The following is a 69,472-nucleotide window of genomic DNA, read 5'->3' on the forward strand; positions in this document are numbered from 1 at the left end:
TAACACAAAACCAGATGATATTTTACTTTATTTAACACAAATTGACACTTTATAGACTTGAAAATGTATCTTTTCAATTGACAAACATCATGTGTGTGATTCATGACACAACACGTGTCCCTGTTAGCTTGTTGGCTAACTCCAAACGGAGCATTTTATATAGATGATTAGATTAGATTTTTATAGAATAAGCTCATCTAATAGATGTATTTATACTTTAATGAGATGCTTTCAGGCTTTTATGTTTTTGTTTACTTTCAAAGGAAGATAAATCTTGAGTTTCACTGATCTCTGCTCCACATTGACAGCGAGAAGAAATCTATTTAATAATGATAATAATATAAAATCTATTTAATCATTTTCTATCTTCCCACTCTTGATCTCTCCGTCGTCATCGGCCTACTTCTCCTCCAGAGTTAACAGCCCGGGGGTTATAGGAGAGACATCTAAAGGAATCTGATTAATGTAAGGTGGATTTTCAATTAAAAATAACACAGCACACCCCGGAGAAACTCCTCATCCTCCCCCGTCTCCCTCCGCCGGTGTATATCTGCGTGGTAGCTGGGCGTTTTAGAGGAGGCTTACAGACACATTACACCCCCTCGGTCTGGGATCTCTGTCAGTTTCTTGTAGCTTTCGTCACAGTCTGCCGCTCGAATCAAAACAAGCCCGTCCTCCCCGTGGCTCTTTAAATGGCCGGATGTGCAGCTATAAATGCAGCTCAACCGGCCTCCTCCTACCCATCGTTCTCCCCGTGGTGTGAAATCCTACAAGACTCGGAGACGTCGTCGTCGTTCAGGAGGTTTCATTTTAACTCCCCTCTGTACTGAATCCAACGGTGTGGTCCGTATCCTGTTCTTGTCTACACTGTGGTGTTTGTGAGAGTTGGTTTAATGAAATCAGAAAAAAACAGAAACATCTGATCACTTACCTCCGATGGTTTCTTATTTCTAGTGTTTTCTGAGGTGTAAAAGTTGTTGTGTGGATGAAAACCAAACAGAAAAGTTGTATAACGGTGAATAAATCACGACGTCCATGATATACGTGACTTAAAGATACCATACGCAACATTTCTTGCTTTTAAACATCTAAAAACAACTAGACCTTTGAGTTGTGTACGTACATTATCACAAATGTTTTCCAACAATGTTCAAACTACAAAAAAGGTAACTGTTTCATTTGGACGTCTGTCGCTAAATCTTCTGGGTAAACATCAGCGGATATGAAAGAAAGAAAGGAAAGCTAATTCACCACATCATCAAACTATGACGTTTGTCTCTTATTGTTTTGATTAAGAGACCTCTGGTGGCAGAAAAACTGAGCGAAGAGCTGAAGACATCAACACCTTCTCTCTCCCAACTCGTGTCAGTATCATAAACTCAGATTATTTTAGGTGATATTCGATATATCGGCTTTTTGTCGAGGGAACCTGGACGACGCTCACTTCAGTTAGCGTACAGAAACATCACTACACCACTCTGCTACAACATATAATGACTGCTGGACTGTTATTAACGTCGTGAACCAGCCGCAGTTCGGTTTAGGAAAAGATCTTACATGTCTTTTAACACTGTTTTCAGTCCGAATCCTCTCTTAACGTCTTTCCAGGAAAATCTGTCAGTGATCGTGAATACACAGAATAACATCATCCTTTAACTTTAGGCTAGAAAAAATGGGATGTTGAGTAAAGAGTCAGCTGCAGGTTTTTGTTCCCCGTGCTGATCAGCATCGTTCAGCTCCTCCCATCGTCTCTGCAGCTCCATAATTGCAGTAATTCAGCACACGGTGATAATAATAATCAGCTCTATCTGCGGCTGCTGATAACGACTCTCCGCTCTGACGAGTCACTGTAAACCAAAAGCCATAATTACATTTTGCACGCTTTGATTGGCTTTTCGTTAATTCCCTGACAGCCAATCGGCTCGGCTCCTCTGTCTGGGTCGCTCAACTTGGCGTCCATGTTTGATGGTCATTTTTAAAACCCCCCATAATCCTCTCTGAGAGGCTGAACCCGGCTGCCTCGCCGACGCCAAAACACACAAAAAGCTTATTTTTCCTCTCCTTCCTGCGGCGGTCTGACAGCTTCAGTGTCGTTTCCATACTTTTCTTCTTATCTGACAGTTTTCAACAGATGTTTCTGCGTAATTCCTCCATAAATCTGCTTACACGGCTCGTCGTTATGTTGTGTCATCATGTGTGATTTCTATAATCCCTCAATACAAACCGGAGCTCCGTCACGCCGTGTCTTCTGTGTGTATGCATGTTGTTACGTGTGTGTGTGTGTACAGGCGTTAATGTGGTTATGAAAGTGTGTATCGTGTTGAGTTCTGGTCCACTCACAGAGAAGAACGTTGACCGCGTTAGATCGTGTTCAGTACCTGAAACAGAGCAAACGTGCCGATTATTAAAGGACCAGTTCACCAAAAAAAGAAAGAAAGAAAACCCGGTCATTAAATGAAGTTTCGTAGTCCACAAAACATTCCTGGAGCTTCACAGCAAAACAGCGACGCAGCGTTCTCCTAAACGACTGAAGTAAATCATTAAAAACAACACAAACAAAACATCAAATGGCTCCGTACAGCTCGTCCGCGACGATCAAAGTCTCGAGAAGCCCTGAAGATCCCAAACTGGTACACTTACACTCTGAAGAAAACAAACACCGAAAACAACGGGCACAAGTGATACTTGGCTTAGAAGGTTAGACAATTAAGGGAATTTTGGGGGTCCTTGTTTCATTTTGCATCTTTAAAAAACAATATAAGAGGCGTTTTCCTTCCGCCTACAGCTACACCGCCTGTTCATGGCGGGAATCTTGCAGTGATATCTCGGCTCGCCGTCTGTGTGAAAGTTACAGAGGTGGATCCGCCAGCGGAGGTAGTTAGACGACGTCTGTGTGAAAGGGGTAAGACGGCAGCGTGGGTCAGGAGTGTGACGGTCTGATGGCGTTCAGTCTGACAACTAAACAGATCCTTCACTCATCAAATAAAAGAGAAAATGTCCCACACTTCAACGCACAGAGCAACGTTACAACACCAAACAACAGTAATGTGGCAGCAGGTCGTGTCTTCAGCATCTTATATCTTGTCTGTCTGTCCTACCGACCCTTTGTTACATTTCTGCCCCGGAAAGATGTGACGCGATTTCCAGCAAAAAACTTAAACTCACTGTGTCTTCGTCACCTTCCACTATTGTGTTGTTGTAGTTTCTGTCTCTGGAAACGTATATATATAAAAAAAAAATCACCAAACTTAATGAGGAAACGTCTCCACGATGGTCAGCCCTCCTGACCGAACTTCCACGCTGCATGGTGGGTCAGGATCTCAATCACAACACTTTATAACAGCATCCATATGATTATAAACAGTCGGCGGATACATTTTTTTTTATTTACAGGTGGAAACATGCAGATCTGAACGTTACGATGTGTGCTGCACGGCTCTTTTGGTTCCCGACATGCTGTATAAATGACACACTGAAGCGGCTTCATGCCGGCGCTGCTTGGCTCAGTGTGAACAAGCAAAAGCGGCGTAAAGGCGAGCCTTCGTTGCGGCGATATTGCGAAATCGGCGTCTGAAAAGGGCTCGTGTTTTTAGTTTTGGCCCTCCACGGAAACAAGTGTTGGGCCCTCTCATGACTCGGGGGCCCGGGAAAGAAGAAGGCTAGGATTGTCAAACCATCAAATCAAACAGACGACCGCTCGACCTCCTGAGCCACAGCCGCCCTGTGGCGATTAAAGGAACGTGTCACCGAGTTTTAATAGTTTTTGGACAGCAGTGGAGCTCTGTGTCACAGAGGAAGAAGATCCTGACAGACGGCGTGTCGTGGAGTGAGCATCGGTAATAATGGCGGCTGCCTCTGAGTTCAGGTGTCGGCCGTGACACCTCCTCAGCCAGCATCGGTACAGAAACCTTCCTCCTGAACAGCCTGCTGAATATTCAGGTCACTGTTCTCACTGCTCATGTTCACTGATGAGGTGAATCCAGGTAAAAACACAGTTTCCCCTCAAACTGAATACCAATTAGCACACAGCGGGAGATAAAGACGAGCTGACTGGAGGAGAAGTGGAGGATTTGAGGCTTTAAGGTAACTGAATGTGTATTTAATGGAGCTGTGTGTCTAATATTTTATACATTAGTGGAGATGTTTATTAAAAGGAGCTCACCTCTCCAGGCTGGCCTGTCAGCGGTCCATGTCCTGAACCACAGTGACACCAAGTGGACGTCTCGAGAACTGACGAAACAGATCAACAAGGTCTTTTTAACATGTTGGAGCAGGGAGAGCTCAGATGTGGAGGAAGTATTCAGATCTTTCAGTACTACACTGTTAAAATACTCTGTTACAAGTAAAAGTATGTAGGCTGATTTTCAGAATCCCTCTGGACTAACTGCAGGTGACTCAGATCACCTGTGTGCAGGTGAGGAGACTGACTCCTGATTGAGGAGTGGAAGCAGCTTGGGGCACAAGATAACAGCCGATCAGGTGTGTCCTCGTCAATTCACACCTGGCATTTAAATGCGTCTCGAGCGACCGGATCTCACTTTACCGGCTGTACATGCAAATATTTTACACAAAGAAATGTGTAACATTTGCCGAATGAACAAGAAGGCCTAAATAGTTAAGAATTTGTTGTATACAACGTTTCACAAAGTTGATACAGTTTCTCCCGAACAACAAGTCTCAGAATTGAGTGTTTTTTCAAGGGAGTCTGGTCACTATTTTCCACTTTGTGTCTAAAGAAGTAAGCAGCAAATCCTCACACTTGTGGAGCTGCAACCATCAAATGTTTTTACATTAAAAATGACTTCAACAATCAACATTAGCAGCCAATTCAGTGATGCCCTCAGACAACAGACTGCTAAACAATAAATTAAGCAATCAATTACTTAATTTTCTGTTAATAAACTAACTGATTAATAAAGTAATTGTTTGAGCTGCACTTATATAAACTGCTACAACTTAGTGTTTTTAAATAAACATTAAAACATTTGTTTGCTTATTTAACTTTGAACTATTTATTCATATTTTGCACTGAACCAAATTTTTATTCTATGGTTTGATTTATTGTTTAAAAACCCCAATTTAAATGTCTTTACGCTGTCTTTCCGTTTCTTCTTTCAAATTATTATTGATTAAGACTTTTTAAAACAAGTTTAACGTCTTCAGGGTGCAGTCTCATGAGGTCTATGATCTTTTTTACGCTTTATGATGACAAAGAAGGAAAAAAAACTAACAGAAAGGCAAACCTGCCTTTTTTAACCGGTTTCCCCACTTTTAAAAAAATCTGCATGTACGTGTTAATTTTGGTGTAAAAGTTGTGATTGTTAATTTGTCCAAACTCCTTTAAATTTAAATGCGCAGTATGTAATTTCTGCCACTAGGGGTCTCTCAATCAAAACAAATCAAAAAGCTGTGAGCGCACAGGATCCTGGGAGTCGTCTTTATAGTTAACAGCCACCGCTGCTGATAAAAATCCATCTATGTGACCAAAACAATGATCTGACTCACAGGATTCACTCAGCGTATGTAAATCTGTTTGTGGACTCTCATTACAACATGTGGATTATATCACGAGTCAGATTTTTGTTTTGCGGTCGCTGGATGCGGCTGCAGAGCTGCTGGATGTCGCCCTGCTTTGCAATTCAAATTCCTTCTGCAGCGCCGGAGTGAGAGTTTTAGTAGAGCGAGGAACAGACAGACAATCTCCACTTAACTCTGACTGAACTGCAGGTTGTTGAGTTTCCCGTCTGACACTCAGACTGTCGTCCGTCTCCTGGCGATTCTGCTGCTGGATAATTAGTCCGCTGAGGTTACCGACAAAACACTTCACTGGCAACATCCTCCCCGCGGGAGAAGCAGCAGAGAGAGTAACAGAGTGTCGCGATCGACCATAGTCAACAAGCAGAGAAGACCAGGCTCGTATGGAAAATAAATAATGTGAAGAACGACAGGGCTAATCCAACACTTCTTATCTATCATGTTTTCTTCTCTGTTATCTTTCTCTGATTGCATTTCTTTGTTTTGGCTTCGATATTGTTGGCACGGTTACACTTATGTAACCCACAGACGATTATGTGAGGGAGAATAACACAGACCAAAGCGATACCAAAGAATAAACAGTAATGAAAGAAAGAGCTAAACATGGTTTAGGATCATGGCAACGAGTCTTTATTGAAATCATCTGTGTGCATTTAAAATATAACGATATATTACAGACATACAGGAATTAAAACGTTTGTTGATGGAAGTTTCAGAGTCAGACAACCATAAATAAAACCAAACCAGAGGTTTTGAATTTCTGTTTAGCAAATCACACACACTTTGCATAAATGCTGCTCATTTTCAAATGAGCAAGAATCTGAAACACCGGAAACTGATTATCATTACTGCAAAGTACATGTGATGTTTGTCAAGTGAGCCAAAACCTGAAAAAAAACAGCGATGTGTTCCTTTAAAACAGTTTGTAGTATCAAAACACTTTGTTCATCTGAGCTTCATAAACTGAAGAGTCTTCAGCTGCAGACACATTATACGTCTATACAGTTCATTACTGAGCATCATTCAGTCTTTACACAACTTGTCGGGGTCACCGATCATCGAGGGCCGAGGCAAAGCTCTCTTAAAATAAAATACAAGTGGATCTTGAGTTAAGACTTTTTTAGCTTGTTCTGATTTACAGGCTTCTGGTGGCACTTTAGGGATGAGCTGTAAACCAGTGTGTTCCCACTTTCTTTAAAAGGTAATGTTACCATATTGATCTGTCGTCTCTTTGTAGTCGATCTGTCGTCTCTTTGTAGCTAATCTGTCGTATTTTTAACTAAATCTATTGGCTCTTTGTAGTCGACCTGTCGTCTTTGTAGTCAATCAGTCGTCTCTGTAGTTGATTTGTCGTCTCTTCGTAGATGGACTAGAGAGACGACAGGTGGACTACAAAGAGACGATCTGTCGTCTCTCTGTAGTCCATCTGTCGTCTCTTTGTAGCTAATCTGTCGCCTCTTCGTAGTCCATCTGTCGTCTCTTCCATCTGTCGTCTCTTTGTAGTCCACCTGTCATCTCTTTGTAGTCCATCTACGAAGAGATGACAGATCGACTAGAAAGAGACGACAGATGGACTACAAAGAGACAATCTGTCGTCTTTTTGAACTAAAATCCTTGGTCTAAAAATCATATCCACCTGGATAAAAAATAAGTCCCTTTAGAAGAAATAATAATCTGGTCCTGATTTTTCTTTAAATATTTTGTAATATGTTTTATGTATTTTTTTTTTTTTCGTTAGGTGTGTGTGTGTGTTTTATGTGCGTCTCTTGACAAAGTTTCCCTTATGGAAAAATACAATTCAAGTTGAAAGTTATGGTAAACACTGAATGATGGTCAGCGTGTACCACAGAAACAGTCCGTGTAGCTGCGTCATAGACTCACGGTCGTCAGCAGAGACGAGAACCGTAACAATAAAAACATGAGGGTTTCAAAACAGAAGCAAAGATGTCTCACTCTGCTCTCATTTCCTGGCACCACAGAGAAGAAAAAAACCAAAAAGTTTTAACCCAGATTTTTTTACAACAGAAAGTAAAAATAAATACATAAAAAAAACAACAAACATCTGTAAATGTTTCTTACCAAACTGAGTTTGGATTCTCACATTTTTTCTCGTTTCTCTCAACAAATCCATGAAAACATCAAAGTCAACAATGAATTGATTGTTTAAAGTGGTTAACGTTATTGTTCATCAGCTGTAAGTATGTGGTGAGCCCCTTAATCCAACATGTTTATGTACAGTCATGTTTGTGTTTCCTGCCACAAAAGAAAAATGATCTGTGAAAAAGATACTTTAGATAGCCGGGCTAAATTAACTTAAACCCAGAGGTCAAAGTAACTGTTAAACAATGAATAGATGACAAAAGCTTAACAGCTCACAATCTGATCCCACTCAGTGACATTTAAAACTGAAAGAGGAGATCCTGATCCTGTTGTGTGATTAGCAGACACCTTCAACTAATCTGCCCAACATTGAGGACATTGAGTTTATTTCCTCTACATTTTGTGAAATTTGTTTGAACTATGGCAACGAGTCATCGATTCAAGTTTCGATTGAAAAGGTGACCACGCTGCTATCAAGTTACACCGCTGCCTAACGAGTGTGACCTAAAATCCTGCAGGTTATTATTTATTCAGAGCCGATCCAGAACAGGGTTTCGTGTGACACGCCTAGACTGCACCTGCTCTAAACACAATTTATCTCACATTATCAGACATGATTATCAGCCGCAGCGCCGAGCATTTTGACACAGTACTGACAGACACACAAACACACTGTTGGGTTTGATTGTTTGTTTTTTACCATGAGATTTGTTGACAAGACATCCTGTGCAAAAACAAGCTATATTTCTAAAGTCCTACATTCAGAAAATACCCTCTCAAATACAGAAAGCTGGTTATAAAGTTAGTGATGGCGAGTGAAATTAATGTTTTCACAGAAAAACACGTTCATTTTCTCACCACCTTCAAGAGGAAAAGGGAAACAGTACATTGGAGGCGTAGCAGAGCATCTCCTTATTTTTGATAATGATGGACAGTGTCTCCATCCTGGATAAAATCCTCACTTAATTTAATACTCTTTCATTGACACCAAACATCAGTTTGTAGTCCTTTTGTTTCTCACTGTAGTAGTTTTGTGCATCTTTGCATTTATGTCTTTGTGGCCACTTTGCGTCTCTTTGTAATCATTTTCTTTCTCTCTGTAGTCATTTAGTGTATCTTTGTAGTCATATTAATTCACTCATTTTGCATCTGTTTGCAGTTTCTCTGCAGCTTTGTGTGTCTTTTTAATTCTCTCTGTAGTCACTTTCATTTGTTTTAAGTGAATGTGCCTCTTTGTATTTATTATGTCTCTTCGTAGTCGTGTCAGTCTCTTTGTAGTGATATTTTGTCTCTTTGTAGTAATTATGTGTCTTTGTAATCGTTTTATGTCTCTTTGTAGTCGCTTTGCATCCGTTTGTACTCATTTTGTTTATCTTTGTAGTCATCTTTTGTCTCTTTGTAGTCTTACTGTGTCTCTTTTCAGTCATTGTGTCTGTGCATTTCTGTGTTGACGTTTTGCATCTCTTTGTAGTTATTGTGTGTCTTTGTAGTTGTTTAATTGTCAATTGAAATCTGTCTTGAATGCTCCTTGGATGGATTCACAGCTTTTTTGATTTCTGAAAGTTATCCAATCTGCTAAAGTGGCTTGAGGTGATTAAGTGTTCGAGAGTTTCCCTCAGATTTCAGTCCAACACCTGGACGACACATTCAGGTGAAGGTGATTTGTTTTGTGTGAAAGGCAGTTGGACCTCCTGGATGAACTGAAACGTTGTCGAACTAAAAGCCCAGACCTTTAAAAAGGTGCACAAGGTTTATAACATCAGTCGTAGCGAGTCCAGACAGGAAAACACAAACCTGCGTCTCTGCTCTCCTTCTGTCTCTCTCAGCTGATGATGAAGACTCTCGGTCCCTCCTCTCTCATAGGAGGAAGACTCTCTATCACCATGTTGTCCATCAGTCCGTATTTATCCTCTTTTTTATTCCTCCATCCTCCATCTCCTTCTGCTCGTCCATTGGCTGAAATCTCCTCTGAGAGCCCCTCCCTCTCCACCGGCTGAGCCAGCTGACTGGTCAGCTCCTTCATCGTCACCTAAAAGACATCGAAGCAGGTTTGACCTGTAACTGTTACAGACTTCCACTATGCCTTTTCTTAATGTTAGCCATACAGACGCATTAATGTGGAGGGGAGGGACCACCAACCTGCAGCTCTTTGAAGAGGTGGAGCATGGCCACACCCACCACGATGACCAGGAAGGCTCCCAGCGTCGTGACCACGTCCACAGGCCTCATGCTCCTCCACTCCTGGAAGAGGATGATGGAGGTGGACAGAACCACGGAGGTGAAGAGGACGTAGTAGATGGGGTAGACCAGCAGGGTGTTGAAGGTGTCCAGAGACTTGTTGAGGTAGTTCACCTGTGAGTGGCAGGAGCACACCTTAGTATCTGAAACTGTTTCAGTACTTATTTTCCACAGTATAGATACACCAGCTGTGCTTTCTCACTCTCTTAAAAGACTTAATCTAAAGAGAAAATAATGACTGATTCTAAAAAAATAACAAAGAAAGATTACACCCTCGATTTTTCCCTGCAGTATCGAAAACTGTATCAAATATCGACATATTTCAAGGTATTTTATCGCAGAGAGAAATTTGAGAACTGGACACCGACCGTAGTTTTTCTTTATTCACCTAACCCAGATTTTTAACTACGATCCCTCCACACACCAGTCAAATGTCACAGTGAAGATGATATTTGACCTTTTGGATACAAAATGCCATCACTTCATCATTTCATCTAACTAGACATTTGTCCAAAATGTCATAATTATCATGTGAAGTACTCTATAGGAAGCAGTGAGGCATTTGTTCTTCAGTTCCTTAAAAGTTATATTACAGTTTTTATACAACTTCCAGGGGAAAGCACGCCACCAGAGCACTTCAATAAGTGGGAAACACAAACAGCTCTCTGTTCCTTCAGGAGTTTATTTTCTCTTTTAGAAAGACGAGTGGGCATCATGTGACCTCACAATACACATTTTTGTCCATAACTCAACATATGAATTGTCACTTCATCCGTCAGTCCAAGTGGACTTTTGAAAGTTTTGCGTTCTTGAACTACAGGTTGTTTGCACATGATATCATGTCACCACGAAGAACTGGAGAAGTAGAGACACATAAAGGCGAGAAGTTTAAAAAAGTCACGGAGAAACGGTCGCAGAGATGGATTAAAAACCTCCGTCTAAAGTCTGGAGGAGCGGAGTCAGACAATGCTTGTGCATGCAGCGACCACTTTGCGAAAGGTAAGGCTGCAATCGTTTTGCTATCTGGCTAAAATCTACAGAAATACAGAAACAGTTATAAGCCTCAAGACTCTTGTACGCCTTCATCTGGCTAGCCCCATCTGACAATCCTGCGTCATCTGGATCACGTGGCTGCTAACAAGCTATAGTGCTCATGATAAAGGGGGTACCAGCTGCATCGGAAAACGAAATCAAGTACCTGGTGTGAGAAGTGTGTCGATTTAGGGCCGTAATAAGCTGTGGGAACACGGCAACTTATAAGAAACCTAAAAGAAGGGGAAGTTTACGGCTCACCTGTGTTACTATGGAGACGATGAGAGTGAGCAGCAGGATCCAGGTGAGAGGATTAGCAAGCACTGAAATATCGTACATCACTAGACAAAGAGAGAAAGAGGACAGTGAATATTAAGAGACCTGCATCGAGATATCGTCATTTTTATTCCATCTTCCTCGTCAAAATCTGACGCCTACATCACCCACAATGCAACTCAACTCCAGTAATGAATCTGTATTCATTTTTTTAATGTATAGAAACATGGGGAAGTATTCGGTCTCTCACCAGTGTTGATGGCGATGGCGAGGCCCTTCACGGAGGAGACGGTGAAGGCTCCGAGCAGCGAGCAGATGCTGATGTAGACGAGGATGTTGGAGTGACCGAACCGAGGAGAGAAGTACAGAACCAGAGCCGCACACAGAACCAACACCAACGACATGTAGACCAGGAACCCTGACACACACACACACACACACACACACACACACACACACGAGACAGAGTCAGTACTGAAAATCCAACGCAATAAATCGGCCACCACAGGAAGCTGACAGTCACCAGGTGAACCGCCTCTCACCAGGCTCCAGCAGCTTGTTGGTCATGTCCCGTAGTGATGTCACTTCCTGTTCCTGCGGGGCGTGGATTACCAACAAGATGCTTCCCAGCACGCACAGAAAACAGCCGAGCTTCCCCACCACGTTCAACACCTCCCCCAGCAGGTGGGAAGACAGAACTGCACTGAAACACACACACACACACACAATCAATTTATCAAACAATCCTCAACAGCAGAGACAAATAAAACTACTCCTGTGCTGATAACTTGAGGTTAAACTGACACTACGGCTACCTGATGAGGACACTCAGAGCGCCCAGCGGCGTCACCAGCGTGGCCGGAGCAAACATGTAGGCGGCAAAGTTACAGACCTCTCCTGCTCCCACTGCAGAGACGGAGAACAATGCTGAGTGAACCACATTAAAATGAAAACATCATGTGACTGCTGATAACATCCGTAATCATGTTGAACCACAAACACGTCTTTTAAATTCAAATGTAGAACAAATAACAGTCAGTCAGATGAGAAGATGGATATCAGTTCAAAAGGTGCAGGTGTGGTTTTAGCCAAGTTTAGTACCAGTGTGGGGCAAGTTACTCCCACTGGTTACTATCATTTGAAAGTAATACGTTGTTTTACAGTATCACAGTCTGTGCAGAGTGATGTGTTACAACAAAATAACCACAGAGGTCCGACTGGGTGTTTTAAAATAGAAGAGCGTCATATTATTTCCTCCCACAGCCTCAGATTAACACGATCGCCATTGACTATGAAACCTTTTAATATCATTTAAAACGTATTGATTGGCTCCCTTTTTTTTATCTTGGATTTAATTTTTTTTTTTAATTCGCCAGATTTTTGTTTTCACTTGGCTTCACACACAAAATAAAAAATGTTTCTCCTGGAAAAAAAATAAATAAATCACCCTTCTTCACACATGGAAAATTATTTTTTTTCCTTCTGAAAAAACATTTTTCATTTGATGAAAAGGAGATATATTTTCTCCACTCTCCAATCAAATCTTAAATCATTTATTTTTCACTCAGTTTTCACACTCTCTCTCATATATATATATATATATATAATATATACATTTCTTTATCCTGGCAAAACCACTCATCCTTGTCAGGGTCAAGGGCGGGGGGCTGGAGCCGATCCCAGCGGACATTGGGCGACATACAACCTGGACAAGTCGCCAGTTCATCACAGGACTCACATACGGGGACAAACAACCATTCACGCTCACAATCACACCTGCAGACAATTAAGAGTCACTGATTAACCAAACACTGCCGTGCCGTGCCGCCCCTTACAGACTAAAGGAATATAAATTATCGAGGACACAATTTAGGACTTTATGCCAGCTTCAAAGGCATAAGAGTGGATGGCAACAAACATTAATTTACTTTTTTTGGGAGGAATTTCTTGAAAAGTGTTCAAAATTCGTGCTATGTTTCGATGGAGACGTGGCTACTGTGTGGTTTGCTGCCATGGCCTCCATAGTTTCCACTGTAAAAACTGAGAGCAGCTGCAAAATAAACAACACAAAACAGCTTTTGCTTTTAAACAGGTGTGATCTGAAGGAATTAAGTCTGGATCGCACAAACGTTTTAATAGAAGCTGCTGTCAAACTTTTGATTAAGCCAGGCTAGCAGTTTCCCTCTGTTTCCAGTCTTTGTGCTAAGCTATGAACCTCCGCGTCTTCTCACCTGACTCTGTGTCACAAAGTGAACAAAGTCATTTCCTTAAATGTCGTTTCTTTTCCTGTGATTTTCTTCACAGAGCTGTGAATTATGAACTCAGACAGAAATAAAACTCTTACTGGTTAACAGGCCTCCCCACCACAGCCAGTCCTTCAGGTAGCCGTGACCTCCATCCCCTACAAACACAGATACACGGTGTCAAACTTTATACAAACACGGAGTCACACTTCTTTATGATTTTAGTAAGTGACAGGAAAATGTATCTTCAGATTAATAGGTTTATTATGCCCTGAATGTGAGATAACACTGATTATTTCAGCTAAAACTAAACATACAGCTAAATATGAGCATAATAAAAACACCTTTACAAAATGAGATAATTAAGTTTTAAGATCCTGAAGCGGTTATCAGAGTCCACGGCTGTTTGTAACCCGAGTCTTTAGATTTAGTTTCCTGCTCTCTCTGTGCCCGGTCAGGTGAAAAAAAACAGAAAAAAACTGTAAAAACCGGTTTGTTGAGCAACTTTCTATTTGACCACGTGTTTCATAACACAGAGGCTGAAATCAAAAGTCCAAACTGTCTTTATCTCTAACTTTTCTTCCCTCCAGGCCTCTCACACCACTTTTTAAACCACTGGATTGTAGAAAACTTGGAGATAAGGCTAATGTCCAACGTGCAAACAGCACATTTGGGAAAACTGCTTTCAGTTTCTGCGCCCCGCACACTTTGAACATTTTACAACACACGTTAAAAACTTTACACGATTCTCTGCCGACCTGCTCTGGTGTGACCGTTGCTGGCCAATCGGAGGAGAGCTTTCTTCTTTAGGATGACGCTCCCGCCAATCAGGAAGGCGGACAGCAGGGCCAGAGTCAGGCCCAGCCACAGCTTGTAGGGTCCGTTTGTTTGCAGATCTGGAGACAAAACATGTACAGTATTCGGCTGAGTGTGTGTTTTTCCGGGTGTGTACCTGCAGTGTGTGTGTTTAATGACTTACCTGAGAAAAAAAAAGATATCCTGATAACAAACACTGACCAATCAGACTGATTCACTGAGTCATGCTGGTGGACGTGTCATGTTTTTCCACATGAAAGTATAAATCTACAGGCTCACATGTGTTTTGTTTTCATCTGATTAGTGGCTACGCGTTGACAGATCACATTAATCACACCGTGTCTTATTTTCCTCTCTTTGTTCTCTGCTGAACTCCATGTGAACATGACCTGCCCTCCAGATTTACCATAACGAACAATAAAGTTCCTCTTAGAGTCGCATTTACATTCCAGCTCGCTTTCACCCACTCCTGATGTTTATCACCGATTGTTATCAGCCTGTTCCCTCTTTATTGTCTCGCAGCACAGAATACAGAACTAACACGAATACGAGATGAACTTCAAGATAGAAAACACTTTCACACTCGTCGTGTTGGCAAAGCTTCCCTGAAATTATATCAAAACAACAAGAACTGGTCGGCCCTTGTCAGCGGCTTTTCGGTCGACTGAGTGTGTTGAATCGGCGGTGGAGCTCATCGGTGAGAGAAATCACTGCAGCTCCTTTCACACTGCCTTTTACATGGCGGGAATCTTGCGACCATAGTCTGCCTCAACGTCTGCGGAGGAAGTAACAGAGCCGCAACAGAGGCGAGACGACGTCTGTGTGAATGGAAAAGCCGGCAGCGTGGGACTGTTTGTTTACCTCGAGCCTCTGCGTTCCACATCGATGTGTGACGTTGCCATGTAGCCTACACCGCGTCATCCTCTGACGAAATTACAGATTACATAGCCCAGTTCATTCGCTCAAAACAGTTTATGGAAACGCACCAGATCCACATTTTTCTCCTGAATCAAATGGTGTGTGACACTCGATGCTGACTGATAATACAGGGGAGGAAAACCTCAATAAATACAGGAGAGTCAGACGCCCTAGAAAGTTGTTCTGGGTGTTTCCATTCTCAAAACAACTAATAAACACGGGACGTTTACACACAAACAAAGACCCCTCAGGTATGTAAGAGGTGTGTGTGTGTGTGTGTGTGTGGTTGTGTACCTGTTGGGTGAGTGTTGTTGTCCAGGGACGTGTAGTGCAGCGTTTGATCTCCAGGGATCGGACACACTGCAGAATGAGAGCCGCACCACAGCCGGACCTCAGAGCCTGCAGACGGAGAGCATCACGTTAGCTTTGATATTCTGTGTTTGAAACTTTTCTTATCGTTTCCTCTTTCAACAACAGATTTAATATCAATGATAAGAAATGTATAAATAAACATATTTAACAGTTTAGGGTCTCAAACTTCAATAATTTAATGCGTTGTGTTGAAATGTTGAGCAGCAGCGAGAGTCACAAACTGCCTCATACTTGATCAGATAGTTTTTGTGTGTTAGCTAATTTGCTAATTAGCACAAAACACAAGGGTCAGTTGAGGCTGATGGGAATTAGAGCTTCAACTGGAGATTATCAGTCCTACAAAAAATGTTTTTCTTCTTCTTTTCTGTTTTATCAATAATCTTTCAGCCCGTCAGATTCTGATAGACGACCTGGAGCTGTCGTTTAGCGCAGGAATCTTCCTCAGACAGATGAGTTTCCTGAGTGTTTGCCGACTGCGTTTCTTCTCTCTTTGAACCCGTTGGTGTCATACTGGTTTGACCACTGTGCAGATTAGGAGTAACACGAGGACGGGAGAGGGCTCAGCATAACCAGGCAGTTCAATATTTACACTGTCAACACTGAGGCCTCACTACAGAGAGACTGTATTAACACTGACTGTGCAACAGTTCGGATTACTCTTAGCGTTTATTAAACCTTAACTCTTGATATTTTGTCTCTACGTCTTGCTAAAACATCGATGAAGGACAAAACACCCAGGCATAAACAGAGTCATGTAGTTTATGCTGTTCAATGCAGTCAGGACTGCACAGATTTGTACACTGGGGAGACAAAACAACCTCCTCCATAAACAAATGGCACAACACAGGAACACAACTCCTCAGGTCAAGACTCAAGGAGACAATCATTCCTTTGAGGACAACGACGTGAACATCTTGTCCAGAGAAGACAGATGGTTTGAAAGAGGAGTCATGTCAAACTGGATCGACCGTCTTTGAGAGGAGGTGGCCTACGATACTACTTATCACCCACCTACAATACTGTACCCTCCCCAACAAGCATTCACACCTGGGCTCACCTGGCCCCTAGCAACCCACAGGAAGGCCGGTTTGACCAGCGACCCACAAGTGGCCCGAGTGACTCTGAAACTCAGAGCTCACAAGAAACCGGTCCAGTTGCCTCCGATACAGCACTTAGAAGTTTAACAATCCTGAAACTTGAAATCATCACGAGGCAGAAACATGGAGGTGAAATACAAGAGGTCACAACACACACACATACACACACACACACACACACACACACACACACACACACACACACACACACAAAGCTTCTTTAATTATGACGTTTTATTAAACTAAAAATGGCAGAAAAAGGCTTTCAAGTCCTTTATTTCTGACTACTTTCCATGAAGTTTCCTGTACAGAAATCACTTGGTACCAATTACATTACAACAAAGTTCATTTGCTGCAACTTAACAAATATAAAGAATAAAGTTTCTTATCATAAATTAATATTTACGTGGGTTTAACGGAGCCTTTTCTTCAAAAACATTTCTATTTTCCTCATAATGAGTATTTATTAGACAATTAGACATTTTACCAGGAAATTAAAAGCCTGTAAAATAAAGCATTATGTTCATTTACATTTAAAAATGGTGGCACAAAATATCCATTAGGTCATTATTATTGGTTTGAATATCTCATTTTTATTGAATTACTGTCTTATAATATCTCCTCTCACTCAATCAAGACTTTGTGAGTAGTTTTACAGTATCTGAACGCTGACCGATAAAATTACACCTTTTATTTCAACATTTTCTTTTTAAATCTGTGATAACGGTGTTTTTACATCATCCTGACCGGAAACCAAAACGATAATAACGTGGTTATTAGGTGTTAAGATTTTCCTGGCGATCCAGATAATCATTTTATGATTAGCATTTAAATTCTGATTGAATATTAGGATCCATGTTAACACAGTTATAGAGGAGTAAAGACACCAAAATACACTACTCAACATTAGTTAGGCATATTGGGATATGGGTGCATATATGCACGTGTATTGATATGCAATAAAAGGTCAAATTAAATGTGTCGCATTATTTTTGGGGACTAAAAATATTCACAAAACACAACATTAACATTTGGAGACGTCACAGTGAAACACTCAAATATCCCTCACTAATTTTGAGTTGTATTTTCATATTTAAGAAGCTGGAATTTTGACAATGAAACCGATTAATCGATTATCAAAATAGTTGAAGATTAATTCAGGATTTGACAGTTAATCGATTAATGTTTGCAGCTTTAATTATTTGTCTTAGATGTTCTTAACTAAAATGAAGAGGGACATGTTGTCCAAGAAATGAAGTGAAGTACATGCAGGTCTTTAAAGCAGCATATTCACATTTCATATTTAACATGTAGGCCTGCTGTGTTGTGTTGTTGTCTTCCAGCAGCACTTTGTCTTTATATTGGTGAAATAAACACGAGGAGGGACTCAGAAACAAAGATCAACAGATGTGTTACACTAAACATCTCCCTCCCTCCATGTTTCTGTGTAAATCCTAATAAGAGGTTTGTCTCACCGTTCCTGCACGTCTCATTGTTCAGCTGCACATCTCGCATCGTGTTGTTTTGTTGAGGGAACAGAAACACGAGCTGGGTCTTCAGTCAGGGTCTCCTCATCGATGAAGGAGAAGAAGGATCCTGCAAAATGTCCGAGCAGCACCTCGTTACCTCTTCAGGTGCATCAGGCCCGCTTCAGTGGTTCACCTGCCAGCAGCTCGTCTCTGGGTTTTAACAGGTGAGCATGACTTCGTGGACTGAACACGCAGAAAGAGGTGGAGGTGGAGGTGGAGGAGGAAGACAACACGACACCTGACCCCGCCCGCCGGGACGAGCCGAGCCGAGCCGAGCCGGGCCCAGCAGGTGTATCAGCTTTCCCGTCTAGCAGCTCAAACAGAGGAGCTACAGGTGGGAAATATCCAAATACAGACTTTAAAAAGACTCAGTACTCCATTACTCCATTACTTCACCTGCATGAGTACTTCCTCCATCACAGGGACGATCAGAGAGGCGGCTGTGGAGGTTTGTTACACCTGAGCTTCGTCCCGACGCGTTTCCTCTCGGAGAAGATCAAAGGGCTGAAAACACAAACCTCACCTGTTGTGTTGATTCTTCCTGCTGCTGCTCCGAGTCTGCCCCCTCGTGGCGGATCTGATGAAACACTGCAGACTTCTTCTTCTTCTTCTTCTTCTGCTTCTTCTTCTTCTGCTTCTTCTTCTTCTTCTAGTTCTTCTTCTTCTTCTTCTTCTTCTTCTTCTTCTTCTTCTTCTAGTTCTTCTGCTTCTTCTTCTTCTTCTTCTTCTTCTTCTTCTAGTTCTTCCTCTTCTTCTTCTTCTTCTAGTTCTTCTGCTTCTTCTTCTTCTTCTTCTTCTTCTTCTTCTTCTAGTTCTTCCTCTTCTTCTTCTTCTTCTAGTTCTTCTGCTTCTTCTTCTTCTTCTTCTTCTTCTTCTTCTTCTTCTAGTTCTTCTGCTTCCTCTTCTTCTTCTTCTTCTACCTCTTCTTCTTCTTCTTCTAGCTCCTCTTCTTCTTCTTCTTCTTCTTCTTTTTTTTTCTCTTCTTCTTCTTCTTCTTCTAGTTCTTCTTCTTCTTCTTCTTCTGCTTCTTCTTCTTTTTTTCTCTTCTTCTTCTTCTTCTTCTAGTTCTTCTTCTTCTTCTAGTTCTTCTTCTTTTCTCTTCTTCTTCTTCTTCTTCTTCTAGTTCTTCTTCTACCACCTCTTCAATATCTTCTTCTTCTCCTTCTTCTTCTTCTTCTAGTTCTTCTTCTTCTGCTTCTTCTTCTTTTTCTTATTCTTCTTCTAGTTCTTCTTCTTCTTCTTCTTCTGCTTCTTCTTCTTTTTCTTCTTCTAGTTCTTCTTCGTGTTTTTATGACGTAGTATGTGTTCCACCACGCCACATGTGTGCTGTGCTTCTGTGCACAGATGCAGGCACTCAGCGGCATGAAGAACACAGAAAAGGCTTGGATTGGCAGCTACTTTGAAAATGCAGTGTATTTCAGACGTGTCCCCCTCTCCTCTGGATCATACAGAAGTTTATATATATAAACACATAAACACAAAACAGTAGTGTGACGCTGACACTGTTGATAAAGAGTGTTATTAATGTGTTAGAGGAAGGGCGACATGCTTGAAACATGGACTTTAACCATCTAATCCTCTCCTAGTTTCAATTTAGTGTCTGTTTTGTCTGCGATGGAGTTTTTACCTGCTACAAACTCCATATACACTGGAAAGAATATGAAAATATATCAGAATATAGGGTTTTAATCCTAATAACAAGTGTTAGAAATGAGTTGGTTTTAAATCTTAAACTTTGTACGGTTGTTTTACGAAAAGCTCTATCATATTTATTTAGATACACATCAGGAAGTATTCAGGCCCCGTCACTTTTTTCACACTTTGCTATGTTGCAGACATTTTGTTTTGCAGACTTATTCAAAAGGAAAAACTGGAAAACACCCTGAATTTGTCTGGGTGTTGCTGTTCATCACTTTTTATTTTTCTGCTCGTGGTTGCACCTTTAATTGTGCTTCATGAATCATCCAACATGACAGAAGATAATAAAAAACAGTCACCAAACATTTGATTTCTCTCAATTCACAAAACTTTATTTTCTAGGAAAAATAATTTCATCCATTTTCTCAGCACTTCATTTGACAGCGGTTGGTTTTACAGAGAGAGGACAGCGCTGCCGCTCTTCTGAGGAGGGGAGGGGGTGATGGTGGGGGTTCAGGCTAAGTTAGCCAAGAAGCTAAGCCATGCTAAGCTAGGCTAGGCTAACCAGAGCCAGGCTAAGCACCGTTCAGTTGCAGTAGTTCTGCAGGTCGAAGATGTTGCAGGGTCGGTGGCAGCACTGCTCCACGATGCCTCGCTTCACCATCATCTCCATCTGGTCCTTGAAGGCGAACTCTGCCACCTCGTTCTCGCCGCCCGCCGCCGCAGCTCCGCCTGCTTTAGGTGGGAGGAAACCTGACAGGACAAACAGGAAGTCATCGTCATGCATTAACATTAACACTAGTGCTGAGTATCTGTGGTGCATTTAGTGATGCTGTGAAGGTTTTTTTAGTCGGAGGCCTCACCCATCAGAGGGTCGACGTCTCTCTTGGGGTTGTAGAAGAAGCCTCTGTCCCCGCAGACCAGGTAAAGGGCGTCGACCAGGTGAGAGCCGCACAGGTGCTGTGGGGGCGCGACGGCCTGGGAGCCCGGCCATGACACGACCAGTAAGACCAGAAGAGAGACAGACTGGAGCCACAGAGCCGCCATACTGGACGAGAGCTGAACACACAACACAATTTGTTTTTAAGTCTTTCTGAAGCAGGGCTCGAGACAAGGGGCACTGGAGTCATCTCAGAAAACGTACAAAGGATAAAAGGAGAGGAAGACGACAGAGTGAGAAAGGAAGGAGGTTACAGAGAAGACGAAGGAGCGAAAAAGAGGAAGAGATGGAGAGTACAGATACAGGAGCAGTTGAGGAAGAAGAGGAGGAAGTGGAGGAGTTCATAGAGGAAGGAGAAGGAGGAGAAAACATAGATGATGAGTAGTTGAGGAGAAGAGCTCACCTTTGACATTTGGTGGAGGAGAAGAAGAAAGAAGTAGGTGGAGGAAGAAAAGTAAAAGTTGTCAGAGGAGGAGAAGATGGCAGAGTAGACAGACGAGGAAGAGGAGGATCAGGGTGAGGAAGTAGAAGTACGGAAAGATGAGCAAGAGGAGGAGGATAAAAACTTACCTGTAGAGTCAGACGAGGAGGAAGAAGGAGGAGAAACACTCACCTATAGAGCTGGAGGAGGAGGAGATGGATGAGGTGACTGTGATGAAGAGGAGGAGCAGGAGCTGATTAGCTGAAGGCTGGTTGGTGTGAGGACGATCAGAAGGCCTCCGCTCCTTTTATACTCCATCACCTCCACCTGGACACGCCCACCGCTCTGTGTGTGTCTGTGTGTGTAAACAGTTTAGTCAGCACACAATAAGTGACTCGGTTGCTTCTGATTGAGCGGTCGCATCACTTAGTAAAACAAACACAGCTAATGATCCGACATGATCTGATCACCTCGTAGACAAATATTGATCGTCAATCAGCCTGCTGCTGCTCCTGATGAGCTCAGCAGACCAACAGGTGCTGAGATCAGATTACTGTGAAGCGCTGAAATTTGTCTCTGAAGAGAATCTCGTCTTTACGGAGCTTCAATGCGAGTTTAGACTCTTCGTTTATCTGTCTGGATTCAACTTTTTTCAAGGAAAAAGCTGCATAAAAACAGACGCAGTCAGAGACAAGCTGCCGATATTTCCCTCAGGAGGTGGTGGAGACCAAAAACAGAGCTAAAAGAGAGAGAATATTGGACAGAAACACGGCTCTCAATGACTCAACTCAATTGCAATAAAGAATAAATGTTGGCAAGGTGTGTTACTGCAAATCAGGGATGTTGAAACTTTACATTTCTTTCGGTTCAACTTTCAGTTTTATGTCCTTACAATGCTGTGCTTATGTTCTGTTAACATTTCTGGTTCTGTCGCCACAAACGCGGCTGGAAGTGTTAAAAATATACGGGGATTTCACTCTTATAAATGTTGAAACGCACTTTGGAAACGCTGTAACGCCACCACCATACCCTCTGCCTCACAGCAGGAACGTCTTGGCTGCTGAAATAAATAGTCAAGAGCGGCCTTTCATCGTCAGGTGTCACAAACACACGAAATTAATAATCATGCTGATCCATTACTGCCAGATGTGGTCAACCCAATCACCAGAAGCATCATGAAAATGTACATTTCTTCAGGTTGGATTTCTCAAGGTCTCCTTAAAACTATCGAGAAGAAAAAAGTTGACATTTCAACGCTCGCAATTGTATTTTGACTTTTTTTCTTGAAGTGCATAATGGGGAAGACTACTAGCGTTTGACTACAATTGTCTATTTCAGGTTTAAGTGACGCTTTTAATCCACTACTTTTATTTATTTGAATTTTATTTACTAGGGACGATGCAGTATAAGGTCCAGTACAAAGAAAGTAACTGATGTGCTGCACAGAGTTTTATAGTTAATGCTTATTTTCAACTCTTATCCCCAGTTGGGCTTCTAACATGTAAAAAAAACATACAGCTTTCAATGGTCAGTATCATAAAATCACTTTACAGTAAAATATGAATACCACACTACTGGTGCTGACTCTGGTTTTCTTTTAGCCAGCACTTAACCTTTGTTGTAAAAGACTTTATATCTGAAATAAGTTTGATTTCAGTCGGTGATGTGTTGCAGAGTTGACATCCTTTAATGGAGAAAGCCGATTGTCCAAATTTAGATCTACCACGTTAACTGAGTATATCTATAATGTGGTATTACTACTTTTAGAAGAACAAGTACAAGATCTGAGTACTTCTTCCACGTCACCCTGCGATGGAGGTCCTGACCACGCAGACACCACGAGCCTGAGCCGCCCTCCATCGCTCACTGTTTAATGTGAGTCCTGCTGACGGAGCTCTTCTCGCAGCTTGTTTGTCACAAACTCAACTAACCGTGAGGAGCGTCACCATGATGACGCTGAAAAAGGTGTTGCTGATAGCTTCTCAGAATCAGAGTGGGGATGTCTCCACTTCAAACATCTTCCAGAAACCATCTGCTGCCTCTCACTGACTGGAAAACAAAAAAATGTTGTTTTTTTTCCCCCTTATTTAAGAATTGCAGGTTAGTATAAATGTAACTAAAACAAAAATACAAACACAAAACTTTTGTTTTCACTCCCATTTTTTAAATATTTTAGCTCACTAGCACTGATTTTTTAAACAAATTTCAGCTCAGGATTGGAGAGAAATAACTAATTTCTCAGAAAGTCTCAGATCTTTTACTTCAAATGGAAAACAAAAGTTTTGCAGAGTTTCTCAGAGTTCTGAGAAAAAGGTCAGAACTCAAATTTTATAAATACAGAACCTGCTACTGAACAGAACAAAATATACAGTACATGTTGTCCTTTGTAGAGGCAGGTTTTATGTATGAACATGGTATTTAAAGCGTGTTAGCTTAGTCTACGTTCTGCCGACAGGTGGAGAAAGTATTGATTCAGAGTCCTCATGATTCAACAACTCTTAAAATCACTCTATTTGTAAAGGGAGTCTGGTGTATTGACGTTACTTGGTTCCCACCTAACTCGAACGCTGTCTTAAACTTACACCTTTCAATCATTTTGTGCAGCTTTTACTTTATTTTGTTAATTAATGTCACTACTAATTACCTTCATCTGTTGTACTTCTTTGTTATATTCTTGTCAATGTTTTATTTGAATATTTACCTTATTTTCATGAATGTTTTGATTAATATGTTGCATTCAATCCCACTGAAGAAGACTGAAAATGAGTGAGTTTAATGTGAATAATTAGAAAGTTCTCACTCAATATTATAGTCACAGTGGCCCTGAACCTCTTCCTGCACAGTGCATGATGTCTAAAATAAATGAAATAAAAACAAACAACCTGATTCAATTTCAAATGCGTTTTACTTTTCTTTAATTCAACACTGCTCAAAAAACATGAACCCTTGTGTTTTGTCCATGTTGGCATTGTTTCCTCATCGTCTCCGCCGCTGTCTGTTTAATAATAATAATTGAAGTTCAGTCGGGAGCAGAAGAGAAAAAAGAAACACAAGTACAAAAACAAAAAAAATACAAAAATGTTTCCTGTACGTACAATAAAAAGAAAATACCACCACACAGGCTCAATAAAAGAAGATTAAGAAATCTTTCAGTTTCCAATCAGCCAATGTGTTTATTGACACTTATGGAATAAATACTAAGACATGACTTCCAGTAACTTGAGTAGATTATAAATCGTTCACCTTCATCACAAGAAAAAGTTTCAGTCGGACATTTTCTCAAAATATTGGAATGGAAAAGCTGAAAAGTTTGAAAACTCACATGAAGGACATTTGTAAATTTGTGGGAATGAGAACAAAATAAGGAATAAATAAAAAGGAATGAAGGTTAAACTCCAGCTTTTTAAGGATTTCTTTCACCAAGAACACAAAGTCCAACATCCAGAGCAGATATTCATTCTTTAACATATGTGACAACTTTGAATAAATAAATGTTCAGAATATAAATAACTTAGACAAACTTACAGAAGTGCAAAAACAATCGTAGAAGTCGCAAAGTATTTGGCACAAATCCTCAGCTGTGTCGATCCAGTGTTAATAATCAGCAGCCAATCACTTCAGCTGTTATGAAATGAGCGTCCACACTTCATTCAAGTCCTTCTCCTTGTCTTGGCATCTTAAAGTTGATGGCAAACATAAATAAGATGAATATATTTATAATTTCAAGTGTTAAAAGCAGGACGCACAAATACTGTTAAATTAGAGAAGTCTCCTGGCTTGTATTAGAAAACATTGGGCCAAAGAGTAAATAAACATAAACAAATAAATAAACATACCAGTAGTTGGCACTTTGCGAGATTCGATTCTACACACACAGATCGGCTCAAAAACTTTTAAAAGGAACAGTTCGCCCAAAAACTAACATTCAGTCATTATCTCCTCCCTCCATGCTGATGAAGAGTCAGGTGAAGTTTTATAGTCCGCAAAAAATTTCTGGAGCTTCACAGCAAAACAGACTTGCAGCATTCTCCTAAACAACTGAAGTGGCTGGAGACTTGTTTTAAAATGTAAAAAAACATTTAAAAAAGGAAAATGGCTCCATACAGCTCGTCTGTTGTATTCGAAGTCTCCAGAAGCCCCGAGATCCCAAAGTGATTTGAAGAGACGTCATTAACACCCTCAACGTGCAGTCGAGCTCATGTACACTAATACTTTTAGCTTAACATCAACAGTGAAGATTTGGGCTCATAAAAGGGTTTAAATAACAAATCAATTTGGGATCTTGGGGCTTCTGGAGACTTTGATTTCACTGGACGAGCTGTATGGAGCCATTTGATGTTTTTATGGTTGGTTTTTCCGTTTTAAAACAAGTCTCCAGCTACTTCAGTTGTTTAGGAGAATGTTGCAACTCTGTTTTGCTGTGAAGCTCCAGAAATGTTTCGTGGACTTTGATGAAACATCTACCGACTTTCCATCAGCAATGAATTTTCATGTTTGGGTGAACTGTTCCTTCTTGTAATTGATACATTTACAGAAAAAGTGCCTATAGCTCCTTTATTCGACTTGTGCTGCAGTTTGTAGTTCTCTGGTCCGTCACCCGTCAGAGGAAGACGTCCATGGTCTGTGTGATCGGCTGCCTGCAGAGCGGACAGCAGCGCTGCTGGGCGTGTCGCCGTTGGGTCAGGATGTCGGCGCAGTGCCGGCAGAGACAGAGGTGACGGCAGGGCAGCAGGAGCACTGTCTTGCTCAAGTCCTGACAGATGACACACTTCTTCCTCTCCTCCTGCTCCTTCAGCAGGCGGAGCAGCTCTCCGTCAGTCGGGGGGCTGCCGCCCTCTGTCGGGTTGGGGTTCGGTCGGGATGTTCTCGCCCTGCTGCCCACCGACTCGCGGCCCTGCTTAGAGTCTGGTGGCCTAGGCTCATTTGCTGACGACAAGTCGGTCTCAGTGATTAAAGCATCTGTGTGCTGCAACCTGGTTGTACTCAGTTCCTGTGCTGTCCCGGTGTCGACCTCCTGATTGGCTGGAGCCTGTTCCTGTATCCTCTGCACACCACGAGCTCTTGGCAGCGCGTTCACCAAATAAAGACTCAGCTGTCTGGCGAGGACATGAAGCCTGGGGTTCAGTAACAGCACAGCCACTGAGACGATAACCGCTGTGATGAGCAGGCCGTGTGAGTCCACCATGAAAACCGTGAAGAAGACACGTCCCAGTCCTCCCAGGAAGTCCAGAAGCAGCTGGCAGGGCGTCCACAGCAGCACAGAGGCACCGACCAGGCAGCTGTAGAGGAAGGTGAGCAGAGTCAGAGCCAGCTCCACAACTTTGTGCACGGGATCCGCCACCACCTCCCAGACACCCGCCAGCACAGACAGACAGTTCTGCATGCTGATGAGGACGATATTGACCACCGTGTTGACAAAGTAGAGGACGAGACTGAGCGCGATGCAGAGACCTTCGCACGTCTGACGCAGGATGCAGCTCCCTGAAATCAGCCCGCGGTGCAGCACATCCTTGATGCGCCACGCAACATGACAGGAGAGGTGTCCCACCATCTTGAAACTCTCAAACACTCCTCCCAGTGTCTGCAGCCAGCCCTCCACAATGTGCACAGCTCCACAGGCTGCGCTGGAGAAAGCCTCGCTGGCTGTGAGGAACGAGAAAACAGCAAAGTTCCAGTACTCAACCAGAGTGGATCCGCTCAGCACGACCAGCGTGTTGTGGAGGGACGCACCCATGCCGGACAGGAAGCGGAGCAGCCAGCTGAACGCCCTGATGACCAGGTCGAGCAGCAGGCAGCAGGCGTCCAGACATCTTCCAACAGCAAGAACGACGATGTTCACTCCATCCATATTAGGCTGCAGAGAAGAGAAGTGGAGTTAGAGCTGCACCAGTCAACATACATTATTTAAGCCGGGAAAAATATATTTAATTCTCTATGAATTTGAATTATTCAGAATGGATGAAAATCATATCTGACTCTGCAATGACCTCTGGTGGCATTTAGGTGATTTCTACAGCATGAGTTCTTAGGTGAAGACAGAAATAGGGAGACAGAAAGAGGTATATTTAGTGCAACAAAAAGGTAGCCAGAATCAAACCTGGGATATTACGCTAGCATGCTTACTGTTCTCAATCATAAGGCTACTGCACACCCAGGATTTTCCACATACTTCCACATTTAAACGATGCACACATGTTCAATATCTACATGTGTCCTAACTGAAGAAGTGTCTAAACATTAACAGGCTTGTAGAAGCAGTACATGTTGACAGCTGCCATTGTAAACATCAGTTCATTCAAACTGTGTTGAGCAAAGATCCCAACGTGGAACAAAAAGCCTGTAAATGCTACTGACATGCTCACTGAACTGAAGTCAAATTGGTGGTACATTTTAGTGGACAGATTGTGGGGGGTAAATGACAAGCAAAACAACTTCTTTAAGCTGAAAATCAGTCTAATTGAGTCTTGCTGTGTATATAATGTATGCCGAATTTAAGAGAGGCTCCTGTTAATCGTGAAAAGTACTTAAGTCATCCTTGTCACGTTTGTGTAGACTTGTAAACTTAAAATTTAACAGATTTTTAAAGGGAGTTTGGTATTTAAAGCTAGAAGCTTTAGCTACTAGCAAAACGCGAGTGGAGTCATCTGTGGATAAACAACCCGAGTCCTGCTAACCTTCACAAACGTCGGTTTCCGAACTAGCACATTAATTTCTACACATATTAAACCTTTATATCTGAAGCCCGTTAGCAGTCATTAGCAGCAACATCATGCTAACCTTACCTCACGTTGCTACCGTTACCGAGCAGACCACACCCATTAGCATCAGCTAGCTAAAAATAAAAATAAATATCTAAAACAACAAGAAGCTTTCGGGAGAGAATCGGTCGGTGGTCGTTTTTTAAGTTACACATTACTCACCGTGACAACATGGCGTGGAAAGGTTTAACCGCAGGTGCGTGTGAAGAGAACTACAAGTGTTGCCATGATGTGTTAGTGTGTTGCCATTGACTTCTTCTTCGCCGCGTTTATTGGCGGCTCGCACACGGAAGTAAAGTGCGTGTAGCGCCACCTACCGTCCCCGAACCTGCACTGCAGTTATCTGACAGCTGTAGTTACTTGTTATTTTACAAATTTAGATTATTTACATACAAAATATATGATGAATATATGCAATATTTCAATGATTGTATTTTATTTTGTTTTTTTAACATCTTATAATTTGCACTTGCACTGTTTACTTTGAGCTATGAGAACCTGTGATTGACATTTCTCTGTTTTCAGATTATTTTTACAAACCAATCAATCGATTAATAAAGAAAATAATCCGCAGATGAATCCATTATAAACATAGCCATTAGCTGCAGTCCTAAACAAAATAGTTCCATAACTTTAACAGTAAATCCTCCTTATATATTATTGCAGAGTACTTTAATACTTTTAGCATTTTCATGATTCTATTTATTTTATTTTTTATTTTACATTAGATACTTTAAGTTAACATTTAAATTGCAGGACTGTTTATAATGGAGTACTTTCACAGTGTGGTGTTGGTACTTTTACTTGCACAGTGTGACTTCCGGTGGACCCCATGGGACCTTATTTCAGAAAAACTTTGTATGTTAGTGAATAAAGAGAGATAAATAATTTATTGATCCAGCTTGATTTGTGTCATGAATCACACATATGATGTTAGCCAATTTAAAAGATCAGTTTTCAAGTTAACTTAGTCTCAGTTTGTTGTAAATAAAGTAAAATATCAACACACGTCACCAACTGGGCTCAGAAAAGGTAGTAAAAAAGATTAAAACCACAATAAATCTGCTCATATTGACAACTGAAAGGAGAGTTGGTCAGTTCCTTCAACCAACTATTGAACCAGTGGCCACAGTATTACCAGACTCCCTTAACAAATCACATCATTTTAAGAGGTGATAAGTGAGGAGGAACATGACAAACTTTGTGAAACTTTCCTGCAACAAATTTCAAATAATTCATGTCTTCTTGTAAATTCAGCATTAATTGCAATACATTATGATGTTTCTTTCCTTATAAAAAGTGTCAGTTTGTCGCAGCATCTGCCTCTTTGCCTAAAGTGCGTCCTTTTTTTTAAGGGACTCCAGACTCCCTTAATAATATCACTTAATATAGTTAGTTGTTAAGATATGAGAAATCCTGTCAACTCTGAACCGCGGTCCGTAACAAAGCCTCAATTATTTGGCCATTCTTATTTATTCGGCAAATGTCTTATATGATTATATTTCATTATTTGTGCACAAAGTCGTTTACTAGTTTTTAGACGACGCCACTAACGCGACTGTTGGCTGTGCAGTCTTCACAGTGTTATATTTCATTAGTTTTATGACGAACTGTGACTCTCAAGATGAAAAATGATCTTTTAAATTGACAGAAACATCATATGTGTGATTCATGACACAGTCCATACAGGATCAAAACACAATCTCTCTCTCTTGATTCACCACCATATAAAGTTTTTATGGAATAAGGTCCCATGGGGCAAACCGGAAATGCTTGTCTTACATGACTTTGCAGCCGTGCAGCGCATGCTCAGTCGCGATTATATCCAGCCAATGCCGTGCGAGGAATAGCACAGTTGTGTTTGCATAGAGCTTATATAAACACACTAGTCTATCCCCCCAGGAAGTGATCGTTGAAGGAAACTGAAGCGAAAGACTCAAAATGCCTGAACCACCCAAAGCAGCGAAGAAAGGCTCCAAGAAGGCCGTCTCCAAGGCCGTGAGCAAGACCGGCAAGAAGAGGCGCAGGACCAGGAAGGAGAGCTACGCCATCTACGTGTACAAGGTGCTGAAGCAGGTGCACCCCGACACCGGCATCTCCTCCAAGGCGATGGGCATCATGAACTCCTTCGTGAGCGACATCTTCGAGCGCATCGCCGGCGAGGCCTCCCGCCTGGCCCACTACAACAAGCGCTCCACCATCACCTCCAGGGAGATCCAGACCGCCGTGCGCCTGCTGCTGCCCGGGGAGCTGGCCAAGCACGCCGTGTCCGAGGGCACCAAGGCCGTGACCAAGTACACCAGCTCCAAGTAGACCCGCTGATACCCGCCAACACAAAGGTCCTTTTCAGGGCCACACACTGCGACACTTCAAAGAGCTGTTTCCTTAATGTCATCTGGTAACAAGAGTCCGACATGTTAACAGATGTGTTGACATTTTGTTATCTTCCGGAGCAGCTTATAAAACTGCTGACTCACGCTGTGATACTCGGATTATTCCGGAAGTGAGCTGCCTTTTTACAAAAGTCTGTCCCTCTGTCTGCCCTCCTGACTTATGTTTTAATATTGTACATTTTTGTAAACTTTACTGTGTGTATATATTTCTGGTGATGTCATCCAACAAACAGACCACACAACACTCAGCTGATATGAAGGTTATTGGTTTCTAATAAAGGCTTTTTAACCTAATTCAGGTATGTTTGTTCCATCCATGAGTGCCTTTTGTTTCTTCTTGTCTCCATTTATTATTAATTTCTATATTTATTATTTGTTTATACTTGGATTTACTCAGACTTGGTAAGGTAACTACTCCAGAGAAGTTTTAGTAATACATTTGTCAAAGTGGTATAATAAAGAGTCTTGACTCTGTTCGCATTTTTGCACTTCCGTTTCCCTCTTCTCAAAGTCAATGTTTTTTTTTTAATTGGTTTTCAGTTAAATGTCTGACTGTATGTGGTCACAGGCTGAAAATATGTACACATTGTTTTCTACCACTTAAAACACATCATTACATGTCCCACAATTTAAAACACTTAGTCTTATCTCAGATATTGTGTCGTACAGATACTATCAAGAGCTGGATTGGCTGTTTAGGACAATAAGAGTATTAAATATAAGTGAAATATACAGATTTTAAAGTGTTGAGGGAGTAAATGCATTAAACCAGTACTTACCAGACAGTAAACTCAAAATTAGTCAGGGATATTAGTGTTACACGTGATTGTTTATTCTGTGATATATCTGAATTTTTGTTTTGTGAATATGTTTGATCCCTAAATAATAATTTAATTCGACTTTAATTGCATACATATATATGCACTCATATACCCAATAATATGAGTAGTGTAATTGTCATTCACTGACATACAGCAAGCCCTTCTTAACAATGTTGATCACAGTTCCGGTACAATCTCCTTCCACGTTTTATTTTGAAATTCAAGGCAGTACAAAGCGGAAAATATGTGGTGAATACCGGAACTTAACACCAGCTCCATTCTGATTGGACGACCACAGTAACGCTCAAGATGGCCAATCAGAGAGCAGCTTGGTTTCCTTATATAAGCGGTGTCGGCGGCTGAGCGGCATCATCGTCTTTGTGCCTTTGAAAAATAACAATCTCAGAAAATGTCTGGACGCGGCGGTAAAGGAGGAAAGACCAGGGCGAAGGCCAAGACTCGCTCCTCTCGGGCCGGACTCCAGTTCCCGGTGGGTCGTGTCCACAGGCTCCTGAGGAAGGGCAACTACGCCCAGCGGGTCGGTGCCGGCGCCCCCGTCTACCTGGCGGCCGTGCTGGAGTACCTGACCGCTGAGATCCTCGAGCTGGCCGGAAACGCAGCCCGCGACAACAAGAAGACCAGGATCATCCCCCGCCACCTGCAGCTGGCCGTCCGCAACGACGAGGAGCTCAACAAGCTGCTCGGAGGAGTCACCATCGCTCAGGGAGGCGTGCTGCCCAACATCCAGGCCGTCCTGCTGCCCAAGAAGACCGAGAAGCCCTCCAAGAAGTGAAGACCTGAACCCGGCTTCAACCAACAAAACGGCTCTTTTAAGAGCCACCCACCTGAAACTAAAGGCGACATTCCCTTATTATATAGTTTTTATACACTTAAACCTCAACACTGTGCAGAATTATATCTAGAAACTTATCAAATGTTAAACCAGAATAAACATTTTGCATTTAAAAGACCAATAAAGTAAATGATATTGGGCCAGATTTAAATTCAACTATATTAATTGATATTTGCTGAGGGGGTCTGATGTTCAGACATGTGAAGATCCAGATGCTGCAACAAACTGACACTTCAGGGGCAAAACTTTTATACACTTCAATTAATGCTGAATTAATTCACAAGACATGAATGTTTGTGTCTTTGAGCCGAGTTGGCGACGTATGAGCCAGACGATGTAGGTCAGATTAGGAAAACATACTTTTAGTCAAAATCCTCAGAATAGGGTTATTTTCATTATGTTTATTAATTTAGTGAAAGAGAAATCAACTGACTTAATAGGGACAAGTTGTTACCAAGAGGTGATTCATGAGTAAAGGCCACAGAAGGGAACTAAAGTGTATATATTTTCATTGATGTTGGTTTAAAACAGTATTGTTGTGGTTGTTTCGGACATGTTGCTCTCATAGTGTCGGTGTGTGGCTCTTAAAAGAGCCGTTGTGTTGTTGAACAGGTGCGGGGTGAGTCTAAGCTCTCTCTCCGCGGATGCGGCGGGCCAGCTGGATGTCTTTGGGCATGATGGTGACCCTCTTGGCGTGGATGGCGCACAGGTTGGTGTCCTCGAACAGGCCGACCAGGTAAGCCTCGCTGGACTCCTGCAGCGCCATGACGGCGGAGCTCTGGAAGCGCAGGTCGGTCTTGAAGTCCTGAGCGATCTCCCGGACCAGGCGCTGGAAGGGCAGCTTGCGGATGAGCAGCTCGGTGGACTTCTGGTAGCGACGGATCTCTCTGAGGGCCACGGTACCGGGCCTGTAGCGATGGGGCTTCTTGACTCCGCCGGTGGCCGGGGCGCTCTTGCGGGCAGCCTTGGTGGCCAGCTGCTTCCTGGGAGCTTTACCTCCGGTGGACTTACGGGCTGTCTGCTTGGTTCTCGCCATCTTCGCTCAGCTGTCTTCTCTGTGTCACAGATCAGGACTCGATGCTGACTGACGGCCAACAGCGGCTTTATAAAGACACCGCTGGAGTGACGTCAACACAGAGCGACTCCCGCGCTGCAGCTGATCAACTATTGGAGGGAAACATTCAAACTAACCAATCAGACACAGCGACTGTTACAAGGACCCATCTGACAGGAAATGTTAGAAATGTGTCTTTGAGGTGCTGAAGTTTAGATCGTCTTCAACATTATTTATATCCACCAATCCTGAATATATATTTCAATTTCATACATTTTATTGGTATGATGTTGTTAAAATAAAAAAGGGATATTACAAGATAGTCATTGGGATGAGGGGTAATGTCATTTTTATCCAATTTTGGAAAGAATCCCCTTCTACTATTTTGTAAAAATGACATTTATTTGAAGGTAAAATTCCTGTTTTTACAGCTCCCTCTTCACTTCCTGTCATCTCAGGGCAGCATGGCCTGCAGGCTATCTGCCCTCCTCTGTCACCAAACTGCCGTCAGTCTGTACATTGTCCAGTCTTTCTGCAGGTTCGCACCAGTAAATGTGGTTAGGCAGTCTGCCACAGTACTATAAGAATAAAATTAATAATAGCATAGGGTACATACATGCACCAAAACAAGCATGGGGCACAAAGATATAGCAAAGACAAAAGACACACAGACACATTTATATTTATTTATAAAAACGCTTACCTTTAGAAACAAATTACAGATTTGTCAGATCTGATAGACTGGGAAAGGTTGTTACCAAGTTTAATGTGGCCACTGTTAATGCACAGCCACCTCATCCAAGAGGCTTCTTCAGCTCTAATTAAAGCTATTAAGCACTTAGATAAAGCACTTAGAAATAGGTTTGTTGTTTCTAGTTTTGTTGCTCCAGGGAGCGAGTTGAGTGCGACACAGACCACGAGGACTGCTGTCTAGAGCTGATGTTAACATGCAGTGTGTCTGAATTAATGAAGCCACACATAAACAAGTTCAGTGCTTTAACCGTCCATTCTGTAGGCGATTTAGTCAAGAACAGAACCGAACGAAACCAGATGGAGGCCCAGATCAGATTGTCAGAGTTGACAACCGAGAGAAAAAGGGCTCAGAAATTCAGTTTGTACACAGGAGAGCCAGGCCACGCTGTGCTTTGTATGTGATTAATAACATTTAGAAATGGATTCTGTGTTTTATTTAAAGTCAATGAAGGGAGGTGAGAATTCAATAAAACGACCAGTATTTTACCTCTTTTCTACTGGTCAAAAATCCCACTTAAACCCACTAAGATCAGGCTTTTTGTGCAATGGAAATGTGTAAACTCTGCACTAACACCCGGGTCAAGTGACTCTGCAGTTGTCAAATCAAATCAAATCAAATTTTATTTATATAGCCCAAAATCCCAATCACATTGCCTCAATGGGCTTTACAGTCTGTACAGTGAACGACATCCTCTGTCCTTAGACCCTCGATTCGAGTGAGGAAAAACTTGCCATCTTGATGGAAAAAAAAGACCCTTTTAACAGGAAAACCGAACCGCATGACCTCCTGTCCACCGTGGTGACCTGGAAGAGGGCAGGCCACACAGGATAATTAGTAATAGATAGAGAGATCAGAGTGAGGAGGCCTCAAAATTTACAGGAATACAGTTATAAGGAGATAGCGAAACAAGGAGAGGAATGATCCAACGGAGCCCGGGTGTGACAGTCCAGATCCGACAGTATGTGGGGCTGCAGGAGCCAGGAGAGGTAGATGGTCCCTGGGGCCCGAGGTCATCAGAAAGGAGCCTGAATGAAAAGAGAGTAGGAGGAGGAGGAGGAGAAAGAGGGGGAGGAAGCTATAGAGAGTGAAAGTGACACAGCTTGCAGCTTGTGGGAACAGAAAGCAAAACAAAGTTATAGAAATGCAATGTTAATCAGAATAAGCAGATTATTACTCGTCGGCAGGACAACGTGGAGTCTAATACTATAGCTCACTCATTGAGACCGACCCACCGAGGAAGCTAGCAGTCGATGTCAAGGACTAATTAAAGGCTAAGTCAAAGAAGTGAGTTTTGAGTTGAGATTTAAAGGCATCAGTAGAGCCAGATTGTCTGTATGTCATCAGCAGCACCTTAAAGTCCGATCTTATATGTATTGGGAGCCAGTGCAGTGAGGCTAGGATTGGTGTAATATGGTCACATTTTCTCGTACGTGTTAAGACTCTAGCCGCAGCATTTCTTTCACAATGGGTCCATTGTTGTTTTCTCTTCTGTAACAACTGTTTCCGGCGCGTTCGTGACGTGAAACGTGACGCTTCAGATAAAAATCACAGACGGGCTGCCTTGCTTGTGGGAATGGAGTTAAGAGGCGATTTTTAGCAGGTTGACCGGCATTTAAAAAACCTGTGTCGACCCGCTAATTTGGGTGGAAAAGTGGTATTTGTTAACAGCCTACATGCTGCATTTTGGGCTAATTGTAAATGTGGTAGTGATTTGAGGAGTGTAACTGGGTTATGACGTCAGAGGGGGTCAGCTCGCCTCAGTTGGCTGAGGGGACTCATTTTTACTTTTAACTCTTGGCAGGAAGTGGCTTTACAGAGCTCAACAGTGGTGGCTGCATATTTTTGGATGGCTTTGGGTCCAGAAGTGAGTTCTCCATTCATTATTTCCATTCGTCAGATCTGTGAAAAACAAATTCAAATGACACATCTCAAGTTGACCAAAGCAAGTTAAACCTACAGAAAACTGTTATAAAAGGCTCCTCTATGTCAATACATTCAACAGATGCTATATAAGTACAGTCTGTAAGTATTGTGTAGCCTATTTAATGTTACACACTGGTGCACTGAACACAGGTGGCACTTAATCCATTTAAATTCATCATGTGTGTGTATATTTGTCACAATCAGCTCCATCAGTAAAGCTGCTGTCAGAAACAATCAAAACAGTCCTTACTTTCTGTTTCTTTCACTGATAAAGGATCACAAAACAGTGTAGAAACGTGCTATGCTGCATCAGACAGATGTTATTGAACCCTCGATATGTTCATTACTACTAGATTTATTATCACTTTATCGATATTGAATCCCGTTCCCAGCAGCAGAGACGTTCACACCCTCTGGGATCAGCTGTGATAGGAAGTCTGTCCTCGGCCATCCTCAGTGTGTTTGCTGCCACCAGAATAACTTCATTTTATAACAAACCGATCACCACCGGATGTTTGTTTCCACCTCGAGTCCCTGAACGAACGTGTGGGCCGGCTGGAAAACAGCTTTTGACGGAGCTCTGCGGCATTTTTAAACATTTTAGCCGAGAAATGAGAGGGAAAAGTCGCCGAGCAGCGCCGGACACGACGGTGAATGTGTGCGGTTTGGAGGCTCCCCGAACAAAACGCAGAGATCCTCGGAGCTCTGCGTGACCTCAACACGAAGAGACACGTGTCCGCTGTCTGCTCCCCCGCTGTCAGCCCGCAGCTCCTCTCCTACGCGTAGTTTAACGTGTTTTATCGGTGAGGAGAAAACACAAGTGACACCAAGTTCAGACCGCACACAGGAGCCGCGGCGCGGTTGAGTCTCCACGGTTCTCATGGTGTGTTTAAGTACAGCCCCGTGCTCTGTGTACTTCCAACAGCTCAGACACTCTCGTGTTGTTGCGAACAGAAACTAAACACTCGGTATTAAAATGGCAGAACCAGCTCCAGCTCCAGCCGCCGCCGCCGCTCCGGCCAAGGCAGCCAAGAAGAAGCGGGTCACCAAGGCGAAGACCGGCCCCGGCCTCAGGGAGCTCATCGTGGCCGCCGTCGCCTCGTCCAAAGACCGCGGCGGCATGTCTCTGGCCGCCCTGAAGAAGAACCTGATCGCCGGCGGCTACGACGCGGAGAAGAACAAGTCCCGCGTTAGAGTCGCCGTGAAGGCTCTGGTGGAGAAGGGGACCCTGGTCCGCACGAAGGGGATCGGAGCATCCGGCTCCTTCAAGCTGGCCAAGAAAGCGGTCGCTCCCAAAGCCAAGAAGCCGGCAAAGAAGCCCGCTGTCAAAGCCAAGAAGCCCGCAGCCAAGAAGACGGCAGCGGTTAAGAAAACCAAGACAGCCGCGGCCAAGAAGGTGGCCGTCAAGGCAGTCACCAAGAAATCCCCGAAGAAGGCGAAGAAACCCGCGGCCAAGAAAGTAGCCAAGAGCCCCAAGAAGGTCAAGAGCCCCAAGAAGGTCAAGGCCCCCAAGAAGCCGGCGAAGAAGGCCACCGCGGCCAAGAAGTCACCCACAAAGAAGGTCGCCAAGAAGGTCGCCAAGAAAGCACCCAAGAAGAAGTAAGCTGTCACCCGCCTGAACCACCGTCCAACAAAAGGCTCTTTTAAGAGCCACACACATCCTCAGAAAGAGTCTGTTCCTGGGTATCAGTGTCACAATGAACACGTTAGGAGGACCCCATTATCACTTTACAATATAACATAGATGAATGACATGAACCAAAAATAAATCAAATTAGGCATTCATTATTATTTTTACCAAATTGTGATGTTCTGCTTCAGTTTCACAAAATAAAGCAGAATTAAATAAAGAAAAGTAAAGAAATGCAGGAATAAGTTTTGGGAAAGAAGCAAATCAAAGTAGTATAATAATAAATTAAATAAATTAAATGGGAAAATAGATAAATAGTTGAATTATTACAAAGGTGAAAAAGAAATCTAAGTAAAAATATCTACTTGGATCACATTGTATTAACTCATTAATTCCTATATGTATTATTATTTTTCTTATTGTTTTTGTTGCATTTAATGGCATATTAATGTATTTATTGAGCCATTCATATATCTAATTTCTGATTTTGGCAGGTTCAGTCCACTAAAAACATTCGTACCTCAGCAGATGGTATGAATCATAATAATCAGCCTTTTTGTACATGATTGCTGAAGGCAGTATAACAAGGAGCTCATTTTAAGTCTAATGTCTTGCTTTTATTAGAAAGGATGTGCAGATTACAAACTGAACCTCACAGTGTAAAAAAAGTACATCCTAAACTTGTGGAAGTGTTGAGATTGAAAAAGACAGCTCAGAAAAAACTGTAGGGGTCTGGCCCCGCCCACCGAACCTAACACGCGTCTTCCTTTACGTCCGCAGACAGGCTGTATATTCAGAGTGTCTGCGGCGCGCAGGCAACTTCATCTCACACACCCTCAAAGAACTCTCACCAGGCTCAAGAACTCTCGCTCGCTCGCTCGCGCAGGCAGTTGACTTTGTTGAAGACTAAGCTGACAACATGAGCGGAAGAGGAAAGGGAGGCAAAGGACTCGGTAAAGGAGGCGCCAAGCGGCACCGTAAAGTCCTCCGCGACAACATCCAGGGCATCACCAAGCCCGCCATCCGCCGTCTGGCTCGCCGCGGCGGAGTGAAGCGTATCTCCGGTCTGATCTACGAGGAGACCCGCGGGGTGCTCAAGGTGTTCCTGGAGAACGTGATCCGTGACGCCGTCACCTACACCGAGCACGCCAAGAGGAAGACCGTCACCGCCATGGACGTGGTGTACGCGCTGAAGAGGCAGGGCCGCACCCTGTACGGCTTCGGCGGCTGAACCTCGTCCTGACCCGCTGATACCGAAACCCAACGGCTCTTTTAAGAGCCACCCACCCGCTCTGAAGAGATGGTTCCTGTGCTTTATTTTATTTATTAATTTGTTTTCCATTTTCAGCTCAAACAAGACACTTAAGTATTTAAAAGTCTATAAAGAAAGCAGAGGTCTGCTGGAAGGAGAAAGTTTGAGATGTCTGAATAGTCAACTTGTATTTGCAGAATCTAACTTTTACAGTGTAACAGGTGGGCAGTCTTTCAAGCAACTTATTCTGTGGATGTTATGATTTGCTAAACAATATGTACATTTCACCTGGGGAGAAGTTGGACTTGTTATAAATCAGCAAAGTCTTTTGTTAGAGTAATTGTGTTTGTACAGAAGAGCCCAACATAACAGACTGTTTATGAAAGTTTACTAGTTTCACAGCCAGTGTCTGCTAAGTGCAGGAATTATGTCATGTTAATAAGTGATGCATTTGTAGACATTATATTTGTTTATAAATGTCCTTGCTGAAAGAAACGGGGCAGAGACTCGGTGCTTTGTTCAGCAACGACTTCTCCCACATGTGACCACAGCGGAATCACGACATCAACTGCTTTACGGCAGTCGTACGGCAATCCAGAGGGGACACACCATAGACGTATGTATATGTATATCTATGGGACACACTACTGCTAACACGGGGTACAATTTCAATTGCCACGAAGTAATTAATTATTTAGTAAGGACTGACTTTCTACAAGTCACGTACCGTAAAGTATCTGAGACGTAATTACATGTGTCGTCTCGGGTTTACGTTAGCGCGTCCGCCATATTGGATGTGGCAGGTCTTCCCTGTACATACAAATACACGTGAAAACTGTTTGTTTTCTACCGTGTACATTTTAACTGATTTTGCAAGTCTGCAAATCAAAATATGACACTGCAACTGGCAGTGAGTCTGCTTTCTTTTCTTTTAGCAGTGAAGTGATGTACACTTTTATAATGTATACAATATAATTTTATGGTAAGTGTTATTTAAGTGTTGTAACACTCAGCAGCCCTACAAACCTTGGGCTGAGGTAGATCCACCACACCAGGCTGATATAATAGTTTTCACTGTCTTTTACACACAATTGTTCAGAAGCTGCATGATATATAGTTGTTATTGTGAAAATAATGTATATAATGCGTTGTCCACAAATCCTTGATATATAATATTTTGGATGACACCAAACATTAATGCACCTTTTCATTACACTTAAAGTCATACTTGGTAGCCTATCACGACCTATTATCTGAAGTAAAAGATGCAAAACAATCTTTAGAAATAGACACACTAGTTTAAGTATAAACACTGAGATCTGGCACAGTTTTTTCCTACACAACACACATATACCTTCCAGATGTAGGCTCAGGTTGATTACTTAATTACATTCACAGTTTTCAGTGAATGACACATTTTCATTATCTGAATTCTCTGAACTGGAGAGGTCATCGCTTCCCACAGCTGCACTACACTTCAGAATTAAATGTTTATTACATTACATTTGTTTAAGTATAAAAAAAACTGCCTACAGTAAGTGCATTCAACCGTGTGGATACAAACCAAAACTTGCAAGGAACATGCAAGAACATCAACCTTAAATGCTGACCTGCAGCAAGTGCTACATTTAAAAGTTGCAAGCATCGAAAACTGTACATGACAAGGTAAGAGAAGTCAATTTCCAGGTGTCATGTGCTTTTGTAAATGTTTTATATCACCTGTTTAACTCTCTGAACTTTGTCTTTCATCATCTTCTGTAGTGCTGATCAGTGCGGGTGTAATACTCTCTCTGACCACAGCGTGGATTCCTATGGCAGAGTGGCGCTGTTCGAACTTCCGTCACTTGAATCTACTGAAATGCTAAAAGCAGAGAAGCAGCGATTCCAATTAGCTTAGTTGAAAAGTAATTATGAGTTGTTTTTTTAATGTCTTTTTATGTTTGTTTTGAATGAAGGTCACATATGTTTGACTTGTTTGATGAGATATCAGTATATGATTGTAAGTAGACTTTTATTCGGCTCGTTTTTGAGACGTATTTAGCTGTTTATCCTCTGGAGGTCAGCGAGCAGGTAAGACTGTCACGTTAGCTTTAGCTTTAACCACCTGTTTATGTAACGTTTGATAATTGATTGATAATTGATATTTGGTAGAAACAAATACTTCAAATGTACTTATTGAAATCTATGCGATGTCGCTAACTTATAGTAGTTAGCTGGAAAATGCTATTCCCCACAACCAAAGTACTGTTGTGTGCTGTCACGTAAGCTAGCTAGCTAATTTAGCTAATAACTCAGCAGTTCAGTATTAGTTTTCTCCCTCTTTACTTCTTTTCCTTTTTACGCATCCGTATCTAATTTAATGTGGAGATTGAGTATATGTTGGAGTTTTAATAATATCCACAGTTTAAGGGCCTTTGTGCCACTGAAGCTTAATTTAAGTTCATTGTTGCTTAGCTGCCATGTTTGGTCACAATCACAAGATGGCGCTGGTTTAAAGTTATTAGTTTAATGTAAAAGTTCACTATGGATTAGTTATCCTACGGTTATACTATTGTTAGCACCAAAGCAATTAACCAACATATCTCAAAAAGAATGACAAGACATTTCACTTGTTTATTTAGATTCAGGAAAATGAACGTAATCAAACACAAAACAAAACAAAAGAAACTTAAAGAAACTCCATTTCTTGAAAAAGACTGTTCACAAACATCTGCTGCTAACTGATGCCAACTTATAGCAAACTCATGGCAAATATCCAACAGATAGAAGTATGTAGTGTGAATTGCAGTGGCTTAATGACAAACTGGCTGTGTGGTTAGACAATAAAAAAACAAATACGCTTTATATCCAGTCTTGATTCGACACCCATAATGTATATTTTTAACTATAACAGAACACCAACCCACCGTCACATTTCTACAGTTTAATAAACAAACTCAGCATCAACACATCATATCAAACATATCTCAAAAAGTAAAAATTCTCTGATTCCATCCTCTTAAATGTGAATATTTTCTGGTTCATTTCCACCTCTGTGACAGTAAACTGAATAACTTTGGGTTGTGGACGAAACAAAACATTTGAGGATGTCATATTATGCTGTTGGAAACACTGATTTTTCCCTATTTTCTTACATTTTACAGACCAAAACAACTAATCAATTAATCGAGAAAATAAGCGACTCGTATGATAACCGAGATGAAGTACAAAAGTAGCCTAAATCTCAGCAATGACTGGTAGTAACGGGGCCTTGAACCTCCTGGACTTCCTGTATGTGGTGCGACAGCTGGACACCCAAACGCGAACACTTCCTGTCTGAATGTAGAAACCCGTCTGTCTTTCTCTTTGTCTGTTAGCTAAGAATCCAGCTTCACTTGTCTGTTTTACTTCATCTGCCTTCTTTTCAGAGCGTGTTTCTCTGTCCTCGGTGACGTCAGAAACTTGACTGCCGCTGGGGTCCTTCAGGCGAATCTCAGCACGTTTTGAAGCCGTCTTCTTCCCCTCCTGGATCCATCCACCTCGGAGAAGCCGGGCTGCAGTGAGGAAAGAGTCCGTTTGGCTCTGCAGCTTCTCCAGAGGGTCTGATGTGGCTGACATCCTACCTCTGCTTCTGCACCTGGTTTGAGGTACTAAAACACCTGCAAATCATATTTTTAAAGCAGTAGATTAGATGACATGATATGTGATGAGATTACGTGGTGTTGGCGCCCAGCATTTGGATTAGAAGGGTCACAAAGTGTGATGGATTTTGAATTGATTAAAGGAACAGAAAAAGGGGGGAAAAATAAGTTTAGCTACAAAAGAAATGTTTACTTTTTCATAAATATAATGTTATTTTACCTCTTTACAGCAGTAAATGAATCCTAAAATTAAAGATTTAAAGAGCGTTGGCTCTCCGTCTCGATCCAATGATACTCTTTCTGTTCAGGGCTGTGCGCTTTAAAAATGCAGAGCAGCAATCTGTAATTGATACAACAGTCCTAAAGTGTTTGCTAACAAACAAGTGTGGAGCTCAGGATGCAGAAGTTTAACACTGGTCATTCGCATTTACTACCCAAACTGTAGTGACAGAACGCTGGTGGCAAATTTGCAAAGTTCCCGTTTAAGTGCTGCTTTAAACTGGCTGAGGCGGTTCCTGTGCTTTCATCAAGTTTCCACTGGGGGGAGGCAGAGATCCTATGAAAGACTGATACAAGCTGGATCAGTACAAAGCAGGGTAAATCTCAAAGAAATTATTCAGAGAAAGATTACGTTTTCATATGTGTTTTGTCATGTTTCAGTGCGCTAAACTAACCAGTGGTTGCTGAAGCTGTTGTTGTAGTAGTGCGGTCAGAGTGCGATTCGTCCTTCTCTGGGTTTGGAGTCAGAGTTCAGGCTGAGGATAGAAACTCTGGAGCTGCTGCAAGATACAAAAAGATCCAACACTTTGTGTGTGATTAGAAAATCTTTACAAACAAACAGAGCTGTAATAAGTTCGTAAGCATGACTTTGAGTGCTTTTTCATGCTTTTGAGTATTCTTTGTTTGTAAAAACAAAACGACTTACTGAAAAGTAATTAAAATAATACAGTTGGTGTACATTTTTGTAAACATTTGATTTGAATTCTTGTTAAGATCCCAGAGTTTCCACAGTATCAGAGGGGTTTGTTCTTCGCTATCTTATCTAGACACACATGCACACATATGTAAACATTTATCAAAGTCATGTAGCGACCGTACTGTACGAAAAAAAATACACAATAAATTGTCATATAGGTGGAAATGAAGGCAATACCAGATTTCAGTGTGAGATCCTCGTTTCTTTCTTCTCTCCTCTTCCTCCTCTCAGGACTGACTGCTGCACCACTGCTCTCTCCGCCTGACCCTCCCTCTCTTTTCTCTCTTTGTTCTCTCTCTCGCTCTCTCGGCCTCCCCTCTCTCTTACTAACTCTCTCTCTCTCTCTCTCTCTCTCTCTCTCTGCCTGCAGCTTACTGACAGCTGCTAACTTTTCTCCGTCCACCTCTAACCTCAATAGTTTGTTTTCCTTGGTTCTTTATACTTTAAATCAAATGTGAACCAGAGACAAGAGCCTTTGCGTTGTCTCGTTCCCTTTTTTTCTTTGTCCTAAAATAATACTAATAACCTACTTAAACGTCCGTGTAGTAGGCAGTGTGCAGCGTATACTGATTGAGTATGCAGTATGTTAGTATGTGATACTATTTTGCGTCCTGGGTTTAACACCGCCCAAGATGATTGTGATTGGTTTAAAGAAATTCAAACAAGCCAGAGTGTTTTTTCCCATCTATATCAGAATGATAGCTGGTGCAGCAAGGCTCGATTTAAGACAAACACAATGAAAACATGAATCAGCCCTGCCTCATGCTTCGAATCAGTTTTTGTCAACATTTAATCAAGTCAGAGTGCTTTGAATTGCCTAAACCGGAACAAAAATATTAGTAATGCTATGGTTGGCATGAGCAGATACTGTTGGAAAACCAATTAAAGTCATTGTCAGTGAAGGTTTTCAGGGACGTGGTTGCTGTTGGCGCCACATTAATCATGTCATTAAGATATATCTTCCTGTTTTATCTGCACTCATTTGGCTTGTTGCTGAACTCGACTACCTCTGGGAAGCACTTTGTGGGATTTCGTAGTAAAGGTCTGGATGATGTTGACTGGGAGGACTCAGTGTGCAGGGCTGCCGCTCTGCTTGATGTTTGCTCTGGTCAGACGTATGCTCTCTGGTCTTTACTTGCTGAGTTCAGCAGGTTTATCTGCTGTGGATAAAGCAGGAACACGTTTTAACGTCTGTCTGTTGACACATATTCAACAATATTCAACAACAAGCCTTTACGACACAATGGCAGGGCTCAGGATTATTGAGTTTTTAAGATACAAGTCATGAGTATGAAGTTGTTGTGATCCGAACCGACTATTCCAACTATTTAAGGGTAAAAGCTGCTGTTCACATGTTGGTTAGCAGCTCCCCCTCCGTTCACAGAACAAAGTCCTGACAGAGAGCCGGACTTGAATCGTAGCCCAGCAGGGTCACGTTTGCTCGGTATGTGCTGGCTCATGGTAGTCTTCAATCTGGGTCAAAGGGAATGGGAAAGCTGCTGGAGCACAGGCAGCATCACTGAAAGCCATATAATCCTGACTTTACTGTACAGGAGCCACAATCCAGTCTACAACAAATACACTATTTATTTCTGCTGAAGTAATGTTTTATAAAAAAAAAACTAGTTACAGTTGTTTAAGCAAATTACCGTGGTGTTGTGCTGCATTATCTTTTTTACACTAAATGAGACCTGGATCTCATGTCTTTTTAGATTATGATCGTCAAAGCGACTGCGTACTTCTGGTTGTGGGCAGAACAGACGTAAAAAGTCCAAGTTTAAGACTACCCTAGATTTTACAGGCTCCGAATGACGGTTGATGAGGTAACTCACCGCCAACAAAGTCATCCTATTGAGTACTTTGTCTCTTTATGTTGCTCTGTTCGATTGACTTCTATCCATGGCGAGGTTCCTGGGCATTGTTCCTTCGCTCACAGTACGCCCACAGCCTTTACTGGGGTTTGTGGCTGCAGTTGATGTTGTGCCACATTAAAAGGTTAAAGGATAAAGGATGGGATAGGTTTATTCACTCACGATACCGGCCCATATTTCTTAAATAAACACAAACAGCGCGCCTTTCAGTCCTAAAACCACCTGTTGCATCACTTTTACTTATCCAGGTTTTCAAATACTTTGCGAGCCAACGCAGTGACTTCTCAGTTGCGTGACCTAAATATCACGTGTTCGATCCCTGCCATTATTGCTTAATTCATACAATTAAAGTTCACAGAGAAGCTCAGAGACTGTTCCTACCAGATAAAGTAGAGTATCACTTGTTTGCTCATGTTTTCCTGACCAGTGTAGCACAGGCACCAAAGTATTGTGATGTTTTTTATCCCGGCTTTAATCTCTTAGTGAGGTCAGTGTGGGTGGTTCAGCCAGTCAGGCGTGTTTGATTTTGATTTTGCAAGTTGCAGCTTGTCTCTTTCTTTTATCCGTGCAGGCAGTCTTTCACCAAACTTAACCGAGTAATTAAACGTTGTAGTTGTCTAAACGTAAAGCAGAGATAGATAATTTTCAACTCCCCCCTCCTCGTGTTTCCCTCTGGTGGAGGTTCCTGGGGTGATTACAGGCTCGATGGGATTCATAAACCCTCCAGATTGTTCCTAGTTTGGGCCGTTTCTACACCCCAAAAATCCAGTATCAGTCGGGCTCTACTTGTAACTTTACAGAGAGCCTGTGACCAAATGTCATAGATAGAAAAGAGAAAACATTTCCTCATTTATTTGCTCCTTCTTCATAAAAATGATCCTGTAAAAAAAAAATAAAAAATCCATGCCAGTTCCTCTGAATGAAAGAGCAAGAGATGTATTTCTAAAGCTGCCATTTTAATGCTCTCAGTCATATAGAAAGAGAGGGAGAGAGGATGGTCTCTGTGCAGGAAGCAGTAAAAAACTTTGACCCACTTTTACACAATGCATGTACTCGTGAGCATCTGGTTATCATATGTAAATGCAAGCATGTGGTCAGAAAACGATCAGAGCAGCCAGAGAACACATCTGGAGCTGTTCTGGCTCGCTTCACAACTGGATGTGAGCCAGCTGTAAATGCAGTCCATACATTTAGGTCAGCAGCGTTGCACAACTTTACATTTCACATGAGCTACCTCAAAGTTCAGTTCACACAGATAACAATGAAGTAGTTCATGTTCATATTTCACAATTTTTAATTTTGAAGTTCACAGTCAACTAGTTCATGTTAATTTCTTCCATGTTCTTCTTCAACTAAAAGCAGTAACAAAGTAATACAAAACATTATTAATAAGATTTGTTTTTTTATCATAAATCCCACAATGATAAACCAGAAAATGTCTGAATGTCTTCTGTGATTATTTATTATTTAAATTTCCATTATAGAAAACAGTTATTGTTGTTGTTAGCGTGATTGTCAGCTGTCAGAGTAGCCTGATCCATAGTAACACATGTAACGCTACGTATGAAACGTGACCCTGTAACATGTGCAGCCGGGTTCTTTAAAACAGACCATGAACTCTCACGGGAGTCAGCGACGCTCACATTCTCATGCACGACACTGGTTTTAAAATCTACCTATCAGGCGAAAAGGTCGTCTAACCCCAGTGCTTCTTGCTAGCTTAAGCTTAAGTAAAAAAAAAAAACAAGAAGTAGAAGCAGTAGCTAAAAAGTCCTCCGTGTCATTGCTTCCCTGGATCCTGGATGCACCATGCTCCTCGACCCCTGCCAGCTCAGCCAAACAAAATACCTGGCATATTAAAATCCAATCAAACAGTAATTGTAAGTGTGAAACCACTGGGTCATTTTGATGAGGGACCAAACCGGACTTCGGCACAAATTCCGACTGTGTTTGTGGGAAGTCCGGCCATCTCCAGCTGCGCTTGTGACGACCAGAACTTTTTCCTAACCCTAACCAAGTTGTTTTTGTGCCTTAACCTAACCAGACCATAACCAGGACATGAATAAATGTACTTTGCCAACATTTATTCTGACGATTAGGTTGAGAGAGACCACTGTCCCAGATAGTTTTTCCAACATTTGTAAGCGTGACACCCCTGGATATTTTAAACGATACATCAGAACAGCAGAATCAGGTAAGTCAAAACATTAAATAAAACATTTAACATATAGAAATGTGAAGTTATAATGCATAGTCAGCTGACTAGTGTGCTGTTCAGATAGGTGCCACACAGTGATTTAGTGTACCGTTACGTTAGCTTGCTTACATGATTGTACAAGGAATCGTGGATAGACTGTCATCAGTGTTGTCCAGCTTTGCTAATGATATGTTGGATTTGTTTTAATGTGTTAGACGAAGACGCAGGTTTTAGAAAATTGATCAGAGTGTTAAACAAACCGATGAAATCGTCAGCAGGTAGAACTAGATGCATGTTGAACAACACTTATTTAAAATAAAGCAACAAAAAGTTCACATCTAGAACTTTGTGTTTCAGGAAAACAATGGCACATTATTTTCACTCATCATGACGTGAGTTTTGCCATCATGTGATGACCCAACCTCTTTTTTTTTTTGATCCTCTGAAGGTAACGATATAATAGCGGGACGGGATGGACCGGTTTGTCTGGTTTGACCTTTCAGGTGTTCTGTTGTGTGCAGGTATTTCTGAACGTGCTGAGAAATGACATCTTGTCAGTGCAGACAGAAGCTGTGACAGGACGTCCAACTCAGAGCTCCCTCGTTGTACAGAAACACAGGTGAGACATTAACTGTTCTTTAGGATCAGACTACATAGATACTACCTGTGTGTTTATTATCCTTAACAAGTCTATATTCAGTATTTGTATCATCATGTCTCTCTCGTGTAATGATTTTATGCTTTTTTTCTCCGTAAGGCACGTTGTTAAGCTTTAAAACAAAGCGCCATTACTAGAATTTGTACTTTTCTCAAGGTGACATCGTTCATCATCACGGATACATCATATTCTCCATTGGCTGAAAACATATTTTACAGTAAAACACGACAGTTTGTATACTCCAAGTTTACAACTTGACGGCTAAAATGAGTTTCACAAGCGTTCTGAAATGTTGAGAAATCACAACAAAATTGGAGGGAATTTGGGGAATGTGTGCAGAAAGAGTTCAAAAAGTCAGCGAGGGAACACGTCATGCTGATTTCACAGTGAGAAAGTCCTGCGCAGACGTAAGCTGTCAGTCATTAATCACCCAAACTAGGCCGTCGTTCTCACTCTCGCTCTGCTCAAATTATGGTTGTTATCCACCTCCACTTTTACTTTACTACATGTAACTACAAGTCATGTGCTTAAGTACAATTTTGAGATTTTTTGCTGCTACGTTTTACTTTCGCTCCACTACATTAAGGAGGCAAATATTGTCCTTTTACTTGACTACTTTTATTTATTATCACTGATTACAATAACCAGAAAAATGCTGAATATCATATCAGATAATGGGCCGGGCCGATAATCAGTTGACTGTAAACGCATACATGTAAACATAAGTATTATTTACAGTGGACCCAAATAAAAAAAAGCAATATGCCAGCGCACACCAGGATGCATTTGACACTATTTTAGTAACAATTACGTTAAAAACAGCAAACTACGCATTTCACATGTTGCTACTTCACTTGCTTGATTGCCAGTTAAGCAAAGAATAAATCACTGTGCTTAATTAACTTTATTTACAGCTGAAGTCGACAATTCAAGACAAATATAGTTGATTATTAAGTCTCATGGTCGCCACCGCCCCGTTTGCTGTCCAAAAGCCAAAGCGTCGGTATTTGTCAACCTGGGAATGAGACTCCCTAATTAACTATATTTCTCTAGAGTTGTCTATTTCAGCTTTACATAACTTTATAACTTTGCTTAAATATTTTTTTTTTTTACACAACCACATGTAGGGAATTAAGCACAGAGCAAATCTGATGAAACATCATGTGTAAACTGTAGTTTGCTCTTCGCTCTTTTCAATGTAATTGTTGATAAGATGGTGTCACCACTGTGGTTTACTTTGTGCCAGCTGTGCATGGCGTATCTGTAGTTTTTTTTTAACTTTAACTTGTAGTTTTGAGACTCAAGTACATTTATTGCCAGAAAATTACTTTTGATCCATTCAAGTACATTTAACATCGGACACTTTAAGACTTTTCCCCAGGCACTATTTGTATGGTTGACTTTCACTTGTACTTTTTTAATATGATATCTTGACATTTACTTGTACTTTATACAACACAGCTTTTTCAGAGGGCCTCAGGAAAATCTCTGAAACCAGAAAAAAGTGTTGGATTGACGTTCACATTCTGTTTTTCAGTTTTCAACTCTTTCAAATTTAAAGACACACTACATTGTTTGTAATTTCCCCTCCAGAGTGAAACTTGCGTACGTGTTTTCTGATTTGATGCCCTCGTAGATAGGAGGACGACATTTGTTAATCTGATAGCACAATAGTTGAGGTTTGGCTTTGGTCCATTCACCCTCACTTGTGCCTGCTGTGAACTTTGTGGCTTTGTCACTCTCTGATTATATTGTGCTTCATCCAAAGCACTTTACAATTTGACGCATGTGCTCACCGATGGCAGCGACGCATTTATTTCTTGAAGCCTTCGTCAAATCTGTATTGGATCTTCAGTGTTTTATAAAGAACGACTTGTCATCAAATCCTGTTCCAGTACCACAAAATCTTACTATGGTTTTCTCACTGAAAACACAAAGTCTTGGAAATATTTTGTACGTAGCAGCAGAGGTGTTTTTCATTGTTGTCATACTTTGTGTATGATTTTATCTCACACACGCAACTTTATGAAACATGCGTAACGTGATTTTTGCTTCCTGGTTCCTCCTTCAGACGCCATCATGTCCACGTTTGTTGTCCAGCAACCTCGGCCTGTGATGGTGGCCCAAAACTCTGATGAGTGGGGATCGGGGATATGTGACTGCTGTGAGGACGTTCCTCGGTGTAAGCGTCTGGTTCATATCCATAACAGTGAACGTGCCGGATGATAAACTGCTAAATACGTTTATGAAATAACAGTAACATTTAAAGATTTATAGTTAAACACGGTGATTCAACCTGTCTGACGTTTCTGTTGTGCTTATTTCATATTCTGTATATCTTTGCTAGCGTCTTCAACAGCTAATCAACAGGAGAATATCAGACTATATTGCCGGTTTTGGGTCATTTTCTTTAACAGGAAAATTATGTCTCCAATTTTAATATAGTAAAATAGGTATTTTTAATGAGATATGAAAGGATCAAACATGTATTGTAGATGAATGAGATGTATATTCTTTGACATAACATCATGAAAAACGTATTTTATGTGAGCTAATGTGAGATGCAGCGGTAAACAAGCAAGTATGACTCGGTCTATAGGGCCCAGGTCTAAAGACTGCAGAATCCCCCTTTAACTGCTTATAAATACATAATAAAATATTACAAGAAAAGCTTCGTAAAGGTTTAACAATGACAAAACAGGCAATTTAGTTAAACTCAATACATGTGAAGTGCTATGTATGAAATATTTTAAGAAACTTTTATAAACGTTCTTAAGCAGTCAGCTGTTAGCAAGTTCCTTATCAGTGCTTATAAATGTCTTATAATCTAACAACAAACATATTTAGGATGCTATTATTAACACTTATATTCTTATTAATGTTTACAACAATCTTATGAGGACCTTTATAACCTGTTATCGATTGTTACAAGGGCCTTGATAGAAAGCGCTACCAAAAACATTAACAAAAAGACATTGTTTTCTATTAAAAACACACTTTTTTTTATTTCCAGATACATAAAAATACAGTTATCGTACCAGGTCGTTCCCTCATTGATTTAACTTGTAATTTGCAACAAACTGTCTTATTTTTCCATCTGAACACCAAAGAAATGTCAAAGTATTGAACTAAATTTTAAAAAGTTACGTATTTAAAACCATGTTAGATGAAAAAAAAAAAGATGTTAGATGAAAATGATGCCAATAAATCTGATGTAAGAGAGAGAGACAGGAAATCCTGACTCTTAACTCGTAATAGTTGTAATGGGAAGACAATCAATTCATGCACTTCCTCATATCTTCACGTGTTTCATAAGAAGTCGTGTGTTTCTTTGTGTCAGAGTGTCTGTAGGTGCGTCTTGTATCAGTGTCTGTGCTGTTTATTTGTTGTGTTTCCTGGTTCAGGTTGTTTTGCGTTCTGGTGCTTTCCGTGTTTCGCCTGTATAACCTCCAGAGACTACGGCGAGTGTCTCTGTCTCCCCCTGCTGGAGATGTTCGGCGGCTGCATCCCTCCCATCTCGATGTCCATGAGGGTCTCCATGCGGCAGCGCTACGGCATCAGAGTAAGGCCGCAACTCTTTGTAATCTGTGTAATCCTTTATTTACTCTAGTTTTTAAAGACTGAGTTAAAATAAAGGTTTCAGCGTGTGGGTGTGTAGAAAAGATTGATAGCTATTAATCCAGTTAAATGTCATTGCAGTTTACACATAAGTGACATATAGAAGAGGTGAGGAAGTGTTTGAGGGTGTTTCGGTGTAATCTAGACTGGTAATCCTTCACCTGTTCACCCGCTGATCACTGTATTGTGTCTTCAGGGCACCATGTGTCGGGACTGTGCGTATTCGACCTTCTGCGCTCCCTGCTCCTGGTGTCAGATGTCCAGAGAGATGAAGAAAAGAAACTACCAAGTCGTCCTCGTCGGCGCCAAGAACACATAACCTCCTCGTCGCCGCTGTCAAACACAACCTGCAACAGATGTTACTAGCATGTTCATATATCGAAGCACAGTGGGTAAAAAAAAAAATGCTTGAAGCCGTGTTCCTGACTGAACATGAACGCGTGCCTGTAATTATAATTTATTGAGATTATTCTGTCCCTTGTACTTTCTCCTTTACAGGCAACTGATCGTGAGCATTTTTTAACCAGTTAATGATCTTATCTTGTAATTTTCTCTCACTTTGTTTAAAGTTTTGTTTCTGTTATCAAACACACACAGCACGAGTTTATAATCAGTCAACCTGCTTTATCTATCAAATAAACATCATCATCACATAGAAATACAGTACTGTAGATATATTAGTGGTATATATACTGCATCATACAATACAGTAGAGTATGGTAATGGATAGTTGTATTAATATACATTTTTGTAATCATTTTTTTTAGTTAACATTGGCTTTCATTAATTATCAGTCTTTTGTCAATAAAATACATTGAATGAAAACAGTGTGCTGTATATTTATACAGTATGCGGTTAAGAAAAGGCAACAAGACATGAATACGTTGATCAATGAGCAAATATAGAGCTGTACAAAGCACAGAAAATGACAGAAAGCCTCTTTTAAATACTCGTGTAATGCCTGAAACATCCGCTAGAGGGCGTCACACTCTTCATAATGAGCCGACATGGTTGAGGCCATGTGGGGTCACAGTGCATCACCGACTTCTCCTGTGTTTTGATTTAGTGGGGACACAGTTTCTGGGAAAAAAACATTTACAGTTAAACATAAGTGATGGATAAATATTGTATTTATCACTTTATTTAATTCCTCATTTTTGGGTAAACATTTTCATCTTTTTTTATTAATTTCTCCCCTGTAAAAAACAAGAAGTAAGAAATGAGGAAGGGCTGTTCAATCCGATTGACAGTCTTGGAAGGTGTTTCTTTTATTTTGTCCACCCTCTGTGTGGTGGCCGTTGTAGGATCTCTCAGACTCGACACCTTTCTGTCAGGGAAAGACAAGAAAACTGTTGATGAAATGTGATGCGTGATGAGGAAAATAATAAATAAATGAAAAATAAAAGGTCAAATTGATGAGATCATCGTAATTTTTGACTTAATCACTGATGAGTTTGAGTCAGAAGTCACGTACTAAATCAAAATGATGCAGCTGAGTCAAAGGTTTGATTTAGCTTGAAGGTGCTATTTGTAAGAAAAGCTGATTTGAAAAGTTGAAAGGAAGAAGATGATCCAACTCGTCAAATAATGACGCAGTAGGACGGGTCGGCCGCAACCCCAAAGCTTCAGTCTTTAGTCATAGTCAGACATTTTAATGCGTAAATGCTTTAACCACAGTAGTTTGACAGTATTTATTATAATACCTAACTTTTCCTTTTTTGTTGTTGTTGATTTTTGGCATAACTGAGTATTTTGTCAGTCTTGGATGAAGGAAACTACAAACCCGTGTACATACAGTCGTCCTCAAAATTATTCATACCCTTGCTAATTTTTGTGATTTACTATTTTTGTGATGAAATGACTGCATTTTTTCCAAGTTTGTTTATGAGTTATACGTGACCAACAAGTGAAAGAATGACAACAATACACAATACAAGAAATTCTTCATTTCAGGGGTATTTTATTCAAGGATTCCCAAAAAATGCCATGTTCAAAATTATTCATACCCTAGTCCAATGTCTTTCTTTAATAGTCAAAAGCATAGCCTTTGTTTTTTATGACTGCTTTGAGACGATTCTTGTATGTGTCCACAAGCTTCCTGCATGTCTCCTGTGGGATGTTTGCCCATTCCTCTTTTGCGAAAGCCTCAAGCTGGGTCAGGTTGGTCGGTTTCCTAGCCATCACTCTGGTCTTCAAGTGATGCCACAAGTTCTCGATGGGATTCAGGTCAGGACTCTGACTTGGCCATTCTAGGATGTTGACATCATTGTCCTTGAACCATTTCTTCACTACCTTGGCAGTGTGTTTGGGATCATTGTCTTGCTGGTACGTCCAGTTGTGGCCAAGCTGTAGTTTCTCAGCAGATTCCTTCACGTTTTCATCAAGGATCCTGATGTAATCTTCCTTTTTCATTATTCCTTGGACCTTGACTAGGTTCCCTGTGCCACTGGAAGAGAAGCATCCCCATAGCATTATGCTTCCACCACCGTACTTGACTGTGGGCACAGTGTTCTTTGGTTTATATGCTTCGCCTTTCTTCCTCCAGACATATTGAGCATCCATATGGCCAAATAACTCCAACTTGGTCTCATCAGACCACAGGATGGTTGACCAAAAGTTGGGATCTTGCTTCAAATGACCTCTAGCAAAGGCCAGGCGAGCCTGCACATGTTTCCTCCTGAGCAGCGGCGTCTTCCGAGGCCTATGTCCATGGAGACCTCCTCTGTGCAAGACTCGCTCAATGGTGGACCGTGAGACCTTTGTCCCTGCCTGGTCAAGCGTTTCAATTAGGGCCTTGGTTGTGGTCTGGGGGTTGTTGTTGACCTCTCGGCATATTTTCCTGGCAAGTTTGGGGGACACCTTACGCTTCCTGCCACGCCCGCTGAGGTTTTTAACAGTATTGAATTTCTTGTACTTGTTAATTATGCTCTGGACGGTTGCCACAGGGACATCATACTGCTTTGAAATGGCCTTGTAACCCTTTCCTTCACTGTGGGCACGCACAAGACGTCGACGTAGGTCTTCACTGAGCTCCTTCTTCTTGACCATGATGACCAGAAATTGAGAATGACCAGAACACTTTTCCTCTATTTATACTCTTCTGGAAAGATGCTATTTTTTTAAATCAGTGTTTAACATTTGTTCAACAATGTTAATGGTATTTATTCCATTGTAACATTTTGAAATGACCACAGGACAAAGATTTTTGTTGAGATATTGTCAGGGGTATGAATAATTTTGAACATGGCATTTTTTGGGAAACCTTGAATAAAATACCCCTGAAATGAAGAATTTCTTGAATTGTGTATTGTTGTCATTCTTTCACTTGTTGGTCACGTATACCTCATAAACAAACTTGAAAAAATGCAGTCATTTCATCACAAAAATAGAAAATCACAAAAATTAGCAAGGGTATGAATAATTTTGAGGACGACTGTATGTACTGAAATCACATAATTAACTCACAACTCTAAAGCCCCCGATTTTCTGAATCAGTACGACATTTTTGGCATTTTGCTTTTGTTTGCAGTATTTTACTTTACGTTTTCAGTCCAGAGGCAGTATACTGCTGTGTTTTGTTCTTTAAGGGCCCGTGTCCACATAGTAAAAACGCTGCACGTGCGTCTTGTGTCTATTACAACAATATCTTGACAATCGCTGCTGTAAGATCGACACTGCTCCTTTGAGGTTTACTATCCGTTTGTTATTTGACATCAGAGCAAAGATGATGTGCGTGCACGACACGATCCATAGGAGACAGAAATACAGTGAATATTATCACCTAGGTCAGGAAAAAGAAAAAGAGCAATGGTGACGTCAGCAGCACCTTTCTGAAAAGTTCAACTTGAAGCAGCTGCACAAAAAAGGCGGCGCACAATTGCACATTAATCAACATTAAAACAGATGTAAACGCACCAGAGTTAGCTGAAGGGCTCCCGTTCCTTCACCTGATGTTAATGGACGTCCTAGAATTAATAGAAATAAAACAACTTGTGCAATAGTTAAAAAAAATACACAGCATCGTGATAGCAACACATGAGGTCAAAATCCATTATCAGGCGATAAAGGTTGTGTGTCAACAAGCCGTTTCTGTGGGAGTTTCCTCACATACCTCCTTAGGCAGCCTCTACCAGCAAATCATTTCTGAAAACCTACTGTCCACTATCTGCTCAGCACCAAACCGCAAAGTTAGTAACTATCTGGTGAAAAATGTGGAGCATTTATCAGCTCAGAAGCCAGATATTTGTGTCAGGAGTTGGCGGAGACAAAGCCAGAGCTACAGGAGAGTGAATATTGGACTTTTATCAGCGTGTTTTTGGTGTTTTTCTGCCCTCTAGTGGCCTTAAATCGATGAATCCAGCTTTAAATAACAACATCTGTACTGTGTGGTTGACCTGATGTTTTTCAAGACCTGTTAAATTAAAAAGAGGATGGAGGAGAAGAGATTTCTCTCTGTTCAGTTCGGAGTCACTATCATGTCATATTTTGTCAAATTACTCCCAATAAACGTTCCCATTTGTTTGGTCCGGTTTTGGCGTTCCAGCCGAGGCGATCGCCTCCCCTTCTGCTGGCACACTTGGCCCTGGTGTTCACTGTAAATTGCTCAGTGGGTTGTTTTTAATGGGATTATAATGACAGTTATGGTTTGCAAGAATTGATGTTTGTGACTTTTACGAGGTGTGAGTGAAGGGGCGGGTCCAGGCGGCTCATAAAGGCTGCAGGAATGTTAATTGGTCGAGGCCACTGCTGCCCTCTTTGTTCTGCTCGCTCATACTGGGCTTCTGTTGCGCCCGTTAAAGGCCAAAGAGCTGATTTAAAATCTGTGACTTTAACCCCGCGCACCCTCCGACACCCCCCGCACACACATATGTACACAGATTATCCCACCTACAGCCCCCTCGTCCGTCCCCGCCCAGTCTTTCTTCTCTCCCGGAGAAAATGGAGCCCTTTGCTTTTCTCTCATTTCCTCCATGTTGCTTAATCAGGTGGTCGGCACCCCCCCTCCCCGCTGGGTTTGATCCAGTGTTGGGGGAGTAATTTCATCACAGTTTTTTTTTTTTTTTCTCCTCTGGTCAAATGGACAGCTGTGTTTCCAGCCAGCGAGGGAGGTTTTAAAAAGGCCAAAAGGGGATTTCTTCCATTTTTTTTCTCCATTATTTGGAAATATTTAATAAATTAGCAGAATTTCAACACAACTGAAGGAAGTTTTTATTGTTTTGTTTTCCGCTGTCAAACCTCAGAACATTTAGTGTTTTGTTTTATTCTTTAATCTTTAAATTTATGATTTATTTATATATTTATACTGCACAAAGTCAATTCTGCTGCCGACAACTCGTATCACTTTTCCAGTTTGTAGTTTCACCATCTACTGTCTTTTTAGCCCAGTTGCCAGATGTTTGTGCAAGCTAATAACCTCTTATAACCACATTTCTATAATATGTGTCATATCGCGTTCACATTACATGAGTATGAGCTGTCATGCTGGAAGCTGGGGGAGTCATTTGTAGGAGTGAAACCACTGGATGTTTTTAATGAAACGGTGGGACACTTTCCAGCTGTGTTTGTAAAGACAGAACATCTTCCCTGAATCTAACAGCACCATAAGCACAACGTTGTCACGACATGTAATAGAAAACTGAACATAAAAAGTTGAAACATTAACAAGTAGCTGGTATTTAAATAAGTTTTGAACCTACCTGTGGTTTTCAGAAATGTACATTGGCATCATTTATTCCTGCGATCGGGTTTTTTGACACCAAGTTAGCAGCGACTCTGGCTGAAATACCTCAAATGTTACTGGAAGAACTGAAAATGAATCTTATTGAATTTGTCGATCCTCTTGCTAAAAACGGAAAAGTCTTTCCTTCCTGTTTATCAGTCAGTCAGTCTTTATTTGTACAGTGCCAATTCACAACAAAAGACATCACATGACACTTTCAAGCCTGAGTAGGTCTAGAGCATACTCGTTGATTAATTTATTTACAGAGACACAAGATTTCCCCCGTGAACAAGCACTTGGCAACTGTGATGAGAAAATAAAAAACAACTGCCTTTTAACAGGCAGAAACCTCGAGCAGAACCGGACTCAATGTTTGGAGGCCATCTGCCTCGACCGGTTGCGTTCAGACGAGATCATTTTGAAGACGATCCCTGTGCACGTGGATCGGCAAAAACTGCTGTACTCTCATTTACTTACAGTTGATTGAGGAGGAGAGCAACTGATTTCTATTTTCCCTCTGTTTCATTCTCCGTTAGAGATTATCAGGACGACCTCACCACAAGAGGACCTAGTTTACTCTAAACTACACTGAATCCTCCAACTTTTGGATGTGTGCGGACATAAAATCCTCTTGAAAATCAGCACGATTGATCTTCTCTTTAAAACAAAAAAAAGTGTTTTTTCTTGAAAATCTGTGGGAATCTTAAAGGGATGCTGAGTGGATCCTGTGTGACAGGGCCTGAGATGTAAATCAGAGGTCAGCAGATGCATTTGAACCTGGAGTAGGTGGAATCTGCCCGACGCTGTCATCCTGTCTGTCTCGAGGTATCCACCATGACGGATAGAGACGGCGTCTATCTGCCCCGAGTCTCTCCATAATTTCCAGGGGAAGTGTTCCTTTTAAAAGACAAGGTTGGAGTTGCCGGGGAGTCGGCTGATAACGGCTCAGGTTAAGATGGGGCGGGAGGGGCAGGCGTAGTCCGACACGGGCTATCAGACGACGGGCCTCCGGGCAAACAAACAGCTCTGACCTCTGAAAAACAACGGCAGCAGGGAGCAGCTGATAGCGAGAGACGGATAGGTGGAGGTTGGTGATGGTGCAGTGTGTGTGTGTGTGTGTGTGTGTGTGTGTGTGTGTGTGTGTGTGTGTGTGTGTGTGTGTGTGTGTGGGTGTGTGTGTGTGGGTGAGTGTAGGGGAGGCAGAGAGCAGGGGCAAAGGGGCACGCAGGGCAAACATTATCTGATCCCCCCTGATCTTAGTGTCTCAGTGTCTATTAGAATCAGAGGTGTGTGTGTGTGTGTGTGTGTGTGTGTGTGTGTGTCCTGCCTGAGTTGTAGTTAGTTTCCTTTCCGTTTGGTGAGTCACTATGTTTTAATGAGCTGTTAACCCAAAAATAAATTTAAACTCTGGTTTCCGTGGAGAGTTTTCGTGTCACATAATGATAAACTAAAAAATTCCTGACATTCATGTACGCAGCCGCAGCTGCTACATCTTCACCATTTGACATCCAAACCGTAACATTCACACGCTGTCCTAAAAGTTTTCCATCTGCATTCAAATGTTGGAATAATAAGAGTCAGTTCATTCAAATGACAAAAAAATAAACAGCATCGATGATCATATAGTGCAGTCTTACTACGATTTCTTCGATCCTCCGCCATCTTTCCCTGACCGGCAGATAAATTACATGATACATGGTGATTAGACAGCAAAATACCCAGTTAAGGTCAGAGAAGGATGGCCTTTAAATCTTGATTGTTGTGAGGAGATGGGATGCAAACAGCTCAGTCTCTGGTGTTTAAGTCACTTAAGGCCTTCTGCCTCTACTGCCGAACTCCATGATGCTGTTTATAATTACTGTTGAGATGATTAAATATAGGAGGACAGTTGAGTAGCAGGAGGGCGTATCGCACACAAGATCACGTCATGTGATAATAATACCAGTTAAACTAGAGACGGGATCACACCGGCCTCGATCCGTGGCTGCAGGGTAGTCCATGGCTGAACTCGGCCTTCATTTTGATCTCAAAGGACACGCATGTATGACAAGATGGTTGGTGATACTGTCGCACTGGCAAAAATCTGCCACAAACGGACAGACAAGATGGCATGAAACTGTGACCTGCAACTTGGCCTGTTTCCTACTTCCTATATATATATATATTTTATATATATTTTATGAGATAGGAATACATATTTTTAACTGTAGGCTTAGTTATATGAAACGCAATAGACCTATACCTTCTATAATGTTGCCTTTAGTGACACGAGAAGACAAACATCTCTTTTTCTATACCTTTTTTATTTCAGTCCACAGAACAAGGGATGCATGGTGGGATCCAAGAATGTAAATTAAAGTGCGCTTGGACGATTAGGCTTCATCATACGGCTTATTTCAGTCACAGAGACTCAACAGAGAACTTAAAGGCTCGGCTTTATTAAACACACGCAGCCTGTATTAATATGGTCATGTTGGTGTCGATGGATTCTTAAAAAACAACAATAAACGCTTCACTTCGGTCAGTAACGTGGATTGTAACATGCTACGTGACATAACTGTAGTAATATATTACTGAAATATCATTAGTAACGTGTTATATTACCCCGTTACCACTAAAATAAATATATTTCTGTAACGTGTTACATGGTTGTGATGCTATCCTGTGAAAAAAATCTGTCCACAGACACAGAGACGTATAAACACCAGACAAAATACTTAAAATCGCTTCTGTGGTAGTTCCTGCTACAGCCGTGTCTCCGGGAACACATGTTGCCATTATGACAAACACACAGACACCCACAAAGCGAAAACATCACCAGCTGATGCCGTCGCACGCTGGTAAACATTGTCAGAGAACATTTAGAGAAACAGAAGACTCGACATGAACCTTCTGTCTGATACAGCACAGAAAACATAATCTATAGGCTACTTTAAGTCTCCTCCTGACTGCGTTACTGAATGTAAATACTTGAATAAAGACCGGTTTGGATGACAGTCACACGCCAGCATTTTCTGAGTAGACTGATAATAGAAGGAATGTGGTGGTCAGATGCTCAGACTGTCAAATAAACAGTTAAAAACTACACACGTTCACATGTATTTGTATTTCTGGTCACGTGGCCTCGTGTGCACGTGCAGTTGTGTGTACACGCGTATCTGCATTCGTCTTCGACACGTACGGACAAATGAGAAAAGAGAGGGATGGGAGGTCGAGCAGCAGAGGAGAGGTGAGTGAACGGGAGGGAGGGTCAACAAATACTTTGATTACTGAACCTCGTCAGTCAGATAGCAGAGGGCTCGAACAGGCGGTGAACACACCGAACAGCAGTCTGATTGCACTGAGGACTCTCAGATTAATTTCTTTAGGGCGGTTGTTGTCTCATAGTTTGGTTTCCCCTCTTTCTTCTAAATAAACCATGTAAACTTGCTGAATGTTTTAAAATCATTATCGAGTATTAAGCATATTAAGATAAACAACAAAAAAATGCTGATATTCAGTTGATTACATCATTTATCAAGCAGAGATTTTATGATTCAAGCTTCTCAGATGTGAAAATGTTCTGCTTTGTTCTGGTTTATTTCATTGTAAATTTAATATTTTTGGGTTTTGGACCGTTGATCTGGCAAAACGAGACTTCTGAATGTTTCTGAAATAATTATACGTAGCTGTTGTAAGAAGCACAAACCTCTCATCTAACACATTTAGATGGACTTCTGTAAATGGGGCCTTTTCTTGTATTTATATCCAAGCTGTCTTCCACTAGGGGGCGGCACTGAGACTTAAACCCATGCCAGGCTCCTCTGAAGAGGATCTCCTCTGTTGTTAGCCGTGATATACGGCGGCTGGAAACAACCTCTAAGTGCATCTCAAGGTTCATTGAAAGGGTGAATAAGATCTATAACTCCTGAGTGGACGTCGTTTTCCTCTTCTGTTGTGTCGGACAGCGACCTTACACACTTGTTTAGTGTCACAGAAGTGACTTTATTTGGCCTGAAAGCACATTTTTAAAATCCAATTATCTGTTCTGCACATGATGTCATCAACAGCAGCAGCAGGTCCTCGTGCATTGAGATATACTTGTAGTTGTTTTATTTAATGCTTTTGGATTTTTAAATTTGTTTAATAATTAATTAACTGAGCAGTTTTAATTTGTGTCTAAAAAATGTGAAATCTCCTCAGAAAGAGTCATCAAATCAGCACAGTGAGCATCTGAGAGTGTAGTAGAGTTCAATCTTTGTACCCATGACAAGCTAAAACTTATATTCTGGTACTGTCAGTCAATATAACACTGAAAAATCATCAGTCAAACATGCACCGAAATTATCTGTTTTTATATAAATACATCAAATATAATACACAGAGTTTGTAGAATATCACGGTGATGTATTAATAGTAGTGATTTTTTTGATACATATTATTTAAAATAACTATGTTGACATCTCAACTGCCGTCCTCAGCCGGTCAGATGACACCTTTCTCCTTAATAGTCGGCGTGAATAACCGCGGTGCAAATCAAAAGTAGCCGATCAAACGCATTTCAAGCTTTTAAACTTCCCGAGAGATTCGGTAAATACGTTTTAGTCCCGCAGCGACTCCGACATCTGCAGACAGCTGAGAATTAATGTGTGTTACGGTAAGAGAGCGGCCTCACTGGAGTTACCTTTCACAGCCAGCACGAGGTTAAACTGTCCAGAGCAGCTGAGGGTGTGTGTGTGTGTGTGTGTGTGTGTGTCACCTTCACTGTTGTCTACTTTCACAACACACACTGCAAAAAATCCTCTTAAAAAATATTTTTGTGAACATTCAGCACAAAACGCAGAGTTTTTAAATATTTCTCTCTCTCAATGCTTGAAGCTCCGGATTTGTTAGTTTTCGTCTTGTTTTAATCTCTTAATAAACCCAGATTGTACCATAAGTTACTCCTTAATTAGCTTTGAAAATACAGTAGTTTACAATAGTATATTTATACCGTGCATTTGCTCGTTACAACACTTGAAACAAGGTGGAACAAGTCCGAGTAACAGTATACTGTCAAATTCGAGTCCACAAAAAACGTCACTAAAACATCACAAAATCAAGAGACGTGCGACCCAACTTTGACATTTACTCCGCTTCTTTGCGACTTCTCCTGGAGTTTCTCTGGTGCTGTTTGAGTCTAAAGTAATAAATACGTATTTATTCATTTAAAAGCAAAATGATCAGAGGTGTTTTGGTCTGTTGTTCCTGTAACTCATGAAGTCTTTTGAATGTTGCTGTCTGTTTTTGTTGACCATCGTAGTTTTTGTATCCGTATGAGATAAATCTGAGTTTCTTTCTTTGGAAAAAGTCAAACATTTAAAGTCCAGGAGACGTAACAAAGCAGTGGTGTAAAGGTCAAAGTTGGGTTTGTGTCTCTTGATTTTGTGGACTCAAATCTGACTGAAAGATGCCCTGTGGAGTTTTCTAGGAAACAAAGATTTCTGTTTACATTCAGCGTTGCTCGAGGTCTAACAAACACGTTGAATACATTTCAATCATCATTAAACATCTGCAAGGGTTCAAAACTTTGAACCCTGCATTGTATACGTGTATTGCTTTCCAGATCACGTACTTTTTCTTTCTACTCTTGGCAGGTACTGCAGCGTCCCTTAAAAAAAGTTTATTTTACTTTACTTCATCATAACATTTTGCCTTAAACTTTTATCCTCCACTTAGCTCCGTGCAGCAATAGTAGATCAACATGTTATTTATACACACACGAGTTGCCAGAAATCTGTAGTACTTACACTTGAATGCGCTGTCATCTGCCTGTGCTCTCTCAGCAGCTCAGTCATGTGACACATCGTCTGCAGCACAGAGGATTGTGGGTCAGAACAGACCAAGAGAAGCATGTTGGCTTGCAAACTGCAGAATGCCACTGAGCGTAGTCAGACATGCTGGTAAATTTAGCATATCCATCGTAGGTAGGCCTATTGGGACATGCTAAATCTGTTGGTAGTATTGGAGCACAGGGAACGTTTGTTAGCTTGCAGCTTCGGTCTTCTTCTTCACTGTTTTTTTAAGTGTGTTATTGCCACCTGTTGATCAGCGGTGATAGTGTGAAACCATCGGCTGCAACATGTTATTGTGTCACCTGTGTGTACAGGAGGCAACAAAACAGGGAGCCACACATAAACACTCGAACTGCAACTAACAGTTGTTTCATTTAATTTCCATCATTGATTAATTTTTGGACTATTATAACGATTGATTAATTGTTTAGTCCAGTGATGTGGGGCCCTGAGAGGTAATTTACAATAAATAAATAAAACAATTTTAAATTTCAATTTTGTAATAAATACCATGAAACATTTATGATTAAATATTTACATTTAACAATGTCATCGGTGCTGATAAAACAAGGGAGTTACATACGTAACTCTTCATTTATCTGACCTGTTTTAAAGTCTGTTTACCGTTGATATGTTTCCCATCTACCAACTTTAACCTGCACCGCTGGGTGGCTTTACAGAAAACACAACTCTAACAGGAGGGCGACACTATTTGACTGGGGAACAGATGTCGAAACAATATTGGAAGGTACTTTATGTCGCGTAAAGGATGCACTTGTTTGCATGTTGTACAGTGAGCGTAGCTGCATTGCCTTAAGCCCACGTTCACATCTCCATCTCGTGTGTTGATCGGACAGATGTGATTAAACGTTCAGGTCGGCCGCAGGTGATTTTCCATTTTCAAAATGCACAGCGTCATTCTTAAGTTTGGGAATGGCTGGTTTGGTCAATTAAAAATTGAAAAAAAAGGGGATAAAAGCTCATCGCAATTTCCCAGAGCCAAGAGTAACGTCTTCAGTTCGCTTCTTTTGTCCAACCAACAGTCCAAAACTCAAAGACTCTTCATTTTCTGTCATAAATGATAAAGAATAGCAGCAAATCCTCACATTTAAGACGCTGAAGCCATTGAGTGTTTGACTTTATTTGCTTGAAAAATGACTGAAAAGATTAATCAATTATCAGAACAGTTGGCAACTAATTTTCTTTTAATCGACTAATCGTTGCAGCTCAGATAAAAAACATTGAGCTCAAACCTCTGATCGAAGCTTCCAGGATCACTTTCTTTACTAGGACTGGACATGTAAGACTTCAGAGCTTCACCAAAATCTGAGCTTTAGTATCCAGAAATCTTACAACGTCTTCTCATTAAACTCCACACGATACGCTCACGTCTGTGTTACTTGGCAGCTCTGTGTGCAGGCCGCTGCTATTTAAGAAAAAGGGTTTGTTGTCGTTTTCCCTCTTAATTTGAAATTCCTCACTTCCTGTGGGCAGAGACGTCATAAGTAATAAAGTAAAACCTACAAAGTCATAATTACAGGAGAGCTTGTCTCTGGTGTAGATTATTGAGTGTATTTTTATATACATATCTGGATATATATATATTTATATTTTTTGCAGTGCAGTCGTCTCTGACCCACGACGCCGCTAACTACCCTGACCCCCACCCCCACCCTGTGCCTGCACCTCCACCTCCACACCCCCAAACCTAGACTCTTTGTCACCGTGGTGATCGGTAGACTAAACACGGTGCAATATTCACCAGATCCACACTGGATCGTTACAACGTTAAGACGATACGAAAGGAAACAAAACTCGTGACCCCGCCCCACCCATGTGTCCCCCCCCCTGGCCTCCATACACTCTCTATTTTAAGACCATGGACAAGAAATCACACACACACACACACACACACACACACGGACTGAAGCATATATTCTTAACATTCTTCGGCCAGTAAACAAACGGGCCGGACAGATGCATCACCCCCCGGCAGACAGACAGATTCTCAGGGCTGGGAATGTTTACACGGTCCTGTCGCCCTCTGAGGCCTCATCCAGAGCCGGCGAGGACTCAGACGGAGACGAGAGAAACGCTGAGAGACAATGTTCATCATGTCATGAACTGCAACTGATACCGCTTCTGATTAGACTGCAAGGAAGTACTCGTAATAGAAAATGAAAAAAAGAAGAAAAAAAAGTGAATTCTCATTCTGACGTTTCTAATTCAAGATAGGCCATCCTGATGGTTTTGATTGATTTTCATCCAGACTTTATGTCGCCAAAAGAGGAAACTTGTTTACTTTACAAGCTCTTCTTGCGTGGCTGATTCAAAGTAATTGAAAACAATAAATGGTTTGACTGCAATGTGTCGGGCTGCAGATGGTATCGGTATTAGTAAAATCTTAAACATACATGATCGACAGCTCATTTCTGCGCAAAGCTAACTGAAGCTCACGTCATATTAATATAATTCAAAGACTATTCAACGTAAAGGTAGATTCAGTAGGATTTAGTCCCAGCTGTTCCTAAACACACCACAGAGATAGTTGATTGTTACATTTTGGGTTGGTAAAGCGTCCCGAGCAGCAACAAAGTGAGAAAATAAGAAAATCTCTGCAGATACGAGACACCAACACGACTTTTCTCCCCATTCCAGTCTCCCTCTCTGTCTGTTTACGTCTTCTTACGTCTTCTTACATCTTCTTACGTCTTTTACGTCGTTTCGTCTCGCTACATGCAGTGACGCAAAATAAAAATGATCAATAATTCCCCTCAGATGCATTCAAACTAAAGTAATGAGCCTGTTTTGAAAATGTAAGGAGGAGAAAAGTTCAGATATAAAAAAAATAATACTCAAGTAAAGTACAGATACCTGAAACATCTACTGAAGTACAGTCCCACCTCTCCCTAAAATATCCACCAGAATCAGTTTCTGGATCAGTTTGAGGTGAGGATGAAAGTAATGGTTCCTTGTGGGTTATTTTTATGACATTTAAGTGCCATGTAATACCCATAAGGAGAACTTAGGCTGGCTCTGTGTGAGAAGTCGCTCACTCCTGGTGTTGAATCCTGAGCTGGCCTCTTATCCTCACCCAGGCAGTGGAGGAGATTCAAAACGAAGACACAATGCACTAATAGCTTGTATCCAACACAGGAATTTTTCCCTGGGACCATTTCAAGAAGTATCTTACTCTCCTTAAACCGGAGGAACCAGGGTCTGAATATTGTTCATCAGTCATAGTTCTCGGTGCCAGAAAAGTCCCCCCTCTGGGAGTAGTGCGTTCCAGTGGAGCAGGAACTATCAGAGTGGAGATCGCAGTGCTAAATATCACCGACTATAAGGAAACCTGTAGTCACTCACTTCAGTACAGCTTCATTTACACAGTCAAGAAGCCCTTGGATCCAGTAATAGATGCTGTCCTTTAAGGGTGTTTCACACATGATGGACAGTTAAAAGAAAAGGTTTGAATCGATGCAGAAGAAGCAGAGATATTGTCTTTTTTATTCTTCACCTTTCTCTTCCTCGTCTTAAGTGTTGGCATTGTACATTTCTGCAAACCATTGATTTTTTTGAACTTCTAAACTAACGTTAGCTACTGTTAGTGCCGTTATTAGACGAGGCCTTTGAGAACGTGCATAAAGTCACATCCTTTGGATTGTCGCAGGAAATCCAAGCTGAGTCCTTCACAAATAAATCCACAGTCCAGCAACATCGTCCACAGATGGGGAAGGTCTAGTTTTTCATGTCACGTTACAATCTGTAATCAATAAAAATTCTGATTGTGATTCTTCGGTAGGACTGCGGAAATCGGGACGCGCCTTCAAGCAGGTACCACAGTTGTGGTGGAAATGCAAATCCCTGCCGCGCTGTGTCAAACCGAGTAGAGCCAGGCCGGCAGATGTGATTGAAAAACAGCACTAGATTTCCCACAGTGACAGAGGCTTTATACAACTTTTTCACAGATGCAGTAGCGCTCGATGTGTAAAATTGGTGGAACTGGTGACCCTGAGGCACGTCTGCGGCTTGAGTTGTTGCAGTGTGCCCTGCACCGGTGGCACTACTTGACCCTTGTTGGCAGTGGAGCATGTTGATGATAGAAACTCTGATTGCCTGTTGATCTATGCACGAAAGAAGAGAAATGGAAGAAGAAAGGTAAAAACCCACATAGTTGATGTGAGGTGACTTGGCAGTCAGACTTTGTCGCTGCTAGATTTTTGATGATGGTCATTTGTAGTGGAGGGAACATTTTGTTAGAAGGACTTGTTGTCTGGACCCTCTCGTTTTAGAGTGGACGTCTTCCCTGCCCTCCTATGGATGAGATAAGATAAAATAACGCTTAATTGATCCCTGAGGGAGAATTCAATAAGTGTAGCCCGAAGGTAGAAACTTTCTTTGCAAATACTTTTATTCTTCTGCCTTAAAAAGGAGGTTTAGGACTCGTCTGACCTTCAGCAAAGAACCGGTTTGTTTGCAGCACTTAAGACGAGTCATGCGACTGAATGAGAACCAGCCAGCAGACATGTTGGAGTCCCCGCGGGCCCGGATACGAATGAACTGACCACATTCTGCCGTGACTCCACATCACTCAAAAAGATATACGCCACTTCCTCCACACACACACACACGCTCAGAAAAAGCCTCCATCCCCGTCTCCATCAGTCAAGTCCTGTGGCCGATGAACTTCCATCGTCTCCAAGGTTGATAACAAGCCTCTTAAGCTTGGCGGCTAATCAAGCTCAAAGGAGGGAGAGAGGGAGAGATAGTGAAGTAGAGAAACAGTGATCTCTCTCTCTCCTTCTCTTTCCTCTTCATTTTCAATTTTCCCTTATCTTCCTCTCTCCACAGGGGGAGGCGGAGGGAGGCCTAATAGCCCCACGAGGGGGGCTCCGCAGTCTCCCCACATACCAGTCATTTACTTAAACTGGAGAGGGAAAAAAAAAAAAAGACTTGATAAATTATCCAGGGTCACACGGCTTCCATGTTCCCCTGAGTTACGGAGATAGAGAGCGAAGAAAAAAAATGAAAAAGAAAACAGGAAAAATGATAGAAAAACCAAAAACAATCCGTCTCAGACGTCGGTCTCGTCTTTGATGTCCGTCCCATCAGACAAGCAGCACGAAGCTGAAATAAACAGAAACAAGTGGCTGCTGCTGCTGCGCTCTGCGGTTTGCACTCGAGTTCAACTCTTGATATGAACACACTTCCTCTACAGGCTTTAATAAGCTCCGCTTGACATGAAGCTACTGTGTCCCAAGAGTTTGTTTCACTTTCTACATTTTTAATGTTTGTATTCTCTTAAAATCGGTCTCCTCTTTGATTGCCCGATTCACATTTTCTGCACTGGAAGATGATTAATACATCCATTACTGGAGATTGTTTGTTTGAAAATGGCTCCGAGCCACGACAGCAGTGTTGCGTTGTTGCTGATTTATCTCTTTCGGAGCTTCTCTTGACTCGCTGTTTTTCTTATTCTTTCACAACTCTTTCTTTTCAGACATCTCACTCCTTTATTTCTAATCATTTCCTCAAAACAAGTACACGGTATCGTCGTGGATCTAATCCATGACAGTGATAAAATGTGGAGAAATTTGCAGCAGAAAGCAGCTGAGTAACTGAACAAAAAGAAAAGATCATAAATGAATTCAACAAGCAGCACTGTGAGGCTGTATCCCCCAGGATGAGCGCCGGGCTTTGAAGCCAACTTTTTGAGCATCACAACCCCCACAAAATGTTCAGACCAATCGATTTTTTTGTCTTGAACAGCCACATGATTAAATCATTTTATCCTTATTTAATTTAACCAGGCACTGAATCAGAAGTTAGCTGGTCCGGTCGGCGGAAGTCTTCAGGGAGAACCAAAGGAAGCACAGTGTCAAATTTGGTGCACATTGGACATGCGGCACGACTCGCTTTAGTCTGAAGCTGGGCTCACACTACTGGATTTTCCTCACCAATTTTATGTCAGACACAAGGAGAAATTCCACCAGTTTTCTAATCTTAAACATACACATGACAAGATTTTAAAATAATAGTGCATCGCACACTGCAGATATGTTATCATACCAGAGGGAGCATTGCGCCACCTCACGTGATCCAATGGGGAAGCAGACGTAAACAAAATGGAGATTGGCGTCGTGCAGCAACTTGATGTAGTAACGTCTCGGAGTGAGAAAAACAAAGACAGGAGGGGTAAACGAGTCTGGATGAGTGGTTTCCGATTCTTCAGCAAGAGCTGGAGCTGAGATTTTAAGTTTCTGTCAACAGTAGTAGGCTAGTAGGGCGAGAATGTCGGAGTCAGCTGCTCCGGCATGTCTGACTCATTGGTTGTCGTGGTCCAGCTCTGATGTAATAAACCAGATTTCATATCATAAATATCAAACATGTTTGATATTGTTGTGGCGGCT

The 69,472-nt window shown here is 41.6% G+C and overlaps 9 protein-coding genes and 1 long non-coding RNA gene across 14 annotated transcripts; 5 read left to right on the forward strand and 5 right to left on the reverse strand.

Annotated features, from left to right (window-relative positions):
- Positions 1-6,142: 6,142 nt before the first annotated feature.
- Positions 6,143-18,621, reverse strand: nipal4 (NIPA like domain containing 4). Its single transcript, XM_073479003.1, has 10 exons — positions 18,103-18,621; positions 15,453-15,557; positions 14,183-14,320; positions 13,526-13,582; positions 11,997-12,087; positions 11,724-11,884; positions 11,432-11,599; positions 11,167-11,246; positions 9,775-9,987; positions 6,143-9,664 (listed from the first exon to the last, which is right to left on the reverse strand). The coding sequence occupies exons 1-10, from the start codon at positions 18,140-18,142 to the stop codon at positions 9,458-9,460; spliced, it is 1,260 nt and encodes a 419-aa protein (XP_073335104.1). The 5' UTR covers positions 18,143-18,621; the 3' UTR covers positions 6,143-9,457.
- A 1,538-nt stretch (positions 18,622-20,159) lies between these two features.
- Positions 20,160-21,408, reverse strand: ins (preproinsulin). The gene is made up of 3 exons (XM_073479806.1): positions 21,348-21,408; positions 20,658-20,853; positions 20,160-20,547 (listed from the first exon to the last, which is right to left on the reverse strand). Exons 2-3 carry the CDS (start codon positions 20,839-20,841, stop codon positions 20,381-20,383), a joined length of 351 nt encoding a protein of 116 aa, XP_073335907.1. The 5' UTR covers positions 20,842-20,853; positions 21,348-21,408; the 3' UTR covers positions 20,160-20,380.
- Positions 21,409-25,558: 4,150 nt separating this feature from the next.
- On the reverse strand, positions 25,559-28,303 carry LOC141006603 (E3 ubiquitin-protein ligase RNF26-like). Of its 2 annotated transcripts, none has more exons than XM_073478822.1 (2): positions 28,076-28,303; positions 25,559-27,009 (listed from the first exon to the last, which is right to left on the reverse strand). In XM_073478822.1, the coding sequence occupies exon 2, from the start codon at positions 27,001-27,003 to the stop codon at positions 25,756-25,758; it is 1,248 nt and encodes a 415-aa protein (XP_073334923.1). In that variant the 5' UTR covers positions 27,004-27,009; positions 28,076-28,303; the 3' UTR covers positions 25,559-25,755. The 2 variants fall into 2 exon arrangements, with proteins under 2 accessions (XP_073334923.1, XP_073334924.1); XM_073478823.1 differs by lacking the exon at positions 28,076-28,303 and adding an exon at positions 27,938-28,038.
- A 1,519-nt stretch (positions 28,304-29,822) lies between these two features.
- LOC141007013 (histone H2B 1/2-like) lies at positions 29,823-30,600 on the forward strand. The gene has a single exon (XM_073479333.1). The coding sequence runs from the start codon at positions 29,855-29,857 to the stop codon at positions 30,224-30,226; it is 372 nt and encodes a 123-aa protein (XP_073335434.1). The 5' UTR covers positions 29,823-29,854; the 3' UTR covers positions 30,227-30,600.
- Positions 30,601-31,522: 922 nt separating this feature from the next.
- LOC141006608 (histone H2A-like) lies at positions 31,523-32,201 on the forward strand. Its single transcript, XM_073478829.1, has one exon. It carries the CDS (start codon positions 31,537-31,539, stop codon positions 31,918-31,920), a length of 384 nt encoding a protein of 127 aa, XP_073334930.1. The 5' UTR covers positions 31,523-31,536; the 3' UTR covers positions 31,921-32,201.
- Positions 32,202-32,454: 253 nt separating this feature from the next.
- Positions 32,455-33,165, reverse strand: LOC141006606 (histone H3). Its single transcript, XM_073478827.1, has one exon. The coding sequence runs from the start codon at positions 33,014-33,016 to the stop codon at positions 32,606-32,608; it is 411 nt and encodes a 136-aa protein (XP_073334928.1). The 5' UTR covers positions 33,017-33,165; the 3' UTR covers positions 32,455-32,605.
- A 3,472-nt stretch (positions 33,166-36,637) lies between these two features.
- On the forward strand, positions 36,638-38,251 carry LOC141006604 (histone H1.5-like). Its single transcript, XM_073478824.1, has 2 exons — positions 36,638-37,310; positions 38,122-38,251. The coding sequence occupies exons 1-2, from the start codon at positions 36,688-36,690 to the stop codon at positions 38,249-38,251; spliced, it is 753 nt and encodes a 250-aa protein (XP_073334925.1). The 5' UTR covers positions 36,638-36,687.
- LOC141006610 (histone H4) lies at positions 38,196-39,088 on the forward strand. The gene has a single exon (XM_073478831.1). The coding sequence runs from the start codon at positions 38,261-38,263 to the stop codon at positions 38,570-38,572; it is 312 nt and encodes a 103-aa protein (XP_073334932.1). The 5' UTR covers positions 38,196-38,260; the 3' UTR covers positions 38,573-39,088.
- A 2,050-nt stretch (positions 39,089-41,138) lies between these two features.
- On the forward strand, positions 41,139-52,949 carry LOC141006808 (cornifelin homolog B-like). 3 transcript variants are annotated; one of them, XR_012179950.1, is made up of 6 exons: positions 41,140-42,219; positions 47,779-47,876; positions 49,987-50,097; positions 51,320-51,477; positions 51,730-52,824; positions 52,868-52,949. XR_012179950.1 is itself a non-coding variant. In XM_073479061.1 (5 exons), exons 3-5 carry the CDS (start codon positions 49,995-49,997, stop codon positions 51,850-51,852), a joined length of 384 nt encoding a protein of 127 aa, XP_073335162.1. In that variant the 5' UTR covers positions 41,139-42,219; positions 47,761-47,876; positions 49,987-49,994; the 3' UTR covers positions 51,853-52,949. The 3 variants fall into 3 exon arrangements, 2 of the variants coding, with proteins under 2 accessions (XP_073335162.1, XP_073335161.1); XM_073479061.1 differs by having other exon boundaries at positions 41,139-42,219; positions 47,761-47,876; positions 51,730-52,949; XM_073479060.1 differs by having other exon boundaries at positions 51,730-52,949.
- LOC141006809 (uncharacterized) lies at positions 41,187-45,260 on the reverse strand. Of its 2 annotated transcripts, none has more exons than XR_012179952.1 (4): positions 45,022-45,260; positions 43,367-44,346; positions 42,888-42,992; positions 41,187-42,231 (listed from the first exon to the last, which is right to left on the reverse strand). It is a non-coding gene; the product is annotated as an uncharacterized lncRNA (long non-coding RNA). The 2 variants fall into 2 exon arrangements; XR_012179951.1 differs by having other exon boundaries at positions 43,367-44,349; positions 45,022-45,259.
- Positions 52,950-69,472: the final 16,523 nt, after the last annotated feature.

This window comes from Pagrus major, chromosome 13 (genome assembly GCF_040436345.1).
Source record: "Pagrus major chromosome 13, Pma_NU_1.0".
In the NCBI taxonomy this organism is placed as follows: domain Eukaryota; kingdom Metazoa; phylum Chordata; class Actinopteri; order Spariformes; family Sparidae; genus Pagrus; species Pagrus major.

Bases quoted from the DNA above. Each gene is read 5' to 3' on its own strand.
- nipal4 (XM_073479003.1), bottom strand. From the start codon at position 18,142: ATGCGAGATGTGCAGCTGAACAATGAGACGTGCAGGAACG. The intron at 14,321-15,452 runs GTACACAACCAC...TTTTGTCTCCAG, and splicing joins CAACAACACTCACCCAACAG to ATCTGCAAACAAACGGACCC. The intron at 13,583-14,182 runs GTCGGCAGAGAA...CTGTGTTTGTAG, and splicing joins CAACGGTCACACCAGAGCAG to GGGATGGAGGTCACGGCTAC.
- ins (XM_073479806.1), bottom strand. From the start codon at position 20,841: ATGGCGGCTCTGTGGCTCCAGTCTGTCTCTCTTCTGGTCTTACTGGTC. The intron at 20,548-20,657 runs GTGAGGCCTCCG...TTGTCCTGTCAG, and splicing joins AGACGTCGACCCTCTGATGG to GTTTCCTCCCACCTAAAGCA.
- LOC141006603 (XM_073478822.1), bottom strand. From the start codon at position 27,003: ATGGATGGAGTGAACATCGTCGTTCTTGCTGTTGGAAGATGTCTGGAC.
- LOC141007013 (XM_073479333.1), top strand. From the start codon at position 29,855: ATGCCTGAACCACCCAAAGCAGCGAAGAAAGGCTCCAAGAAGGCCGTC.
- LOC141006608 (XM_073478829.1), top strand. From the start codon at position 31,537: ATGTCTGGACGCGGCGGTAAAGGAGGAAAGACCAGGGCGAAGGCCAAG.
- LOC141006606 (XM_073478827.1), bottom strand. From the start codon at position 33,016: ATGGCGAGAACCAAGCAGACAGCCCGTAAGTCCACCGGAGGTAAAGCT.
- LOC141006604 (XM_073478824.1), top strand. From the start codon at position 36,688: ATGGCAGAACCAGCTCCAGCTCCAGCCGCCGCCGCCGCTCCGGCCAAG. The intron at 37,311-38,121 runs GTAAGCTGTCAC...TTACGTCCGCAG, and splicing joins AAGAAAGCACCCAAGAAGAA to ACAGGCTGTATATTCAGAGT.
- LOC141006610 (XM_073478831.1), top strand. From the start codon at position 38,261: ATGAGCGGAAGAGGAAAGGGAGGCAAAGGACTCGGTAAAGGAGGCGCC.
- LOC141006808 (XM_073479061.1), top strand. From the start codon at position 49,995: ATGTCCACGTTTGTTGTCCAGCAACCTCGGCCTGTGATGGTGGCCCAA. The intron at 50,098-51,319 runs GTAAGCGTCTGG...TTCCTGGTTCAG, and splicing joins CTGTGAGGACGTTCCTCGGT to GTTGTTTTGCGTTCTGGTGC. The intron at 51,478-51,729 runs GTAAGGCCGCAA...TTGTGTCTTCAG, and splicing joins GGCAGCGCTACGGCATCAGA to GGCACCATGTGTCGGGACTG.